This window comes from Athene cunicularia, assembly GCF_003259725.1.
Source record: "Athene cunicularia isolate RWA chromosome 1 unlocalized genomic scaffold, athCun1 chr1_part1, whole genome shotgun sequence".
Taxonomy (NCBI): domain Eukaryota; kingdom Metazoa; phylum Chordata; class Aves; order Strigiformes; family Strigidae; genus Athene; species Athene cunicularia.
In genome coordinates, this window is record NW_020799091.1 from 90,155,113 (window position 1) to 90,214,349 (window position 59,237).

Below are 59,237 nucleotides of genomic sequence, written 5' to 3' on the forward strand. Positions count from 1 at the left end.
GCGATCGCTGCGCTCCTCCGTCTCCTCGCCGTGTGGCTTTTTGGGGATGGCTGAGTCTGTTCAGTGCTGGCTTATCCGTGACGCCTTACCCTGAAGGTACTTCCAAGGAGGACTTGCCCAGTTGCCGGTTCAAAACAGCGATGGGATGAGTACTACTTGGAAATACTAGTAACGGGTTAGTCTGTCTCTTCTTTCCGAAAGTGAGCTTCTTGCCCCAGACCGCTTTGGGGATTTTTCAACTTCTGACTGAAAATATCCTTAGGGAAACAAAAAAGCCAGATAGATTAAAAGTTACAGAGATGGTGCAGCCCCGTGACAAAATGTTTGCTGGGGGCTTTCATTTTAAACTTGCATTCAAATCTTTTCATTAAAAAGAAAGGGAATTAAATACAGTATCTCGGTAGTAGAGGCTAGGAGAAGTATCTCCACCTTTTCGAAATTCCCGGACAGTGTGGAAAAGGAAGATTTGTTCACACTAATAAGGGTGAACGGTTTGGATGTTACAACACATCTTACACTTCAAAACCATTTAATTCCACTATATTTATGGGTGGATATTTTTTTGGTTGGTTTGTTAATGTTTTAGAGATTTAAGTTATGTCTTAACAGTTAAGTTCTTGAAGAGTTCTGATTTTTCTAAAAACCGAGAACAAAATACTTCCACGTTCTTTGGAAAATAAGAGTGGAACCAAAGAGAAAGCAACTATCAAAATAAAAATCATGTTCATGACTGTTGTCATTCTAAATCAATTTCTTGAGGTCAGACAAGAAGGGAATGTCATGTCAAGTTGCAAAATGGGAATAAGCGAACAAAAGATGTGAGCAACAACAACAAATTAGATTATTTTCTTTCTAATTATCTGAGACATAGACTTCTGCTTTGACCTTAACCCTCTAGCATGATCCCACTTTTTTCTTTCTCAAGTTTTATGTGTTCACAACACAAGTCTCATTTGTTCAGAACATACTTTCTGCAGTGTTGGTGATCTCCCAGCTGCAGTCGCTGCTGTAAAACTAGTGAGCATACAGAAGCCCGCTCCTCTCCATGATGTTGCAGTGTGTGAGTATGTCACTAGCTTTGCACTTCTGCTTTTCTCAAAGATTTTCAAACTTAGCATTCCCAGGGGGTTATTCCAGAACATATGTAGTTCTGGAAACTTTGCAGCATCCTTGTGCCACAGTCTCCACAGCATGGTTTGGGCAGTGCTAAGTGATACTTGTTAACCTCTTTCTAGACACAGGATAACTGGAATTATAATTATTAATAAAGAGGGTAGTACGTTCATGCCACCTGAAAAACTTATTGCCTGCTAAGGGTTGGAAGGGCTCTATAAATCAAGAGGAAAAGTTTCATAGAAGGCAACCTCTCTTTAGATTCAGGGACATACATCTGTTTGTAGGATATACAGTACAAAAGTGTCGGCAAGTGTAGTGATCTCTCAGAGAGAGACATTAAAGGGCTCTTTTTCTCTTCCTTGCCTTCCACTGCCACTAAACATCACTGTATCTGTCAGAAAACCGATTGCTTCCCACTAGGTATATAGATCTGCACTGTAAAAGTTCAGGTGTTTCCAGCACATGAAATACCTTACGTTTCCCTACTTTGCACAGGAGGCTTTCTGTGCTGTGTGGACAGGAACACACATGAGTCTGAGGTGATAGCTAGAAGGTAAAATATTTTTTGGTTGTATCATCACTTAACTGTGGCTTTTACCATTGTAAGCTGAAAAGTGTCATTGTCCCTGGAGCCATTTTGTGCCATCCTTTTGCATCATAGTCCTGCTGCTGTTAATCATTTGCTTCCCCAGTATAACGCCTTGCTCCATCCCCTGTGTTTGGTCTCTCTTACATCTATCTCACTGGCACAGCCTTTTAGGGTGGGCTGGGTCAAATAGACCAGACTGCCCTAGCCTCTGTCCTCTTGTGGCATCAGAATGAAATGCTGAAGAGCCTTCAGGCTGTGTGAGACGGCATGCTTCAACAGAGGGCAGTCTGCTTCGGTTGGCTTTAAAAAAGCTAACACTAACTTTTTAACCATCTCTACTGGGTTTGTGACATGATACAGGTTATTTACTGTTTCTCTGAGACTCAAATACTCAGATGTCAGTGCACTGATTGACAGACAGCCCATGTGCAAGGATGTGCAAGTTTCCTTCGTCCTCTTAAAAGCTAAACATTTTTCTCCCCTTCCTTTTTCCCATAAAATGTTAAGTTTAAATTTTGGGAATGGTATGGAAATATCTTGGCAGGGAAGGAGGGTATTTAGCTTTGCAAGCCAAATGATCCAGCCTATTTTGAATCCTCTGTGTGACAGGAAAAAAGTACATTCTCATATAAAACCTTCTTGCATACCACCACCTTCCCCTAACACCCACATTCCACCTGCTCAGGAGGCACTTGCTGTCCTGCTGCTGCCACTGGAAGCACTAAAATTAGGAAGCATCCCTCTTCCTGGAGAGGACTTCTGCTGTACTGGGAGAGTACTGTTAATGAACTCTTTTGAAATTCCTTCTCCCACTCCCTAAAAGTTTCTCTATATACTCAGAGCAATTTGTAAAGTTCCTACCCCCCTTGGTGGCCTGGCTCTGGTCCCCAGGATGCAGACATGCTGGAGACGATGCAGAGACTTGGCTGGAATGAAGTGTCTGCAGGTTTCTGGGCACTAGGGGGGATTCCTGCAGCGTTTCAGGTCAGTGCCACTTCTTGTGAGTGCACTAATTTGGATGCTTAGAAAATATATTTGGATACTTTCTCTTTTGTTTGGGTTTTGGTTTTTTTTGTAAAAGAAGAGTCTTTTACCATATAAAGTAATTTATTACACACCATAAAAATTAAAATTATGACCAATGCCAATGAGAAATTTAATACATTTTTCTTTTCTTTAGAGAAGACCATGATGAGCTTTTTGGCTCATTGTGAGCTACTCTTGAGCCAAGGACTGTCTTAGTTCCCTGTTCATTTGGACAGCACCTGTAGCAGTGACATTGTGGTGAGGTTTTAGGTGCTGCTACAATTCTGATAAATAATAACTGGGTGTGTTTTTGCCAGAGTACTGCTCTGCACTTAGGGATTTATTCAAGTGCAAATATCTCTTCATGAAGGTTCCCAGAGAAACCCCTGTGAACTTGCTTGCCCTTTTCTATTCTGTAAGCAACGAGTAAGTGAGGAGCTGAAGTGAGTAGTGCAGATTTCCAGCAAAGACTTGAACGGTTAGGGCTTACAGTCATAAGCTGGGGGGGGTGGGGTGGTTGGTGGCATTATACTGCACGTCTGCTGGGTGGGGTGATTCTTCACTATCTAATTCACTGAAGGCAGTACTGAAGTGTCTTATCCAGAGGGGACTGGTGTGAACTTGGCAGTGCTTCCTTCTGATACTAGCTTCATGGAAAGGAAAGCTAAGTGACTGCTGGTGTCTTTGAAGCTACTGTCCCTTGTGCTCTCTTAGCTGAATGTGGGCCTACAGGTTCTTTCTTATGAGGAACATGCAATTAGGAGATGGCTCTGTCTGCAGGATGATGAACTTCTGAAAAAAATAGAAAGCCAATAGAACAGGCCCCTATATAGAACACTAATGACTGTTTTCCTCAGATTTTAATGGGACAAGGATATAAACAATAAACTTTTTTTCTTTAAATGGGATCAGGCTTTGTTTCTCAAGGCATAAGGAGAAACAATTAGATGTGTCTGTGTACTGTGCAGACAGCAGTAAAGCAGATGCAGTAGGAAGTCTCCATCAAACTGCCCGAGGAACTGCTGTTATGGCCAAAGTTAGGTTCTGTGAGCTGCAGGAAGTAAAAGTAAAAAAACCCAAACAAACAAAAAACCCCCCAAAAAAACAAGCAAAAAAAAAACCCCACCCAAAACACAAACACAAAACAACCCACACCTCAACAAAACGAACCCCAAAATTATCAGTCATGTTTTGGATGCCTCATTCTACAGTTTGAAGTCTAATAAACTATAACATTGTGCAGAAGCATTGTTTCTTGTGGGTAGTCTTTCTTTCCTAGTGACCTGCTTTATAGTTTACAACAGCATAGGTCTAAAAACCTCTCTTCTGTGTAGGACTTCCACAATAAGATCTGCCAGTGAGAGATTCTGCTAGCTCTAAACTTTACAACTGTTGATGCATCTCCCTCTTTTTCCAGATGGGAAGAATATGCCTAGACCTTCTTCAGGCTTTTCTTTTTTCATTATTCTTGAGCAGATGTGTTAGGTGTCCAAGATGCGATGAACAGAAAGTGCATATGGAAGGTAGAACAATGAGTGAGGAACAAATCTTTGTCTGACACGGGTAAGTAAATCTGCAGGACTGATCAGTCTTTTGTACACTTCTCTGAAGAAAAGGAATTTCTAAAAATTGAGTCATTAGTGAAATCTGCTTGTACATTTGGAGTGTGTGTGGATAGGTCTCTCGGATAGATGTTTGCTCCTGGAGTGCTTGTTGGCTGTGGGAAGTTCCCTGTTTTCGTTGCCTGCTCCCTCTTCACACCACCGTTATTTTGCCTGTATTTAAATCCCACGCATTCGTGATTAAAAGAGGGAATGAGGTGTCTTGTTCTTAGCAGGCCTATAAGGATAGGATTATTCCTCCTACTGACTATGTAGAAGATGACTGTGTTGCTGCTGAATCACTCTTTGTAGGCACCATCAGGATCCTCGAAAAAGTATAGCTCTTCTCTGCCAAGATCTGGCAGCAGGGGAGAAAGCAGCACCATCTTTTTCTTACCTTTTAATTTTCACTGTAGAGAATAGGTCTGATTTTCTTGTTCAAAATAATTTTAATGCCTTCAGAGCCCATACTGTGACTGTCATTACTTTACATGCAGTGAAACCGGCCAGGCGCAAGGCCACCTGGTCTCGGTGCCATGTGAGTACCTGTTGAAAGGGCACTAAAGGATGGCTTGTGCAGAAGTTGGGATCTCCCATTCCTGGTCCTCCAGAGCAGAGCAGCAATGAGAAATTCCATGTTCCGTAGCACTGTTTGTAACCGGAGGAAAACTGGCTTGAAGCAATTGCATTCTTGCGTTGTCTTTCAGTTCTGTTTCATACTGGAAAAGAACAAGCCAGTTCATTTAAAGACAACATTTCTGAATGCACTTCACAGACAAAGTTGTAAAACATGGCATAGGTACATCATCTGAATTGATTCTTCATTGCTGTTCTGAACCCTTCTCACCTGGATGGTTCTTCAAGTGCCTATGCCCCTCTTACGCTCTATTACTTAAACATGTTCATTGGTACTCTTTCTTTCCAGTCTATCAGCTGCTAGTCTGCTCCTGTTTGAAGCAGTTGCCTGGGCAGTGATGTCAGCCAGTGTCTTTAGTACATTTGTTATTGCCCCCAGAAGGCATGACCTCCAGAGACACTCTTGCACAGGATGGGCAGAGCGTGGAAGAAGATGGGCATCATTACTGATGTAATCTGAGTCCTTGCACATACCATTTTTATTATGTTGCTGTACTGGTAAAAGTCCCCTTTGGCCCTAAGGTTGGCTCATCAGACCATTCATTTCACATTGCATTTGCTTTTATGTGGATATAAAATTTCCCATCATAAACAATATGCTGCTACTTAATACCTAGGTAATAAATACAAATCAAATGCTTGCTCAAAAAACTAACATTTTGTTGATTATATTTGCTATAGTCAGTAGTCAGTGATAATGTCTCTTATGGAATTACTGCATATTTGTTAGATGGGTCCCTAAACTATATCTGCTACTAGTCACACACACCAGGAGTTCAGAGGCTGATGCTGAGATCTCATTTTCTATAATAGCCTCAGACTTGCCCTCAGCTCAGGATGAATAGATGGCTGTGAATACTAAGAGAGACAAAAATGTTCTGGGATCTTTCTTGGAGTAAAATCAATTTGTGTTTTCAGAATCTCTGTTGGCTTCATAAGCTGTTGTGCTTTATTAATTTTTCACACTTTATTTTTGGCTGTGTGGATTCTTTCTCGTGGAAAAAGACTAGCAGGGACTGAAAAGATTAACAAGGGGAAGATAGAAAGTCACCACTGTGAATGGAGCCTCCAGAGCAACAGGCACTTCAGATAGCTTTAATGATAATAGTAGCTGAAGGCAACTGAATCAAGGATAGTAGTAGAGGATCCTAAAACTGCTCTCCATCTAGAGCAGGTGAAACTTACTGGTGGTGCAGTTATGGGGAAAAAATGAAGTTTATTAAAACAAAAATCTGTATGCTTTTATTTCAGTTTCTATTAGTGCTGCTTTACAGTTTGGTCTACGAGCTTTCCACTGAAAGTTTGTGTTACACTCTGACTGGGCAACCGGAAAAAATCAAGCTGAGAACAAGAAGTGGGAATTGGAAGTCTCAGATAAGCATGGCTCCATGCTTTGTGATTGTGAGATCCTTTTAAATAGGAGATAAGCCTTATTTGTACATTACAAAAACTCACTGGCCAAATCTGACCTGTCGGAGACTTGGAGATGCTGCATTCCAGCCAGCATTACCTACAGAGGCAACCAGGTGGAGGAGATGAACCCCAGCAGGCACTATGGAAGGAAAGAAGACAGCTTAGTCCTCATCAGAGGATGATGCCTACACAAGATACCGTGTGTGTCAGGCCATGGGAGGAGATGTAGCCAGAGCTGGTGCCACAGGTTGCCCTTGCAGTGGGGGTTTCTCTCCCTCGAGCTTTCTTCTGGGCTGGAAGCCAGCCCTCAGCAGTCCTGTTGCTCACACTGCAATTGTTTTTCTTCTTGAAGCCTGTACCAGTGTTAGGCATAAAAGAGAAAACAGGCTGTGTCTGCACTGGGCTTGGGCTTTTGGGTTGTTTTAGTAATCAGTGCCATCTATCCTTTATAGTCCTGCTGTGTATGGACTCTTCTACAGCAGGTCCTGTGTTTTTAGGACCCTATGCAATATGACAGAAATAGTGTTTCTTTTCTCTCCCTTCCCCATCAGTTTCTGACTTCATCTGTACCTCAGTAGATCCTTGCTTATTACTTCACAAGACAAGGTTGACTGTTCCCCTTTGTGATTTGGGTCCTGATTGATGCCTAAGCCCACCCTTGACCCCTTACTATCCAAGCAACTCTCTTAGAACAGTTTTTCTAACGTTTTTGCCAAACTAAAAATAGGCATAGGAAAGAAGTTGCAGAAACTTTGCTTTGATTAGTGTCTAGGGCTGTATTCTTTAATGTTCAAGGAGCCAACTTGTCCTCTTTGCTACAGCATTTGCTGCTGCCAACCCCTTTAGCCCTTTTTCATTCTCCCCCAAATGTATGAATTATTCTCTTTGCATGAGTAGAGGCAGCATGTATTATAATATGTAATTTATGAATAGAAATGTATGTGCTGGCACCACTTTTTTTTCTTTGGAAGTTAGTCTGTCATAAGCTAGACCCATATAAACAAGAGGGTTTGGTTCACCTGTGCTTAAAGTACAGAAAGCTGCAGTAACTGAAAACACTGCATCTTCTTACTTAGAATATTTTTGCAAGACTGTGTTTAATATTCCTTAAACAATGCAATAAATGTAAGCAAATGTAAGGAGTAAAGCTCCTATTTCTGTGTCTTCTGAAAAAAATGTTAATATCCAGAGTTGTGAGGCTCTAAACTGCTTGTTCTTATTACTGCTGCTGTGGTTTGTTACTTGTGTTTTCGGAACATTGCTTGGTAAAGCAAGGGCTAGACCCCAGCTGTGTGAGGTGTGTGTACCCACTCATACCCTGAGCTTCTCTCCAATGTCCTGAGGTTGTTTAAGGCAAAGGTATGAAAAGTGGTTTTATTGACGTGTAACAGATGTACAGATAACACCAAGAAAGACATGAGAATCTGAAGAAACACTTCCAACTTGGGTCCTGGGTTGGGAGCCTCAGAGCATCCTAGTTTAAGGACTTTAATAGGACAGCAGAGAGCAAGGGCAGCTCATAGGAAACAGCTAAACCACCTCATGTGTCTGAGTGCTACAAGCAGCCCAAAGGACAATGCCCAATTCTTGCTCTCCAGTCACATGTAGTTCATGTTTTAAGGGGTGAAACCTGTCATATTCCAAATTTATCAAGAGGAAAAAATGTACAGGCTTTACTTTGTGAACAAATGACTTAGTATCTGATGGCTTAAAATACTAAGAATGGGAAGACCTATGCTTTTCTTTAATTTTTTCCTGTTACTCTTTACTGATTTGCTTGTAGGTGTGTGGAAGTCTTTTACATTTACTTCCGTGCTGGCAGAGTTGAAGAGCCCTATGTCAGCATCACAAAGAAGAGGCAGATGCCCAAGGATGGATACTCGGAAGAAATTGAGAAGGAAGTGGGCCAGGCTGAAGGCAAGCTGTGTACACACAGGTCTGCATTCAGCAGGGCATCTGTGATCCAGGCGTTCCTTGGCTCAGCACCCCAGCTCACGCTCCAGCTCTACATCTGTGTCCTTCAGCAGGAGATCACGGCTGCCAGAAGTAGGTAGAGCTGTTGTTACCACCTCCATATTTTGGGGGAGGGAGAGGAGAAGGGTCAGCAGTCAGGTGTAGCTGCCTTGGGCCAGAACCAAACATACTGCAGTGGGTTTCACCTCCCTGGCAGCTTTTGATGGTGATGTTGCTCACAGGTTTATCTATACAATTGTGGTTTAGACTGTGATGCTTCCTATAGCATACTTGGGTTGTTATCAAAACATTAATTTGATAAGTGGCCATTATGGCATGAGAGGGAGGCAGCTGGAGGGACTAAGCTGTCTCCATGAAGAAGAAAGAAAAAATTTATCTCTGTTCCATTTTGGGGTTTCCAGAGAGCAAACTCTCTGGAAGATTCCTTGTGGTGCAGTGCAGAACATGTTTTGCGGTGCTGCATTAAGGAAGATGTACTTTCAGAAATGCAGTTTCAAATACGGACTGAGAACATAAACTGTCTTAACTCATGCCAGACTCTGAATTTGGAATCAAAAGGCAGGACTCAGTAAGCTGGTATGCAAATGTGGCCATCTCGTCTCTGGACCTAAGCTGTTAAACCTTCACCAAGCAGTGATGCACCACATGGACTTACCAGGACACATCTCTCTTATCATGGATCTCCGCATCTTGCTCCATGATGTGCTCCAGCTCCTTGAAAAAAGTCCTGATTTGCTGTCTGGCTGCAAAATGAAGAACCTACTCCAGCTGGTTGTAGGACAACCAGGTTTGAGGTGTAAGAAAGGACTCTGGCACCTGTGTGAACTGGAAGTGTGTTTCCAATGAAATACAAAGTAGCTCTTGTTGTATCTCCAAGGCCCTAACAGGTGAGGGATCTTTATCAGCTTCATAGCTAGGGAGGCTGAGGCTAAGGTGACATGTTATGAATCTGATTGCTTTCTTCAGTTCTGGTACCTTGGTTGGCAGCATACCAAGGCAAGCAACTAAGATTTTTGGAGAAACCTTTATATTAACATCAAGGTTCTCCCTCAGATCAGGGAATGGAAAACTTTAGTATACCAAAGGGTGAGTCAGCACATAAGGATATTACAACAGGTTAAGGTCTTTATACAAAAGTATTTGTTTAAGGTCATAGCAGTAGCTACTTGAAAGACATTGCTCCTGACAGTTTCTGAGTACTTCACACTAAGGTAGGCTCTTCAAATAGCTATGGCATCTGTGACGTGGGATGAGAACAAAGCAGCTGAATCCTTTGCTGAGCAGTGCAATTAGCAAAACTTCCAATACCTTCGCTGCAGATGACATTTGCTTGAGAAAGGTCACCTTATTGTATTTCTTCTACTTACTGGTGTTAACCTTACTGGTCCTGATTGCCAAGGAGAAGCACTGTGTTCCAGATGATTAGAGAATTGCATATTTAATAGTGATTTGTAACACCCAATTACTTCTGACTTTTATCAGTCATCGCTGAGAAATTTTGAATCACATGCTAGTAAGTGACCTTCTGTGGATGAGGTGAAGTTAAACAACCAGAGATAAGCTTGCTCACTAGGGAGTTCACTGAACCCATCAGCAAATGCAGTAGTTATCTCATGTCTCCTCAAAGCCTTTTCCATAGCAGGTATAATTCTAAAATATAGAAATGAAAAGGAAAAAGAAACATGTTGATTTGGTTTGGTGGTTTTTTTCTTAATCAGTGATTTCAGAACAATGGCAATGTCTATAAGAGCTTATTCATCAGAAAAACAAAAGTCCTAATCATACTCAAATACTGCAACTTTCTGTGATCTCTTTAGCCAGCTTATTTCTGCAGTAGTGCCTTTTGTCCACCAGGATTATTCAGCTTCCAGAGTAAATGGGAATGATGCGTAGCACAGTTCTTGTTGCTTGTTATTGTGTATATGGGGATTCTCCTGTATAGGGACATGACTTTAACCTTTGATCTTGCATCATCATCAAAGTAATTTAACAGCCACTCCAGCTCTTCTTCCACACTTCTGATGTCTTAAACTTCCCTGTTCTTCGACACTGTTACTCCAAAGTGCACGCTTTTTTCTGTTTGTGTCAGTTTTCACTTTCTTCTTGTATTTCTGCATTTCTTGGTCTTCTCTCCTCGTCAGTCTCTTACTTTTCTGGTTTCCTACCCTACCATGTCTGTTGTTTTGTGTAAATTCTGCTTGGTCAGTGGTAATGAGGTCAGTATCACCTGGGAACCTAGAGCTGTTTACTGTCATACTACATAGCACAGTCTGTCCCTTTCAGATCTGTTTGAAACTCATTATTGCTTCCAGTATTGAGTTGAACAGTTCTGAAAACAGTATGCATCCTTGCCTAGCCCTTTGTCAGCCAGAGCCATGCTGTATCTTGTGTATTTCATGGCATTCATTAATTTCTCTGGATGTTTTCTTCCGGGTGATCAGATTCTTGCCAATGTCTGGCATTCTCCAAAACTGTCACTTCACTGTCTGCCAAGAATGTAAGATCAAGAGAACTAAAGAGAGTTGCAAAAGCAGGACAAAGCCTCTAGGTTAGTGATGAAAGACATAAAGCTTTGGTGACTGTTTAGCATGGATGAAATGTAACATTGCAAACCCACATGTAATAGCTTAACCTGAGTCCTGGTTTGAGACATTCAGCTCTTTATTTCATTACAGCATTACTGGGAAGAAGTTCCTAACTTGTTACTGTATGAAATGCCCAGTCTGACTTTCTAATTGCCGCTCCCAGAACAGATGCCGAGATCTCTCTTGTGCATTTGGGCTTTGCCCTGTACTAAATGCTTCAGCTTCTCTCTGTATCATGCTTTGCCTTAGAGCCAGCTGTAACCTTGCTTAAAAGAGGTGCCTGACATTAGGCTCAGGTCCTCTTACACACTGTTGGACAGCTACCCAGACCTCTTCCCTTATCACCTGGAGAGGCATAAGGTCAGGATGTGCCAAAAAGTAGTGTTAATTACAAAAACGGCTGGCTGGAGACAGGGGATGTGTGGTGTGGCCTCTTACCCTTGAAAAAGGGCCAGTCCTCAGTATGCAGTATGCAGGGTTTGTTTTTTTTTCTTCAACTTACTAGTGTTTGCAGTGTCACTTTCTAATGTTCATTGCTGTAGGTGATCTCACTAGATGTCTTAAGATACTTCTACAGTTGCCTCTCTTCAACTCATTAACCTTAGAATACTTTTCTTGTTTGAACAACATAATTTGAGTAATAATTTCAGCATTTAATAACAACTATTATATCTTAAGACAAAAAAAAAATGTATCTAGGTGTCTTGCCCTAAGTAACAAAATAAGTGCCTCTTATTTTTTTAAGTGTTCTCATTATCAGTTTAGAAAACTATAGTGTATCTATATAATAGATAATTATGATTTGTCAGCTGAATGTAAGATTTCAGTAACAGGTGTCTGTGATGTAGCTCATCTAAAGCAGAATACATTCTCTTAGCAATTTATGAAGTGGGAAGGACCAGGTCTTGAAAAAACTTAAGACATAATAAAAAAACCATAACAATGGAAACTAGCACCTTCCTGAGTGTGAGTGTGCACCTCTGATTTGTAAGAAAAGTACAGCCTTCTGGGAGTAGAAAGGAAGATACATTATCTTTGTAAGGACTATTGGGGGATTTGGGACTGTTCCAGGGGAAGATACTTTGCCTTTTAAATTTTCACTTCTTTGCTTGCTCAGGATAAGTAAAAGCAACAATAATATCACCCTCCCACATTTCCCTTTGTGGTTGCTTCAAACCATCTTTCTCACAGACTTAGAAGTGATGTTTGAACTGAAGGTTTGGTGACAGGACTGAGCTTCTGGGGAAGGAGCAGGACTGGACTACTGTATTAAACCAGAGTCAGCATGACCTGGTTTCTGCCAATGGAGAAATGCCTCTTTGGAAGGCTTGAGTTTTTAAGACTAAGTTTGAGATTAATACAGAATCCCTAAAATTAAAGTGGACAATAAGATAAATGTCTCTGCTTATCAAAGCAGAAAGGAAGCAGAGTTCCAGGACAAGCAGCATGCTGTCTCCAGTGGGTAGGGTTTTTTGTTTCTTTATCTCAGAATATTATTTTGCTTCACTGACTGCTGGAATTTACTTGTGTTTTCACAGTTACAGAATCAGCTCAAAACTACAGGAAAGATTTTTTTTCTAAAGAGCCAGATATCAAGCATTATTGTTGACTGCACTTGTTTGCTCTTCCGCTTTCAGCCAATGTTTTTTTTAAGACAATGTTTTAAAATTCTCAGATCAAGTACAATGCTGTGAGAAAGATGTTTAAAAACATCTATTAAAAATGTAAGTGTTAAACAAGCAAATATATAACTGTTTTCCGAGAATATATATATGCCACCAAACTGACATGTACAAGTTTATCATATAAAATGGCAAATGTTTTTCAGCTTACTGAGTGCTATTGGAAAATTAGATATAAAGGATTAATTATTTTCCAAAACAATTGATAGGTGCTTGCGTATGGGGGTGGGAGACAAGTTAACTAAAATGATAGAGAAAAATCCTGTTAAAAAGTTGTTAGAGACTCTAAAATACACTTGTTTCTTTCAAAGTCATGCTTAAAAATTAATAACTGTAGCTAGAAAAAAAACCTGACAGTCATGGTTATATAGCAATAGCAAAGCAGGGAATCCAGTTCATTTGTAGGATATTGACACATAAATTAATTGAAGGCTGCAGAAAGTGCTGGTTGCTAAGCATTGCAGAAGTAACTGATAAAATCAAGAATTTCCAACTCTGCATCAGATAAAATAACCAATATAAAGCCCTATAGCATGACCAGTTAGCTTGGTTAGTGAAACAACTGACTCGTTTCTACTGTGTTTAACTCATTTGCATTCAAAGTTTTCCTTGCATGGACAAAATGCTAAGATTGAAACTAGAAGCATTGATTGGGGGTACCTAAAGCTAGTTCCCTAAATCAGCTGTTAAGTATGTTGGTAAAAATTGTGAAGAAAGTATGCAAATACTAACAAAACTGTGGGCAGTTAGCACTTCTGAATATCAAGGTACTTCTCAATGAAAGTTTATTCTATGCATCCAAGGTTCTTGTACATTTCTACCTAGTAAATGTGGCAAGAAAATAATCCCTTCTGCATCACCAGAAAGCTTTTCCCCTATTCCATCTGGAGGGGAAACCAGCTAACAACAGGCTTCTGTCCTCACTTTCTGCAGAATTTAAAGGCCATGAAACCTTCACTTGAGGGACTCTGGGTAGATGGGAGATACTGAAAGTTAGATAAGAACTTAAAGACATCTTAAAAAAGAGTGTTGTGTTTTAAATGCATGATACAGATAGGTGTATAAAGAAAATAGATATATAGGAAAACACAGCAAATCTCTGTTTACACAGGCAGAGAAAGAGCAGATGGTTCTGGGTTTAAATTGCTTTGGCTTTCAATTCTGAGCTCCCTCAAGGAGCTTTTCTGTGAGCTTAGACAATTTGCTTCACCATAGAACCTCACAAGCACTGAGGTGTCTACATGCCCAAGTTAGTCCAGAATTTCAGCTTGTTTTGTAGTTTTTCATGTGTACAGAGAGGGAGTAGCACCCCTGTACGGTACTATGAGAATTTGAGAGCAACTTGGATACTCTTATGACTGAGCTGTTTAATTACCAAGGACAGTATATGTATGAACAGCCCTCAGTAGGGAGAGTAAGGAGAGACACTTGTGACTGTTAAGTGTGTTTTTGATTTCTAGCTACTCAGAAAATTAACAGATGGGGAAGGAACTAGGAGGTAGGGTTAGAGTAAGAACCCAGAAGTGTGTACAAGGAATGGCTTTTTTGGCATTATTACCTTGCTGGGAATACTCAGGAGTGCTCTGAAGACAACTACATCTGCACTACTCTGATGTAATGTCTTTAACTTCTGCTAAGCTGAAGGTCCTGATTTGTCTTTTCTCTTTGTAGGTATTTTTATGGTCCTTTCTCTCCTGTCGATTGTATATGGCGCCTTACGCTGCAACATCCTGGCTATTAAGATTAAGTATGATGATTATGATGTCAGTGTGAAACCAGCTGCCTATCTCTGCATATTTATGTGGAGAAGCTTTGAGATTGCTACTCGGGTTACAGTGTTGGTCCTTTTCAGTTCAGTCCTTCAAATCTGGACTCTCCCCGTTGTGCTAGTGAATTTCTTTGTTTTTTTCTTCTATCCTTGGATTCTCTTCTGGCAAAGCAAGTCCCCGTTTCCCGAGAACATAGAGAAGGCGTTGAGCAGGGTTGGAACTACCATCGTCCTCTGCCTTCTCACCTTCCTGTATGCTGGCATTAACATGTTCTGCTGGTCAGCAGTGCAGGTGAAGCTCAATGATCCTGACTTAATTAACAAATCCCAAAATTGGTACCGACTGACTGTGTATTACATGCTGCGGTTCATCGAGAATGCATTCCTCCTGCTGATGTGGTACATCTATAAAACCGATATCTACCTGTATGTCTGTGCCCCGTTGTTGGTCTTGCAGCTCCTAATAGGTTACTGCATGGCTGTCCTCTTCATGTTGGTGTTCTACCAGTTCTGCCACCCGTGCAAAAAGCTTTTCTCATCCAGCATTTCCGAAGGTTTGCTGTCCTGTTTCAGATTCCTCTGCTTTATTTGCAAGTCTCCCAAATCCACCATACTGACAGACAAGGCAGAGGTGAAATCTCCTGAAAATACTGATGAAGCATGGAGCAGGAGCAAGACAATAGATTCTCAAAAGGGGAATCCTCATCAAAGTGTTTCTTCCAATGCCTAGTACAACTGGAAGCAAGTAGGTGCCTTTGGAAGGTGGCAGGTCACCTGCTGGGAACGTTGTGTATCTTGGACATTGTGTCTTGTGGATGGGACTTCTTTCTTGCAGGTGTAGCACTGCATGACGACTGACTAGCCTACCTTTGTGGAAAACTTAGTGTATGAGTATGTGTATCTCTGTGTGTTTGTGTACAAGAGAGCAATCACTGTTTGCAGACTTCTACTTCAGAGGGGTTTTTTTGCACATAAGTTTATTATCACTTGCTTATTTTGAAATCATTGTAGAAGACATTGTTCAAAAACTGGCCTGATGCTCATCTTACTCAGGAAATCTGACAATGGAAGGAAATGCATTTTATTTCAGATAGGATGTCATTATGGCATGCCACTCTAGCATGGAAACAGAGCATAGACCTTGACTATGTATTGACTGTAGCTGTGGTCTGCTTTGATCAAACTGCAGACTTTTTTACACTCTAATCAGTGTAATAAGATAATACTTCTCTCTGTGGTATCAGAGTCGGACTTCTGCAGGGCAGTGTAGTCTAGGTTGCCAAGAAACAGCCAATTAGCCAGCACTAATACTGAAATGGGACTGTTACTGAGAATGAACAGAGAGGTTATTGGCTTTGCACTGTTTTATCCTTCATATTTGCTGCTTGTTAGTATGGGAATTGAATTTAACACATGAATTGTGATGTTCTGGAATAGCTAATTTTTCTGACATAATTAATTTAATACTTTGTGATGTTCTGATATTAGGGTGGTGTTCACTTTGTATAACTCGAAATATCTAGAAGCTGGGCACATAGTGTGAACTAGTCATGTAGGCATGTAGGTGCTCTTCAGAGCACAACTCCAAGTAGTAATTCAACCCATCTTAAAATGTCCTGTAAGGCAGGTGATATGAGTTATTCTCTGGAGACCAGTGTTACTCAGTGTTAACCAGATGCCTTGATTAGTTTTGACTATCCATCTCCCTTTTAGATGGCTGAAGTTGAGATGAGCACTACCCTGGTTGTCAGGGAGTTGGTAGTACACCAAGCAGGCAACGTGGTGACTTGTTATGTGGGGATAGAAGACACTGAGCCCTTTTTGAGGCTGTAATATGTTATGGTTGGTTTAATATCAGTAGTTCAAAATTCTCTGACTTCTTTACCTCAGAAGTATCACAGCCTTGAAATCAGAAAGATGAAATGGAGGTCATTGACTTTTTCTTCTGTGCACCGTAACACCACAAGTAAAAGTGTTTCTGTGTTTTGCAAGTTGCTCAGAAAACTTCAGGAGGTGAACACTCAAGAATTTAGTGGAAATACACAAAGCCAACTGTATTTTCAAAAATTAAGTGAAAACCTTTTGCACTTTGTTTGCTTAGCACCTTGCATTTTTTTCGAGTATTACACATTACAGCTGTTTGCGGAAACAAATAATTCATCACCCAAAGCATCTCCAAGTGTCCTAGGATGGAGGCTCGGCTTATCATCATGGAGGATGTGAAGTTCTTCAGTAGGGATGACGTCAGCATTGTTGTATTAAAAGTGTCTCAAGTTCAGGTCTGAGGTCATTTATAATGAAATGTGTCACACAGAGCTAAGCTGGTTTTATTTTCTTTTCTTTACTGCACTGTAAATGAATGTCTCTATACCTCAGTTTTAGAATGGCCTTACGGGGTGTTGTTTTTTTTTTTTTGTTTTGCTTAATATGTATCTGTGTGTAGTATGTGCATGTAGATCTCATTAAATTATTGGTGGGTGGTAATGGGTAATTTTGGCCTGAGCTTGCCATGGGAATGTACCTCATGTATCTGGGGAAGACACCAAACACCTTAGTAGTAATTTCTCTCTCTGAAGAGCACAGAATAGTGAAGTTACTCCTTGAAGACACTACAATATTTCTTTGTATTTCTGTATGTAGAAGTACAGTATAGTATTTCTCTGTACTTTTCTAGATGTTGAAGAGTATTTCAGAATTAGTTTTTTTCAGTAGTGAGTTAGAGGAGAAAGAATGTAACCCTTGCTTCCAAACCTGCAGAGTTTAGCACACAGGGCCAAATTTTCAGGTGTTCTTAGCTAAAACTAAGTATCTGACTTTATAGTTGGATATACTCATCAGTAATCGGAATTATGGTGGTTGCCTATTTACAGATGTACCTAGGTCTGAAATGTTAAGTCTTTGGGGGGAAAAAAAAAAGTGGCTTCATATGTAGAAGTACTTCATCTCTAAAGAGAGAGCATTCTCAAATCCTCAAAGCAGACTTCGGATACTAAGATGTGTTATCATTGTGATTTTTGCCATTTGGAAACAGTGGGAATTTCACAAACCTCAGCCAGTGAAATGTCTGTGCTACAGTGAAGTCAACAGTAGGAGAGTTACACAGCCAGGAGTCCAGTATGTATACGTCGTGAGTACCATTTAACTTCACATACCAGTGATGAAGACTAGTATATATGCATATTTCTAGAGAGTGTGCCATATTACTTTCTATTTTAGTACCAGTCTCCCGGAGTGCATGCATAAGGAACTGAATATTTAAATCACTGTTATGAGAAGGGAGGGGAAAAAAGAAAGATTTGTATTGGTTATATTACTGTCATACGGTTTTGCCTTACCTGTGTAGACTAACAAAATACAGTTGAAACACTCCATGAACATGAGGGCAGCTGCTTTTGCTGTGCTTCAGGTCACCACAGCATGGAGTGCAGATTAACTAACAGTATTGCTGTTCTAGAGTGTGTTTTGATCTATCTGCTGTGCTGCCATTGCTGGTAGAAGGAGAGTACGAGAGAGAGACATAAGAGACAAAGATATTCTGTTAAGACCATTGTTTTAAAATACAAGCTTATTTTTCTGAAGTGTGCTATAATGCTAGGAGAGGCAGTTTTTTCTCAGGATGATGACAGTCCAGACAGTGTTGTTATCAATACACCCAGTGGCTGCTCTAAGAGGACAGTATTAGCTACAAAGGATGTATGTGTATGAATGACTGATCTCTTGCTGCAAGTTTACTGTAGTTCTACTCTCCTCTGTGAATGTTAGAGGTGTGTGTTCAATGGAAGGATATAGGGCTACCGTTGAAAACTGTACCCGAGTAGTCCTGACTTGCACAAAGGATTGCTCAGTAAGGATTATTCATGTGTATAAGAGTATGCAAGTTCTGATACATAGGTTTTATTTTATACTTGTAAAACAACACAAATTAAAATGTTGAAACACTCCCTTAAATTGTGTTGGTATCGGTTCTTAGTCCACTGCTTTCAGAAATCCAAGGTAAAGGTTACATAGCACACTATCATCTGTTACCATGCAGTAGAAGAAATGTTTTCAAGCAGACCTGGCAGAAGAATAATCTGTGCTTGGTTTGGGAGTTCCTTACCTTCAACCAGTGGTGCTCACAGTGCTGTTTAGCTGGCTGGAGTCTCAGCAGGAGAGAGGCAGGCAGTTTGAGACAAGTGTTACACAAAACAAGATCAGTACCGGTTATTTATTATCAGGATGAGAGTATTTAGTTGGCTTACATTGGGAATCAGAAATTATTACCTTATAAATGATCTCATAACTTCTTCCTGCACACTTGCTTCAAGTTCATCTGGATTTACCATGTGCTTGTCTCGGACCTCGGGAATAGCCAGCAACATCCATACTGAGGACTAGTGTGAAGGGGCATGAATTCATAAAAACTTTGTAACATGTTTAAGTGTTTGTAAATATATATAGATAAGATAAATATTTTTAAAATATAGCTGTAAATAGATACATCGTAACAAGTTGTGATGCATGGGTGTCAAATGAGGCACAGTGACAAAGGATTTTAGAAGACCTGGTGACAATGGACACCACTATCTGCTAGTACGATCTACACTCCCTAAAGCACAAAAAGTAATTAATCTTATTTTTAGTCTCAAGAGATTATTTTAAAATGAGTATCCACCTTTTTTTAATCAAATATAGAGTAAAACCTTAGTGAAAAATTTCAGATTAGGCACAATGTTGATTGATTGATTGATTGATTGACAAAGATTGATTCTTCAAGAAAAGCTTATGTGACCACACAGTTTCTTTCAGCCCTGTTCTCCTCGATACATATCAAACACATTGAACACATTAAAGCTTTTTTTTAGGGCATGTATCTGAGGAAATAAAACAAGTTTATACAAGCTTTGTGAAGACTGTCAGCTTACAGAAGGAAGAGATGAGAATTGATGAAATGATCCTGCTGATAAGAAAGGTTTCAGCATGACCTTCTTGCTGACCACTTAGCAAGCCAACAAATCAGCACACTTTAAGTGTTATAAACCTGTGTATCACTCAGGGATCCACACCCCTGCTACTTCTTGCCCTTAGCATGAAAGAGGACTAGAAGTTGTGGGGATAAAGATACAGAGGGAAAGAGGAAGAGAACATCATAAAGTCATGGGAAGTAATAGGAGTCACTTCAGTTTAAAGGATACAGTATGAACTCTACAGGACATTATGCTTTCTGTGTTGTTCCACTGATTGCAGAACAACTTAAAGTAAGTTTCTAACCATTCTAATAAAGAACAGGGTTTTATTAGACTTGAAAAATGCATGACAACTAAAATGAACCCTTTTTTAAAAAAAGATTATTTGCAAGTCAATCTGCTGACATTTGCAGCCTGACTCAGAACTGGTAAATACTTGGGATTGGTAAATTAATGTAATTTAAAAAAAAAAGACTTTTTCAAAATTCCCCAGTAGTTCCTATATTTTTTCCTGGAGCAGCTGATAATATCTAGTCTAAAAAAACCCACCACTTTCTATTACTCCCTGCCTATTTGATAGGCTCAAGTACTAAAGAAAATAGGAAATTTGAGCTGAGATATTTGCAAGCCAAACATCATAGTGGATGGTTATAATCCTGTATTTTAAGATGCAGTTGAGGTGACTGCCTCTAGTCACTCACGAATCATCATAGAAACATGAATATATGGTAATTTGGCAGAGATGGTAAGTTTGAATCACCAGAGACAGAAGACTTGAAAAGTAAGAGGTGTTAAGGATTATGTAATTTCTTACTGACCAAGAAAAATAAGTATAATAACTGTTAGATCATGGGTTCACCCAAAAACTAGAGTCAAAATGAAAGGTAAGTGCTTCAAAATGGCAATGTGAAAGTTTACTGAATCTCTCCCTTGAATGAACAATAATATTTATAATTCCAGGATAATTTATATCCTGGAAAAAAAGGAATGGTTTTATCCTTTTTTGTATTTCTCAGCCATAAGGAAAATCTCTTGACACTGAAATTAAGTTTTATAGAAATTATGAGTGTCTGTATTCAGGTATGCAGATTTTGCCTTTCAGGTGTGAAATTCAGATATGAATGATTCTGTGTGTAAAGGCTTCAAACCACAGACTAGTATTAATGGGTAAATGCTTCTAAGCAGGGGATGGATGCTATTTAGTTGGATGTTGCTTGCTCTGAGATTCTTCTGGAATAGCATCATAGTTGTAACTTTTTGTCCCTGAAGGTGAGACCTGATTCAATGAACCAGAAACAGCCTGTCTTAAACACATGTTCTGTGTCTTCATAATTGCTTAAGTTCCTAACTTGACAGAACAAAGTGACGGGAATAAATGTTACATATTTTAACTTCTGAAATTTCTTTCATCAGCTAGTCTGTTTATCTCATTAATGTGCCCTGTCAGTACAGAGCTTTAATCAGCCAGTTACTTTCAGGAAGATGATCAGGAATATATTCAGATCGAGATAGATGCCAGAGCTAGTCAAGGTGAAGATTAATTCCTATCTGACTTCTAGAGTAGGAGCTAAATATCAAAACAGCAGCATAGTACCTTACAGACAAAGTACCAGTGTTGCATTTTTGTTGTCTTTATGCATGGATTTGCAGTTCTTGTAAACCTGTGTTGTAGTAAGATGTGCACTAAACTCAGCAGTTAACAGAAAAGAGAGTTGCTTGCAGTTGCTTCAGTTTTGCAGTTGATGGCCCTCATAACACCAGTTATGTTCTTCAGAATATATGTCTTAGCTACTCCTCCTTCCTCAATGCTGCTTCATGGTGGTCACTTCAAACAGAAATGGAGAAACAAGGCACAGTGAAATACTCAGCTGCGTTTTTTCAGTAGGGCTGCTCTTTAGAGCCAAAGTTGCATGTCCATAGAAAGCACTGAACTAATGGAGTGCATCACTTCTTCATTGCCACACTGAAAATTTTAATAATAGTGGGCAGTACAGTAACTCAGAAGCATGGAGGTGTCATTTAAATTAAAAAATAGAATGGAAAAGGAAATTTTCAAAAAGGAGTAGCATCAACTTTGGAACTACAAGGAAAGAAAAGAAGCCTTACAACTGCAGAGTAATCAGGTGATTCTTAAACATATTTTTCATTGTGTGTGTGTGTATTATTGTGGGCTTCCTCCTCCCCCTCTTTTTTTTTTTTTAAAGCAACAAGGAGAAAAGAAAAAAAACCTTGAGAAAAATAAATAGGTTTGCAGTGACTTTTTTTTTTTTTTTAATAAAGAAATGTGTAGGACATCTCAGAAACATGTTGTATTGAGGGTGCACCTAGATTTATCCTCTGGTGCTCTCTAAGGTGCATGGTGCAAACCCCAGGAAGGAGTCTGGGTACAGCCAGCGTGCCCAGCCTCAGAAACTAAGGTGGTCTACCTGATCGAGCCATAGCCTCAGTTTTAAAGAAAAATTATCTTTATTATTTGTCTGTTTTAATAACAGCATAGTCTTAATCATGTACGCTGTATTGCAGTTTTGATTCTGCATCTCAACACAAACAAGTAATTTCCATACTAATGGTCAGAACAGAAATATTACTAGTCATATGCAGTTTGTTTAGCTGATTCCACCTTCCTTATGCATGTAAACAAAACCAATGACCTATGCAATATATCAGAGAATTTTTAACACTGTGTAGCTGGCTGGTTCCTGCTTTATCAGCTGACAAGATGTGATGCCCTGAAAAATCAGTGTCTGTTCTTTACAGAAAGATAGAAGTACAGTCAATTGGAGAAACCTAAGACACTGCACATGCTAAGTCTTATTTGTGGTGATTTGACTGTGTACATCAGAAATGAACCAAACTGCTTCAGAGTAAGAGGAAAGTGAAGACATTGCAGGGGAGACAGGTTATTATGTGGAAACAGGCAAGGAATGCAAGAAGTGAAAAATTACTTCTGCCTTGCCATGAAATATGGACCTCAGTAATGATGCTGATGTTGTGCCATAAAACTTGAGAGTAAGGCAAAGTCAGGGAAGGTTACAGAGTGCTGTACCACTAACTTACCAAACAAGTCAACTGCCAATTACACCTGACTCTTCAGCATAATTCACCACTGGTACAAAATGAAATGGAAGCCACCAAGGGCCTCACACAGGAATCCATTAGCAAACACTTATAAATAATTTGTCCTATAGCAGTCAAAGGCTTATGTTTTGGAGCTGCTGTCTTGATAAACCATGCATCACTGCTCTTTCCAGAGTACAACAGCAAATGAGCAGTTGTCTCTTCAAGCAAGAAAACAAAAAAACTTGGCAAGGGAAAGGGAAGATTTACTAAGGGGATATCTAAAATTAAAAACTACAAACTGTCTGTAGTTTTTAAGCATATCATTCATTCATCAGAAATCCCAGTGTACTAGAAAGCTAAATGCAGTTTTAGCATGTGGAAGAGCATACTTGTATGGAAAAAGAAAAAATACTGGCAAAGGATTGGAGTATGATTTGGCAAACTCTCCAACTCTGCCAGGTAATGAAAGTCTCAGTGAGGTGAGGCTATGTCCCAGAATACAAAAGAAAGTGGTGTAAGTCACTGTAATTAGCAGTCAAAAGCTCTGATTTTGATTCCAGGTGGACACAGCTCCCTTAGCTTTGGCAGAAAATTATGTGGAAGAAGGATCTCTAAATCCAACTGGGAAAGAACTGAGGTATTTCCAGTCTGTTGCTGCTCCCATGAAACTTGAGCAATGAAACTAGCAGAATGTCACTAAACCATCAAACCTTACATTAAAGATCATAAAAGCAAGAGAGACAATCAATAAATAACACTGTGGAAATTGTATTCCCCAATCTAATCCACTCGTTTTAATTTCAGTTTTAATAGTGGTTTCTCTGGACTGAGAATAAAAGTACATCTAAAAATGTATTACTGGAGGGACGTATGTATGCATAAAGTGCTATAAACAGTCTTGCAGCAGGAGGCTTCTGTAGTTATTGATCCAATGGTAATTCAGCCTGGAAGAAAGCCATCCCAGTTCAAAGCCCAGGTTGTGTGTCATTTGTGTCTTCTGTAGGTTTTCCAAAGAGAGGGATGGATGCCGACAAGCTTCTGCTGAGTGTAACTTGAGCCAGGTAGGGCTTTGCAAGCCACTCAGGCAAGTGTCCAAGTTTTCAGGGCAAATCCAGAAGTTAAAAAGCTTTATCATGACAAATGAGTGGAGACATAAAAATCTAGTGATTGCATGGCTGGAGCAGTGTAATTCTATATTAAGAGGCAGTTTAGGTATGATTTAGCAGCATATAGGCTCCATGCTGAGTCTTGGCACAGGGATGAACCACATTTTAGTAATCTAACTGAAGGATAATTTTTAAGCAAAAGCCTGTTCCTTGGCATCACAGCTCATTTTATCATTTTACCTTGCTTAGACATGTCCATTGAACATGACATCACCCCTGAGTGTTTCACCTGCTGATACTGCTGAAAACTAAAGATCTTTGGTACAAACAGGACTGAGCCAGAGGCTGTATCTGTCAGGTGTCTGGTGGTGGACAGGCATCTGCTAACTGAACTGGGTCACCCTCTCACCCACATGCTGCGGACTGAGAAAGAGAAAAATCAGCAAAAAGCTATCACTAACATCGGCCTGTGTAGGCACTAAGGCATTCACATGTGGATAACTGTTCCAGTGCCTGAAGGGGGATACTGGAATACTTTGTGGCTTTGTAGTTACATTGGAGCCATTTCTTCCACTGCTGTAACACAGACACTAAAGCACCCAGACAGCCAACAGATAAAGTTGTATCAGGTCATGGTGCAGGTTTACTTTAGACCTGGGATTACAGACTCTTCTGCCAAGCGATGGCTTTTGGGTGTATGCTCCCAGGCTGCCTCCTTGTATATCGTAACATGCTGACAGTCAAGTCATGGATCCAACTCCAGCCACTGTGCAAATGCAGTTCATGCAGACATTCTTTTTCAAAAATTGTTTTTCAAAATCAAAGATGAGAGACAGGTGGCCTCTCTTTAACACCAGAAGGCTTGTGATGAGTCAAGTCTGCTAGATTTTCAGATCCATCAGGGAGCATATAGCTGCAAAAGTCAGCGGTGGGCCATGTGAGTGGGAGCTAGGATCCTGAGGGAAACACTGAGGAAGCAGAATTTTTAGTTAAAAGAGAAAAAAAGCTGCTTCGTGGAGATTGTAGGCCATGGTGGCCAGTGGATCGACACTGTGCTGATACTATACCTAAGTTTCACATCAGCAACTTTCTTCTTTCTGATTTGTTACCACCTAAAAATATTTCCCCATGGAAGTGCAGAACCCTGAATGGTAAATTAACATTTAATACAAAATGTAAACTTAACATTTAGTGACTGGGCTTTTTTTTCTTCTCACTTAGAAAAATTTCACAGGCTCCCCAGTGTCTTTAGAAGTACTGCATGTAGCCTAATGAATGAAAATGAGCCCCGACAGACACCTAAGGAAAACCTGCCTCATCCCATACAACTGCCCACAACCCTGCATGCTACTCCAAGATCCTTTGGGGAGCAGAACAATGAGGTCTCTCCCCAAAGAAAAGCATGGGAGATTCACTGCCCGAATCGGTCCAGGGACTGCTGGAAAAGGCAATAGGTGCAGAGCCACACAGGTCTCACTCCCCAATGCCTGGTCCAGTCCCCTAACACCATCTGAGCAGACCACACCTCTCATGCATTTTTAAATTTACTCCTCTTCACACAGCACACTCGGTCATGAGCTACTAAAGCACAGCTATAGCAGGCTGTGAGGCAGCTCACGCATTTCTAATTGTGGGAGCGGTGATGCAGACGTGTCAAGAGTGACACAGCTCTAGTGGAGCCTATTTGGAAGCATGGAGGTGGGATGATGAATCTCTGGAGGTCCTTTCCCAGACGGTGATCGTGAGCTGATATTTAGGAATGGGATTTGACAGCCCAGCACTGAAAGAGGGAAAAGTAGGAAAGAGATTTTCAACAGCAATGCAATAGAAAAGTGGACACAAGGGCAGGTGCGTACAGTGTGAAGGTCTGGGACAGAATGGGCTCGTCTCTGTCAGCTGAGCCGTACCCCATGAGCGATGCGGGGCCCCGGCTGCGGGTGCTGCGCCTGGGGTGGCCCGTGCTGCCCAGTGGGTGGCATTGCCTGCCGCTGCATGCAGCCCTCCCGCGGTCACGGCCTGGTGAGCCACCGAATTCCCCCTAGCTGCAGCTCGTCCGCTGAAATCTGTTCGTTAGGTCTGCGTTGAAAGTCTTCTAGGCGATGCACAGCAAGAGCATAGGAGAAAACTGCCCTCCCTTTCACATCTTTTGAGATGTTTTCTTGGGTGGAAAATGGGTGGTCAACAACCTCTGTTGAGGTGAAGTCCCTTGCTCCAGGCAGAGAAGAGTTACCCCGGGCTGTCACAGGCATGTATAAAGGGGGTGGATCTGAAGCCATGGGAAGAGAAGTCTCACTACACAGGGAGAAGCAAATAGATGATAGTTATGTTCCAGTTCCAGAGCCAGACTAGCAGATCATGCATCCTGGTACCTGCTGAAAGGCTGCAAGCTGGGCTCCCTCTCCCTCAGTCCCACATGAAGTCAAGTTATTTTGGCCACTGCCTTTATGCATGGGAGGTTATGCTCTCCTAACTTTACTCCAGCTCTACCTGGAAACTACTGCCAGCTTAATATAATGCAATTTCTCTCTATACTTAGGGTAACATTGTTGGTGGTGGCTCTTCCTTCCCACAACGCAGCAGTGCACAGCCATTCTGGCCTGGTTTGTGACAGTGCTGTTTGACTTCAAGCCAAGATGATAGGGCACATAAGGCCTGGATCATACATGGATTTTTTGAATACAGCACGTGGGTCTCATGATCATTGCAAAAGGCAGCGTGAGGAAGTACCAGAGCAGGGAACTACACTGAGGGTTGTAGTGTGAAGCAAAGACACAGAAGGATCTGGCACTCCTTACTGGGGTCTCACTGACATTTTTTTCCTGGCTCACATCTATTCACTTTTCTGCCCATGTCTCAGCGTGGAAGCATTTATTTTGTAAACAAAACAGAAAGAAGTTTCAGACTGTCATTCCCTTGAGTGAAGGCAAGTGCATACAGTGACAGCTTCAGGCTGTGTGTGAAGGCAGTCCCTTTAGGAAAGAGAGTTTGACAAGTCTCTTGTCTGCTTCTTTAATGTAGAATCAAGGTAAGGTTGGTAAACAAGGATTGCACGACATTGAAAATAAAGATTTCAGCCTACAAAATAAAAGAGGCTGATCAAGGTCTCTCCTTGGCATTCCTCCTGCTACATGGGAAGGAGCTCAGCAACATCCTCAGCAGTGCAGGAGCCGGGTCTCTCACTCTGTTCTTCATATCACTTTCTCTTTTGGGGTTTATAGATGCAGAATTTTATATTGTCCCTTTTAGGAGGGAGGTGTGAAACACCTAGGCCTATTGCAACTGTCTGGCATTAAATTTGTGCAGGAATACACAGAACATTATTGCAGAGAGCAGGAGAACTAAATTAATTCCTAATCAAGAGAGTAAAATTACTGCAAGGTAATGAATAACCCTGAGACATTAATACTTTTGCAAAACTGTCATACTGCAAAAGGATCACTGTTCACTGAACTTTTCAGTGTAAAGAAGGATGAAAAATGCTGTGCATAATCAGCTAGCTTGAAAGACATTTTAGAAACAGAAAATGTGATAGTGTTTATTGTTTTCCATACTCCAGTTTTACACACTTTTACGTAATTAATACACAGCTGCCAATGTTGCCTCTTCTTGTATATGATGCATTTTTCAAATTAGACCAAAGTACAAACCGTGCTGGTCTTAGTAATACTACAACAAAGATGTTTCTCTTGTTTAGGAGGTGCAAGCACCAGAATTAATCAGGGGTGACGCATGAGCGGTTTTGATACCAGTTCTGCTCACACCCGTCACTTGCAGCAACCACACAAAGGTTGCTGTGCGTTGTTCCATCACAAACATCAGGGAGCACCAGAACTCACCAGCTGTGGAAGGGTCCAGCACCCCTACCCTTTTTTTGAGTTCAGGCAGTGAGATCAGCTATGTGCATTTGGTAACTGTTATGCTGGGAGCAGCTGAAACATGTTCTGATTCATGACCTGTATTCAGGCTGTAAGAGGACCTCAGACTTTCCAACTGTTGTGACTGATCTAACATCAGCCCCTGCTGGGTTTTTGGCCTGCCAGAAACCTCCTGAGCCAGTAAATCCATGTTTCAGTGGCTCTGGTGCCTGAGGAGCTGCCAGGCAAGGCAGGGCTGGCAAAGCTCAGAGCCCCCTGGATGCCCACACTTGCTCACTCCAGAGGAGCTGTAATTACTTAGCCTAGAGGGAAAAGAAAGGCAGCAAGAGTACTGACATTTCTGGGCAGGGAGAATGGGCTAGTCTTCACAGCAATCCATATCGGAACTGCCTCCCTCCTTTCCTTTCCCAACCACTCTAGCTGTTTAGCTCCCAAAGGCTACCTCCATAAACAAAAATATGGGGGACCAGACCCTCTGCTGACATCTGTTTGGGACAGCCATCAAAGCAACTGATACCATGTGAGAGCCTGGCCCATCACAGAGCCTGTCAAACGAGGTTGCTGCAAACCCCATTTAACAGGTTTTGAAGACTTCATTTTGGATTTCAGTCACGAAGGTTGGGAGGCTTCTGTGGAGGAAGATTAAAACACTGCCAGTCCTGCCTACATGAGGAGGTGAAGGACTGCTGTTTGTCCCTGAGCTATGTTTGAGCTGTTACTTCTATACATCTCAAGAAGGAATAATAATGGAGAAGTCACCTCTATCATTCAGATAGCTGTGTTTGTCAACTTTTTTTTAAACAATGTAGAAATGTATGATTTTTCTTCTGTAATGGATCTTTGTTCAAGTCCGTTATGCCACCTTACAGAGGTCGTATTCCAGGAGAAATTTAATGAAGGCAGTGGTATGTTTGAAGTAGAGGCAGGAAGAGAGCCATTAGCCAGAGCACAGGTATTTGCCCTGGCTCCCCTCATCCTCAGTTTTACATCATGACCAAGTGTCTCATCACTGCCAGAATCAGGCCCTAAGAAAGCTCATTTCTAAGCGAGTCCAGAGTAAGGTAGGCTGTGCTGAGTCACTTTCCTGATGGATGTGAGTCACACAGGTTTTATCCCCTCTCCAGCTCTTGCCCTCATTAGCAGTTCACCATCATGCTCTCAGTTGTAGATCAGATCCGCATTTACTTTGGAGAGCAACCTTCATTCATACAAATGCAATAAGCAGCTTGCTGTTTAGTCCAGTAGGTGCAGGATCAGGCCTGGGAAGATGCTGCTGTGCTGTAAAGCTGTTAGCATGGCGCAAGGCTATACTGGGCTCGCTCAGGCTTTCAGAACCATGAAATTCTGCAAGGTCCAAAAGGGTGTCGCAGCTCTGGCAGACAGATACCAATACTCAATCTGCCCTTCTGCTACTTTCTAAAGCCTAAAAAGATCTTTCAAGGACACCATACGTACATACACTTAACCTCTTTGGAAAGGAGATAGGTTTGTGTCAGTCATTTTGGGAGAAGATCTGTATTTCTGTGACTGAGTGGGTGGAATACACAGGAGACTGGGCCAGCTGGAGGCAGGTCTGGATGCCTTGCTCCTCTCTAGGGCCTGGACCTTGCCAAAAAATTGTCTCTCTTAATCCCAAAGCTTCCTCCAAACTACCATTTTGCACTCTTTATTGCAGGTTTGGGAATTGTGACACCACAGAGGCAAAACATTGAGAAATCATTAAACTCCTTTTTTTAAAAAAAACACAAAACCCTCAGAATAAATATCCTCCGTCTTATAAGCTCTCAAATACATTTGGTCAATTTCCCATATTTTTGCCTCTAATCACAAAAGCAAAACACTCACTTTAATGTTTTTCTTATATAGTGGCATGGTTGCTGGGGCTGGGGACTCTGCAGGAGTGCAAAATATGAAAAATAGCCTATCTAGTGGTACATGTTCTCAGTTTTGGCCCAAATGTACCACACAAAAGGAGGTTAGATTACATTTGGAAGCTTCTGTGGACATTGAATAGAAGAGAAATATTTCTAGTGATTATTTATCAAAGAGGATCAGCAGGAACAGCAACTTAGACTTGAGGGTAAAAAAAGACAAGGCTGGGAAGAGATAACTCTTCTGTACATTCTGTATTACATTTCAGCACTGAAAGTTATATAAAGTGGCAATACATTTTTTAACAGAAAACCTGACCAGTTATGTTATTTATTTTATTCCCTGTGTCACAAGGAAAACATAGTCTATTATTTCAACAGTTTATATATATTTGAGTCACGAAAAGTTATATATAAAGATGGCAGAAACATGTTTGAAACAGAACTATGGACATGATTCAATGGTTAACATTTCCTAAATGAATGAGAAAGGAAACAGGTTGCTGCAAGCTTCTGCTCTCACTTCCTTATGAGAGAAGACATAGACACTGTCCCAGAAAGAACAGGGCTGTTGTGCACACTCGTCTCAGGCAATCATGGGTAACTGGGTGGAGAATGAAGGACTGTCCATCTTCGTCGTTGTAAGTACAATCTTTATTGTGATTTGTGTCTAGTAAAAAGTTCTACTGAAAGTTGTACTAAGCAGATCTCACTGTGCCAGTGAACGATGCATCTGATTATGCTGAAACTAGGGCGGCAAGTGCACTGAAATGCTTCAAGAGAATAATTTTTAAGGAGCTCTGTCTGGTATCTCAATTGCTGTAGGCTTCATTGTCAACTGAGAAATGATCTTGTGTTAACTTTCATTTGATTTGTTAGAAATATTTAAGTGTCTGGGTGTTTTGGATGCAACAGTGACTTAAGGAAAACATGATCTCACTTAACTATGTGTACTTCAACAGAGAAAACAATTACAACTACCCTTTCTTGCACCTTTATAAACAAAAGTGGCTGTAACTGAAAGCACAGTGTCTTGATGATATAAAATTTGTTTTAGAGTCAGATTCCAGAATTTAGAGCAGAGATTCATGATTCCTTTATTAAGACGGCTAGTACTGGAATTGAGTTTGTATATAGCTTGCACAAAGTGGCTGTGAAGGTAGGTTAAATTAATTCTGAGCAAAAATTAAAGTACTGAAAATCCCAGTTGCATTTAAAAGTGCAGTAAAGGAGGGCAGTCCTCCTCAGAGAAAACTTAGACAGAAGTTAATATTTCAGTGTTTTCACTTTTTTTCACTTCTCAGTGTGATGAAAGAGCTACAGGTATACAATTCTACAATTTACATATATATATAACCATATACAACACCAAAATGTAATACCAGTTTAGGTATCATTGCCAGGTGTGGTTAGTAGATGTAAATACTGAGAGGAAGAAAAAGAAGACATAGGATTTACATATTTGTGGTGACTAAAATGTGAACATCTTTATTCAAAAAGGTGTTTCTTCTGCTGTAAACAACTGAAATTTAGATATTACACTGAAGATGTGTAGCTCTAGTTTAGGAACATAACCCTGGCACTTCAGCACACTGAAAAGGAGTAACTGTTTGCTGTTACCTTCAGTGACTTAAGAAAGTTGAAACTGCCAAGAGGTGAATTCTGGCTTTTTGTTTTTTTTTTCCCCACCAGAACAGAAATATTAATAGAATTAAGTAAGAAGCCCTTATTTTGTTCAAATAAGGAATTTGGGTTTAGAGCCTCAAAGCTTTAACAAGGGCAGCTAATAGGGAAGGAAACTAACAAAGTCACTGATAAAGAAACCAGCTAAAAGGACTGTTCACTGGAAGCCTTAACGCAGTGTTCTGCATTGTCCCCTACACTGCACACTGACTAGGGACAGGGTAGTCCAGTGCTTGATAGAAACAGGACAGCCACAATTTCTATTGATGTACCTCAACAAAACCAGAAACATGCCAGCCTTAACTCCAGCCTATGCTGCCTCCACTGGCCCTAGCTAAAGAGCACAGATGGATGCTAACTCTGCCACTAAACCAAAATTCCCAGAGGGTGTCAGTGCTTCTCAAAGGGTCCATGTTCCATGTGGGTCAACACCAAGAAGAACTGTGAGAGACCATCAAGGGTCATGACAAACATCTCGGTCTTCTGGACATGCTGTCAGGCTACTGTACATAGGAGTGGTGCACTCTCACTTTAAATACATATCCAAAGCATTTAATCCTAAAATGGGCTTGGTTTTTTAATGAGGAATGGGGGATTTCCCATATACTGCCTTACCCTGATGGAAATCCCTTCATTTCCCTGTATTTATGCCACAACGATCAGACATTTTCAAGGTCTAAACTAATCCCAAGTTTTTTACACTGTCAGCTGGGCCAAAGAACTAGCAAAACGTATGGGTTAGGAAGGGTGAGGGATTGTAATGTCACAGTTTCTGGCATCCTTAATTTATAACCAGAGACTGGGTTTTCTCCCAGTTCTCAGACTTTCTCCTCTGTTTTCATGCACCACCCGGTAAATCTTAGGCTGAGGGTGCACTGATACAGATTGGTTTCACTATGGGATGTGAAATCAGTCAACCAGCTCCAGGAGGGCAAATGTCCAGATTCACTATGATCTCTTTGGCTGGATGGGCTCGTAGCTGCTTTAGATAGCTTTGAGAAGGGCTAATAACTTCTCTTTCCCTAAAGAAACCTGAACTGTAGGATGTGTAAGTGTGAGAGAATACTGCAGTACAGCTACAAAGAAGCCCAGTTTTGGGTAGTGTAACCACTACCAAACTGGCTGTGTTGAATATTTCATGCTGACTGATTTCAGACCTTCAGAGCCTCCTACTCAGTTAGGCCCTACCTGTTATTTAGGCCATCTATACTTAGATCTCAAGCTTCTTCATTTTTTGGTACAGCTCTTAAGTCTTCCTCTTACATAGGTTAGTATGTCTGATGAACTGGCATTTGGAAGAGGCCCTAACCTTTAATGATGTTTGGAGATTCAACTAGACTCAGAGACTTAGCTAAACAGCTGTAATATGATGGTCCTTATATAATCATGGCTAAACCCCTTGAGCGATGCAAAATTTTCAGCTACCCATTGCTGTATTTTTGGTTTATTGCCACTGTACTCTTGTGTGCACACATCAGAGCCCATTTCCACTGTAAAAATGTATCATCACCCCTGCTGAACACTTTATACCCTACAGTATGCCTCTCCATGCAAACAGGAGCACAGTGAACTAATTGACCATTCTCTGAACTGTGTAAATTCAGATGTATGATATCTAACAACAAACTGTAAAGCTTCCTGTTCGTTTCTCTTTCAGCTTGTGTGGCTGGGATTAAACGTCTTCCTCTTTTGGTGGTACTATCTGGTATATGATGTCCCACCAAAATTCTTCTACACCAGAGTACTCCTTGGCGTAAGTACAAAACATGCATTATCTTGGCATAGACAGAGCACAGAACATATTTCCCTTGTTTTATTTGATTGAAACAGGATCGGGTGTCTGGAGCAGCAGCTTCATGTAGGAGTTAACAGTCATGTGCAAACAGGTAACTGAATGCAGACAGGTGTCCAGTGCTTCTGAACAGAAAGCTGCTACTCAAAATAGAGAGATCCCATTCTAAAGATGCTTTCAGGTAACTATTATGCTCCTGGTAATTAAAGTGAACATAAATTGTGGCTGCTTTATTAAGCAAAAGAGAAATAAAATATTGCCATGGAACTATTGTGCAGTCATTTCACCTTGTAATTATTTTTCATAGCATGAAAAGTTTACAAAGCTATTAGCTCTGAAAAGCAATCATCATTCATATAGTCATCCAGCATGTGAATAGCAGTTAAGTAGTGAAGTGACCCTGGACCCTGGGCTATTCAGTGTAATCCAACTGGTTAACGCAGCATTATGTGCCCTACTACAGATCTGCTTCCAAAGCTACCACAGGTCATGACCAACTGACAGGGAAAATTAATTTGTTCACATATTCTAGAAGCCTGATCACAGACTTAAATATCAGTCTAAGCTTCAAATTACAGAACACAGCACTTTGTAAAAGGTTTGTAAAGCCATGGTTTAATTCAACAAAGCATGAAATCCTATTCTGCGTATGGCTTCAGATCTGTGGATCAAAGTCTGTCCTTTGCAAACCTGGTGCGGTTGCCTTTGAAGTCACAGAGACCTGTGCTTAGATAACTAAAGCTCAGTGTAACCCCAAGTCAGTAACTGATTTGAAACCGGAAAGAGTCCCAGTCAGTGCAAGGAGAGCAAGCATTGACTTTTCCTTCCCTTCACTGTGTTTGGATTAATATGTTCATTATTCCCTCCTTTCAAACAGTGTTCAAAAATCTGAAATCATTCAGAATGTGAAGAACAACATTAAGGGAACATATTCCTAAAAGATGAGGCAAAACACTTCCCTAGACTCTTTATACTGACAACAGATATCATAAAACCACTTCCCTCATAAGCTGTCCTTCTGTCCAGCATAAGCGCTCAGCCAACTGAAACCGCAGCAGTGAGACTTTCTTTACAGCCTTGGGACAGACAACTCTACCAATGGCTTACACTTGCATCCGTGCTTGTCCACGTCAGACAAAACAGGGAGCTTTTTGCACAGCCATATTATTTCAAAACTGGATATAGAAGGTGTCTATCTGGAGGAATGTGTTCTGCCTGCATATGTGTCTGACTACACTGAAATGTGAACATTGTTAATTAATTCTAGAGCTCACACTCATGAAAAGTTGTGATATAATACATAAATGAAATCTGTGCCTATTGATGTCTTGGATAATGTCTTATGTAATGGATTTAATAACAGCATCTCTTCAATTACAGCGTGCTTTGGCTCTGGCAAGGGCCCCTGCAGCTTGTCTGAATTTCAATTGCATGCTGATTCTTCTGCCAGTATGTCGAAACTTGCTCTCCTTCCTCAGAGGATCAAGTGCGGTAAGATGAAGAAAGAATTTCAAAATTTATGAAAGATACTAAACCAAACAGCCTTGCAAATATACCAAGCAACTTTGTCCAAGTTCCCCAAGTATACTGTACTTTGAGGATGTCCTCTTTTAAGAAGTAGATAAGCCTGGAGTTTTGCTATGAGCAAGACTCAGGACTATATGCCAGTGGTGTGTCTAGAGCTCTGTTGAGAGGTTTAGCCTTGAATTAGCCTTCTTTGAGTCTTCCCTTTTTTCTTGCCTCCTGGACATCATGCTGCCCTGGATGCAAAGCCCCTCTGGCTGGCAGCAACCCTAGCTGGTGCTTACACATATTTGCTTTATTTGTCACTGGTGCAACACCCATTTATAGCAGGAGATATTAGCCCATGTCTTCTGTCTTTGCATGTTCAGTTCTTAAAGTAAAGGTAGTCTTTCATAGGCTTTCAGAAAGGGAGTTTTTTCAGCTGGTTCATAAATTACATTCTGTCTGGTCTGAGCTGTGTTTCCATCTCAGGATGAAATAGTTAACAGGATTTTTCACCATTTATAGCTCCCAAATGCAAATGTTACATACAGCACCAAGGAACCACCACTAAGAAAAGGGCAACTGATTCTACGTGACAGCTGGAGAAGCTTCCTATGATAGTACTGACTGTATCACACTGCTGAAATCTAGATCTCTGGCTATTACAGCAGAAATCATGCAGACAATGCATGCCATGGTGCAGTGAAAAAGCAATATTCTTCTCAAGCTCATGAACTCTACTTCCAAATATATAATGAATCCTCCCTTTTTTCTAACCACTTTAAAATACATATGGTCAACAAAACCAGTTCACAGAAGTTGGTTTTCATCTGTAAATCTAGTATAAATTCTTTCACAAAAATGAGACAGCCCAAGGGAGCTGAAAAAGAGAGCAAAAGAGAAAGCAACAAAGTAGATGCAGTGTTTCAAGAGTCCTTCATAGGAGAAGAGAGTGGGATACACGTTAGTAAGAAAATAATCAGAGACAAGCCAGGCTGTACCTCCTACATATATCCTGTACAGTACATATATCCTGACAGTCTGTGTGGCTGAATAAATGAGATGTGTCCGCTACACTAAGATCCTAAATTACATTTAGGACTAAGGCCAGTGCCCTGGCCTTTTTAAGGCATAACACTTAGGAATATAAAGCTGGAACTACACAGAGCAGCTTTCAGTCTTGTGCTATACCCCTTCAGATTCTGGGATGCTACAAAAGCAGACAGCTGTACCCCTCATATATGTAAAAGGAAAAGGAATAGTAAGTAAAACTAGGGTTAAAGCTGTTCTTTCCCCGCCCTGAGAAAGATCGACTAGCATCTGCCGAAATTCAGAGCTGAGTCCTCAGGATGCAGAAGTCAATAATGAACATAAATTTAGTAAGAATTGATGTTGCTATTGGATAAATGCAACTGGAAAATATCAATGAACCTTTAATCATACAAAGCCTTCATGAGGTCTGGAATAGATTCCACAGAGGTTGAGCAGAAAGTAGGTTAAGCAGAGGTCTTCTGAGGTCAAAGCAATGAAAGATCTGAAGATACTTTTGGAGAGAGTACTGGAAGGCTAAAAACTGATTCCAAGGAATCAAAGAACTTTATTCCAGTCAGGATTTTATGCTACTTGTCCTGAATTGCTCATCTCCTATCACCTGCAGCTTGACTTTTCTAACCAGGATCCCAATAAAGCTTATCTCTGTGTCCCTCTTATCTCTGTGTCCAAGCTACAGACTAAGTAAGTCCTTCTGCCTTGGGCACTGTGATACAGTCTCACTCAGGCTACACTCAGCTTGCAGGTGAGAACCATGCAGAGAGCTACAGCTCCGTTTCTGCTGCCTGCCTGCAGCTTGCTATCTTGTTGATAGAGCTAGGCTGTATGAGGAAGCAAAGGTCTCTGAGGATGAGCGAGGAGGTGAGGGAGGGGCATAAAATAGGACTGTCAGACAGCTGGAGCTTGTTTAACTTCAGTTGCTTTTTGCAACGAAGCTATACTTCAGGAAGGAGGTAATTTTATATCTTAAGCAAAACATGCACAGCCCGTGTGCCAGTGGTGGTATCAGGACTGTGTTGGCCTTAGTGCAGGGGTACAGCTGCTTCTGCTTGTTCTGCTGTTGTCTCTAATTAGCCCTGCTCTGCACCTAACACCTGTGAGGATCTCTTAAGAAAAATCAGGATTTTAAAATGTCACATAGCTTACCGAAAGGGTTGTGACCTTTCCAACAGCAATGTCACTGGGGTTAAGGAGAGGGGAGAATTGTTCAAACCCACTGTTCAATAGGAATATGCTGGCAACTCTTGCCCTTTACATCCTGCCATCCAGAAATCACACACTACAATGTTATTTGTTATTAACTGAAAGAACAGCCATATCATCTTTGCATGCCTTTTATTGCTGTATTCACCGCTGTTGTTAATGAGCCTCACTACTGAATCTAGCTACAGCATTTTGCCATCGCTTGGCCTTCTGCTTCTTAAACATAAAGATCAAGGCAGTCAAGCAGAGATGGCACTTTCTCACTATGCTACAGTTTATTCTACAATCTTTTTAATTATGTCTCAGGATAAATGATACAGAGAAGGCCAAATTTCTCCTGGGTGTTGTTACAGTCTACTGAAGTCTTGCAATAGTCCCAGTGTGTTAGAATTTGCCCTTTAATCAATGTATCACAGGTGTAGAATAACTGAAGAACTGTTTCCTGCTATCTATTGATCTGTACAGTTAATACTCATGAGATATTTAGAAATGAACTGGTATGGAAGACCACTGCTAGTATCTCTACTAAGTAAAGAACAAATCAGAAATTAAATTGTTCTGGTGTTTCATCATCCCTTCTTCTGTTTCACTCCTGGATGGGTGGGATGATCAGCTTCACGCTATCTGCTCAGAAGATACTTTACCTTACCCTGCCATCTACAAAGTTAATGTCTGGCAAACAGCCGGGAGAATATTTTGGTCCTTCTTAATTCTGAAGTATGGGGGAAATATTTTTGTCTAAATTTAGGAATTCTAAATCTTTACCAGCAATGCCATTAATTGTGCTCGGGGCCTCTGTTTTTTTACCTGCATTTCAATAAGTATGCATAGACATCACAAATGATCTTTAAATACTTTTTGCTTCAAACCCAAAGTGCTGCTCTACCCGTGTCAGACGACAGCTGGACAGGAACCTCACCTTTCACAAAATGGTGGCATGGATGATCGCCCTTCATACTGGTTGGTGCTCAGACGTTTCTTTGTTTATTGCTTTCTCATGCATTTTACACAGTATTCAGGTGGGATTCAAGTTCTTAAGGATATGAGCAGTAGACCTTATGTCATTAACCTAAAGAAATCAGCATGTGCCAAAGCTTAAATCATTTTCCAAATATTATTCTGCAGCTGGCAGACAGCAAAATATAAATAAGAAAGATACCTTTCTCTTGAACCGTTAGCACCACTGTGACACTGGTTAATAAAGGGTGTTTAGCAATGTCCTGAGAATCGGATACCCTGGCTTTAATTCTTGCCTAGCCTTATTTCTTAGCTGGCACATCTGAATCAAATAATAGAAATGATGAAAGAAAATTATATAAAAAGCTTGGACAGGCAGTAGAAATGTTTTCATATTTGAGCTCTCATTTTCTAAACTAAGGGGGTTTTATCTTTTTTCCCCTCATAAAATTTGTTACTTCTCAATGCAAGTACCTTACAAAATCATATATCCTAGAACAGTCTTTGTATCAGTAGATTGCTTGACCTGAGCAGGTTCCCTTCCTGAGCTGTGGCTGAAATCTCACTAATCACTTCATAGAAAAGGAGCAGGGTGATGCAATTAACGTAGCAGGGGAGGTCTGCAGCAGAGACAAGTTGTTCAGGGGATGCGAGATCTGTACCCATCAGGCCCTGTTTTTAAAGTGAATAAATATCTGATAATTAAAAAAGGGAAAAATTTAAGAAGTGTTGTACAGCTTACCCCTGCAGTAATGTGTAGTAGAAATAGTGTGAAGCACCTCAGCTCTATGAGGTTTATGGGATCCATCCAGCTAAGCAAGAACATTATTAGTGATTATTAGCAATACAGCAGAGCAAAGCAGCACTAGCAAATGTGACACCAAAGACATACAGGTTAACTTTTTGGCTCTTCTACAGAATTCCTGGATGGTCTCTGACCAATAATTTAAGCCATTCCATGCTTCAGTTTCCCAGGTATAAAATTAGGGTACTGCTCTCCCACTTGAATTGCTGAAGGCCTTTGTTGAACAAAGATGTGCTGGAAACTTCTTCCCTTTACTTCTTTCCTTCCCCCACTCAAAAAGATGTAAACTTCAGATGGTAAAGTTTTAAGAGGAAAACATATCGGTGATCTGAAATTGTGATGAAGAGGGTGAAAGTGGATAAGGTCTTAAACTGCAGTTGACAAATGTTACAATGTTTAAAACGTTACCCAAAACCACTGAGTACTTTTCTTGTGCTTAATCCCGATTCTTTCTTTCCCGTCACTCCTAGCAATTCACACCATCGCACACTTATTCAATGTAGAGTGGAGTGTGGAAGCCCGTGTTGAAGAGAAAGGAACTCTGGCAGCTGTGCTTTCTAGCCTTGGTGATAACCCAAATGAAAGCTATGTCAACTTTTTTAGAAAAACTATTGGGGTAAGTGACATCAGGCTGTGAAAAATCACTATTACATTTGTTTAGATGACCATATAAGACAATCTGAGCAGAGTGCCTATTTCTGGTGTGCACAATCTGGGTTTGGAACATCTTGCAGCAAAACTTTGCACAATTCATTCTTCTGTATTTGTCAGTAATATTGTTGCTGAATTTTGGTAGTATAAACTTTTTCACCTCAGGAATTCAAAGTAGTTTTAAAACATTACATAAAAGCAAATACCCTGTAAAGAAGTCTTCCGACTAAGCTAAACATGGCATACAGAAAGGTACACAGAAATCAAGGCAAAAGTTTTGAACCTGGTCTCCTTAACTCTGGTTAAAAAAACCACAACAGAAGAAGGAACTTCCCCTTTCCTCAGAAACACCAAGCATCTGACCTCCATATGTATTATGAGACCCACAGCTGCACAATACCACTGGAAAGGAGAGCTTTCATTTAGCTCCCTAAATATGGTTGTAACAACAGAGCTGTGCAAAAGTGTTCACTTTCCCCAAGCCCATACTGCTGAGCAGTGACAGAGTAAGAAACAAATGTTTGGTCTGGGAATCAGTGGAAACCCCTTTTTCTCTGTTTCCACTTACCTTTAGTACAAGTAAATCTGCAGCACAACAATAATGGAGTGGGATTTTGGCATTGTTGGCTTGCAAATTCATAGAGGGTGACTTAAAGACTTACAGCAAGGTAGAAGATTTGGCAAGTGAGATGGACTGATGGTTCAGCTGGCTCTGCTTTGATGCAACCCCTTCCTTAGACTAACGTGCAATTATTTCACAGAATCCTGTGGGGGGCCTGTATGTGGCTTTCACGTACTTGGCTGGTCTCACTGGCGTTATCATCACGCTGGCCCTCATACTAATCATCACATCATCTACCAAAACCATCCGAAGGTCGTATTTTGAAGTATTTTGGTACACCCACCACCTCTTTGTCATCTTCTTTATTGGCCTGGTCATCCATGGTGCTGGGTGAGTATTTGCACTTAACAGTATGTGGTAAATACTGTATCTTAAAAGCCCTCTACACACAAAAATATAGGGACTTAAGTCACTAAGCAAACAGTTATTTTTGACAGTAATGATGGGCCAGTACAGGCTCTGAGAGCAAAGAGGTTCTCACTGATACATGCAACAAGCTATTCACATGCATGATTCTGGCATATCTAAGCTCACTGATACTCAACTTCTGCTATTTTAATGGGAAAGCTCTCTTCTAAGGTTCATGTTTCTAACTGTTAATTTATCTTTCTCTCCTAGAAGGAATTGCATCACACACATGCATGTAAGGAGACTGCACCATATATAGAGCCCAGGATTTTACTGGCCAAATGAATACTATAATAACAGAGATTTATCTTTTAGACTGGGATTAACTTTTAATATCAGCAGCATTTCAGAATAGATCTTTAGCAGTTGCAGCTCAAATATAGGCAACTATAAGTTTTTGTATCTTCCAAACGCCAAACATCTTTTTTCTACTGTTGGCTTATTCCATGCCTTCTGAAATAGCTGAAAGCCTAATGAAACAATTCTAGCACTGTGCAAACACAATTTTAGCACTTAGAAAAATGAACTTTAGCTCCATTTTATAAAACCACAGAGAAAAAAAAAAAAAGGCTAAAGTATCCAAGCCATATTTCACAGAATCACAGAATCACAGAATTGTCTACACTGGAAAGGACCTTGAAGAGCACTTACTCCAACTGTTAACTTAGCGCTGACAGTTCCCAACTACACCATATCCCTCAGCGCTACATCAACCCGACTCTTAAACACCTCCAGGGATGGGGACTCCACCACCTCCCTGGGCAGCCCATTCCAACGCCTGACAACCCCTTCTGGAAAGAAATGCTTCCTGACATCTAGTCTAAACCTTCCTTGGCGCAACTTGAGGCCATTCCCTCTTGTCCTATCACTTATTACTTGGTTAAAGAGACTCATCCCCAGCTCTCTGCAGCCTCCTTTCAGGTAGCTGTAGAGGGCGATGAGGTCTCCCCTCAGCCTCCTCTTCTCCAGACTGAACACCCCCAGTTCCCTCAGCTGCTCCCCGTACGACCTGTGCTCCAGACCCTTCACCATCTTCGTTGCCCTTCTCTGGACACGCTCGAGTCATTCAATGTCCTTTTTGTAGTGAGGGGCCCAAAACTGAACACAGGAATCGAGGTGCGGCCTCACCAGTGCTGAGTACAGGGGTCAGATCCCTTCCCTGTCCCTGCTGGCCACGCTATTGCTGACACAAGCCAGGATGCCATTGGCCTTCTTGGCCCCCTGGGCACACTGCTGGCTCCTGTTCAGCCGGCTGTCAATCAGCACCCCCAGGTCCCTCTCTGACTGGCAGCTCTCCAGCCACTCCTCCCCAAGCCTGTAGCGCTGCTGGGGGTTGTTGTGGCCCAAGGGCAGCCCCCGGCATTTGGCCTTATGGAAACTCCTCCAGTTGGGCTCAGCCCATGGCTCCAGCCTGTCCAGGTCTCTGTAGTTCATCATTATACTATATTGTCCATTTTAAAGGAAATTCTAGGTGCACTAGAAAGTGGGCTTTAAAAATGCCCAGCAAAGATGACTATTCAAAAACACTTCCTCTCAGTCCAGTAATGCCAGAAAAAAAGACAGAATTGAGACCGCAACAGGAAGAACAAAAATAGAAGGCAGATGAGAATCGCCACCAGTGTATTTGTCCATTCCAACTTCCAAAACAAGGAGGTTTGAGCAAAATCTGTTAAAGGAAAACAAGTGGTTCCTGTTTCTTGCAGTAAATATTCTATAGTTATGAAAAAATATCTAAACTTGCCAGTAATTACTACACAATACTATCAGAAAGCAAGCACTGCTCTTTCTAGAGGTCAGTGAGGAACATATATTCATAAAAGTTTTTTCACTTGGATGTTCAGTATACTTCCACCATTTTAATTGCACTGTACTGAAAAGACAAAAGTCTGGGCAACAGTGTGGTTGAACATGGTTGTTAGAGAAGTTCAGATGTCCTTTGAAAGGAGATAAACATAGGTATATTATTATCTGTAAAGGGACGGATGCTTTCTGGCCTCACTTACTTGGTCTTAAAGGCAAGAATGACATTTTGAGTCATACTAATACAGTAAAAAATATTGTACAGGCTTTTTACACTCAAGATAGACATCGTAGATGTGAAACGATGGATGTTATGGAATAAGTATGATCTGACAGTCTGAAAGCAACATGTTAGAGAGAGCATAGATGTCAGTTTATCTCAGGAGACAGAAGGCTGTGTGTCATACATATGTATATATACATGCATACATACATGTATATACAGAAAACCGAACCAAAGATAATTAATAGAAGCAAAGGGGCAGATTCTCGTCTGTTACAAGCTGTTACAGCACTTTTGTAGCACTGTTTTTTGTGCATGAGCTGTGTGTCAGACAAATGTCCCAAACTTTCCATCACAGTAAATGTAAAGAGGAGAGAGTACAGCGATGCAGATCACCCTGCTTTGGAAGCTAAAGTAAACCTTTCAGCTGAAAAAGGATTATAAGGCTGTACTACTGAAAGCTTAATTACAGTACTAGAAGAGCATCTACCCTGAATAGTAAGGGAAAGTAAGTCCTTTCTTTATCTTGTACAGGGTCCTGGCATTGTCAGACTTTGAATGGAGCACAGGGCAAGGCCAAACCCCCCAGGCCCATTTTCCGTTAAGCAACATGGTGAGGAAATGGGCTCCTCCTGTTCCCATAACTCATCCCAGAGTGCAGCTCAGCTGAGCCCATTGTCATTGGTGGGGAAGTAAAATGCAACTGGTGATGTTCCTGCAAACTGCAACTCGTGATGCTCCTGGGGACAGTATCGTTCCTTCCCTTTATTTTGCAGACAGGATGTTAATCAAATCTTTCATGAGGAAGAGGTTAATTAGTAATATTTATGAGCAGTGCAATATTTTAACTTTCAAAACTGTGCGCAGGCTTTCTAATAATCCTCTGATAAACTGTCACTTAAAGATAGGCATACATATGACTTAGATACCATGGTTTTTTGAAACATTAGAAATGTAGTCTAGTTAACAGCAACTGAGCTAGAAAAGCAGAAGTCATGGGAAGATGTCAACAGAATTATATCAGCATAAAACTGAACAGCCTGATCAGAATCAGAATGTTTCTAGGGAAAGTCAGATCTCAATCTGCATTTTTCTACTATGACCCTCATCCTCTTAATTACCAACATTTTTGGGACTCACACACCCCTGAGGTTGTCAGAACTCCAGAGGCAGAAAATCGTGTACAAGATCAGAACATATTTCTCCCCCTCAGAACTGAAACTGTCATTTAGCCCTAGCTCTGCCACTGGAAATAAAGCTGAACTGGAGCAGTCAGACGTCTCTATAATAAAACAAACAGTAGCTACAACAACAAACCCTAACCAAGCAAGAATACAGACCATCAGCTGACACAAGCTGGTATAGCTGGCATAGCTGCTTTGCGTCAGAAGGGTCTGTGCTCATTCGCACCAACTGAACAGCTGCTCCACAGCTTCCAAGAGAGAGGAAGTGTCAAAGGAAGAATGTATGTTAGAAAGGGCTCTCCAAATTTCTAAGGTAAACAACAGAAATAATTTCTGTACTGGTCAGTAGGAAACTCCAGGTTTTGTTTTTACTTAAGAAAAAGGTAGGATAACTCTGAAAAGAATTAAGCTTTCCTACTGTGACCACATCCTGAAAATGGTAACGGACATACTTCTCAGTTCCTTGCCTAGTCTTGTCATCAGTATTTTCTCCCACAAACTTTCCTCCCAATTTTTATTACTTTAATAGCAAATCTGTGGGTTGATTAGAAAGAAAAAGCTGTATCAAAGCTGTAGCACTGCAGAAGTCCACAACTCCACATAAATACAGTACATAAATAGAATAACAATAAGGGACAGATACATTCATTTTCTTTTCATTGCCTTAATGATTCTTACTTTTTTTCCAGGCGTATTGTACGGGGACAGACAGCTGAGAGTCTGGCTGAACATGATCCAGAGATATGCTACAAGAACTTCACTCACTGGGGAAAGAAGGGTTCTTGCCCAATCCCCCAGTTTTCAGGAAATCCTCCTATGGTAAGAACAGTTGTCTTGAGCATAAATCAAATTTAAAATGTTTACAGTTTACTCTTTTAGTTAAATAACGTATGCACTTGCTGTAGAAAAGCAGCTATGTAACCCCCAAAGCTCTTCAACAGCAGCTTTCTTTACATAAAGCAACAGATTTTAACACAATGGATTATAAACAGAAATGGACTACAGACGGACAGACAACCCACTTACAGTGTGCCATGAAATGAGCACAATTAACAGGCAAAGGAAAAGAGTAAATTGTATCTGACAACTGTTTACTCAAAATGTATTTTGTGACTTTTGGGGATTTCTAGAAAGTGCTATAATCCACATAATAAATAGTTACACATTATTAAAAGACTAATGAACATTAACAGAAAATTAATGTCTCTGGAAATGTGATATTGAAACTTCAGCTTTTATTGACTAACCAGGCTGGTTGGTTGTTCACATTTCACACTGATCTTTTAAAAAAAACCCACATCTTTTTCTGCAGTAATACAGACCTGAGTCAGTAATACATTCAGAGCTTTACTGCACATTTCACTTAGTTACCTTAAATTTTAGACAGAGGCAAAATCCCTCATAGGAAAATGCCTTGCTGTAACTCTAGTAGCAACAAAAAAGCCAGCTGCTACTCTCAACAGATAAAGAAATTCCGTCTGTGACCATAAATAATTTTGAAAATATCATATCTCTTAAGGGTTCTCTACTCTGGTTGATAAAGAACCTACATTATTTGAAGTTCACACCTGCTCATAGCATTTCCAGGACTTGACTTAATTTAAGTTGACATCTTCATCATCTGACCTCATTTTATTCTGTTTACAGACATGGAAGTGGGTAGTAGGTCCCATGTTTTTGTACCTGTGTGAGAGGCTGGTGCGGTTTTGGAGGTCACAGCAGAAGGTTGTTATCACAAAGGTATGTGTTGACACTACGCTTAACACCAGGCAAAACATTACCAATTTTTCCAAATGATGCAGCAAAGCCAGTGGCTCCTACAACAACTGACAGTGTTATCAGTGAAAAGAATGTTCTGGCTGCTATTGTTATACTAACCTCTAATACCTAAATGTAGCCTGCCTCTAGAAGAGAGCAAGAGGAGGAAGTTAGCTAAGGCACAGAACTGAACCTTAGGAAAGAGAAATTATTTTTCTTTGTATTGAGAGAAAAATCCCACAATGTAGAAATTTCACTGCCTTCAGAGTAATATAAGATACAAAACTGTTTTCAAAACTGCCCAGATATTTAGGAATTCTGATTTTTTGGCAGAACAAATAACTCCCGAAAAGGAGAGCTAGGCGCTTATTTTGTACAGCCAAAGCGAATGTTGAGCTTCCATTCCTCATGTTGTGTTGCAGAGATGTTAACGCTGGTTCTGAAAGTCTGACAACCAAATCAGCATGGCACTAAGCTCAAACTTATAAAATTCCTGGTGTAATTTCCTCCCATGACACTGTGCTGCATCTTGTGGACATACCCTGTTCAAATCCTAGCAGGGTTTGGGGGATGACGTTAGATGTTTCTACTGTGCCCTGGCACGATGTTGACATATTGGAAGGCTCCCATATACTAGTGTGCTTTTTGGTAATTTAACCAAAATATCTCTGAGCCATTTCTACACCATATGTCTATGGTGTCTGCTTAGTTCTGTGTTGGCAGAAAATTTCTTCCCCAATCCTAAGCACTATTATTAAAACCTACATTAATAGATAGAGACTTGATTCTCCCTCTTGCAAATCTCTCCGGAAAAAATGAAAATAACCTTGGCAGACAACTTCAGGATTAAAAAATCATAGTGACAGAAATACTAGCCTTCCTTCTAGAATATTGCTTCTATTTATTCTTGGCTAAAGACAGGCAGAATGCAAATGCCCATATTATAGGTCTCACCCAGATATAACACAAAAGCATCAGTTTCCAGTGGTACTATCTATCCGATTCCCTATCTGTATGATAGCCCTATGGTTTTGCCCCTATACATACAGTCAGATTCATTAACACTGTGCTCCATGCCACTGTGTAAGGTGCATCTGGAATTAACTATGTGCACACATAGATCTGATGACATGTTACAAGATGCACTGGTCTGACCTGTCCTTTCTGGAGTGACTACAAGCGTGGTGTGAAGAAATACCAACCAAAAATTCAGCATCTTCTGCAGTCTCTCATCTGGCTGTCAGGTGCGGTTTCTCACTCCCAGTTCTGTTGGGAACAGAGTTTCACCTGCTTGCCTTGCTCTCATAGCAGAGGATGATGTTAGTGATGGAGGATGTAGATACATCCAGTGAACGGGGAAGACAGCCTTTTTCCCTCTTTTTCCCTTGTCCCTCTCACTGTAGGTGGTCATTCATCCCTTCAAGACAATTGAGCTCCAGATGATGAAGAAGGGCTTCAAGATGGAGGTCGGGCAATACATTTTTGTCAAATGTCCAGCAGTGTCTAAACTGGAATGGCATCCATTTACATTAACCTCTGCTCCAGAAGAAGATTACTTCAGCATTCATGTCCGTATAGTAGGAGACTGGACAGAGGGCTTGTTCAATGCCTGTGGATGTGATAAGCAAGAATTCCAGGAGGCATGGAAGTTGCCCAAGTATGTACAAAGAGTCTCCATGATAAAGTCAACTAACACCTCTGAAGGTCTGAGTTTTTCTCAACCAGTTTGGTGGCACCTGTGATACAATCCTTAACTACTTCTATCATAGATGTGGGCCTTAGCTGGTTCTTTACAGTTTCTTCCTATCAACCCCACCTCTTCTTTTGCTGACTAGTATTCAGTCCAGATGTGCATTGTAGCAGACAAATACCTTTTTACTGTGATTTTAAATGGTGTTAATAAATATCCACTACTGTTTTATTAAGTGTACTTTCAATTTCAGGATAGCTGTGGATGGCCCCTTTGGAACAGCGAGCGAGGATGTATTCAGTTATGAAACTGTTATGCTTGTTGGAGCTGGAATAGGGGTTACCCCCTTTGCATCTGTACTCAAGTCTGTCTGGTACAAATACTGCCATGATGCGACCAACCTAAAACTCAAGAAGGTATGTGTTCTCTTTTCTAGAACCCATGTAATTGTTCAAGGACCAACAACCCAAACCAAAACAGGTCCAGCAAAGGTGATCTGGCTGCAGACATGTGTGAGTCCTACGAGAAGAGTCCAGTTACCTCACAATACTAGAAGGCAGGGAAGCAGGAGGGTCAAAGGTGAAACCATAACGAAAGCAGACGTCTATGAGCAAAATCACACACACAAATCCTGACCGTGGCCCTGGGGGTTTCCACTTGCAGTGGCGATGTTGTTCAATCTGCATGAGAAACACAAAGGCCAAGGCACTAATACAGCCCATGCAAATATTGCATTCTTCATCTAAGCACAGAGGGAGCAACTTTATGTCAGTGGAAGAGCACTGCTACCATCCTCCCCTCCTGCCCCTGGAAACTCCCTGTGCATACGTGTGGGGTCACACTCTGCAGTTATGGTTATACTCAGAGAACAGAACTGGTTTTGTTACCTGTTTTAATTTACCTTGCCTGACAGCAGACAGGGGAGATAGAGTCCACCTCTAAATCATTAATTTATGTCCTAACAAACTGTCTTACAAGGATGTAAGTGGGGAAACATAATGAACTAAAAAATGTAACCTGCTGGCAGAAGAGAAATAGATGCTTCCTTGTTCTTGCAGTCGCTCATTCTGCTTCACAACCCTCCCAGCATCAAAACTCTTGCATAGCTTTGATACCAGCCTACCCATCTACTCAAGTGATATGGGCAATTTCTACAAGAACTCTACGATCCTCATTCTGTCTGCAGACATAAGACCAGAAACCATAAATGCCTGTGTCCCCTGACAGCTCACTCTTGTCTCTTCCAGATTTATTTTTACTGGCTTTGCAGGGATACTCATGCCTTTGAATGGTTTGCTGACCTCTTGCAATCTTTGGAGGCTCAAATGCAGGAGAGGAATAATGCAGAGTTTCTCAGCTATAACATCTACCTTACAGGCTGGGATGAATCTCAGGTAACAACACGGTGGAAAATACTGCTTCGATATGCACTGAGGTCAATGTTAGCAAGTCTGTTATGTTTTGATAAACATTCAAAAAATGGTCTTTATCCTGGGCCTCTGTCTGGCTTTCAGAGGTTTTAAATGCAGACAGGTATTACCCATCAGAAGCTACATGGGATCAGCTGCTAATTTGCTCTCTGACTTCCTTTCTGGTTTACTCCGTGCACTCAGGGAAGCAGTCTTTCCTCACAGCAGCAACCTCAGCTGACCTTGCAAGTATCTCTAAGACAGCTAATACTGCTTAAAGCATAATTAATGGCATTTAGGACTGGACAAGTTAATGCACAAAGTTTAAGTGATGGCAGCATATTTGTTTCAGGACTCTCATGAGTTCTCTATCTGCTCCCACACATATAGGTCATTGTGGGATTATAAAGGAGCAGCTCTTCCATGAGCCACCTGTAAATGTATGGTTGAGTCCTGAAAGGTGCCCACTCTGCTACTTTTAGTGATGTTTTATTTTACTTATGTCTCACCATTGCAAAATTCACCATGTGCCTAAAGTGCTGTAGCTCAGCTAGACAAACAGGGAGGTGTAGGAGCAAGGTAGGAAGTCATCACGCATGCAGTGGGAAAAAACAGGAGGGAAGTAAGAAAAGTCACACAATTTTTGCTTGGGGAGAAAGTTACCTGTAACTTTTTTCTCATCTAAAAGTGCTGCAGAACTCTGCAAGGCCTGAACTCGTGCTCTTAACCACATTTTTTCTTCCTGCCTTTACTTAGCTTAGCTCTTCTAGGCAAAAGTTACATGGGGAGGGTGGACAAGACTTCCTCATATGGATCAAACCTGTGAGAGATCAAACTGGCAGGACTTCATTAAGGTCAAGGGAGTTGTATTATTCTACCTGAAGGGGAAGTTTTGTTTTCATTTACAGCTTTATTTTACAGTTCTTAGACTAAACCAGTTCACGGCAGAAGAAATGCAATTAACTGCTGTCTTCAATTCTTCAAGCTTTAACTCTTGATATCACCCAGTCTGGGCAAAAGGAAGAGACTTTACTGATAGTCAGGACTTTACTGATGTTAGCTGTCCTTGCTAAGCACCATAAATTCCATATTCTCAATTTGGAAATAATTCAGTGTGTACTTTTTTTTTTTTTTTAACAGGACATAATGCTGCCATATCTAACTGTCTTTATGCTGTCCTTTGTATTTCATTTTCCACAGGCCACTCACTTTGTAATGCATCATGAGGAAGAGAAAGATGTGATTACAGGCCTTAAACAGAAAACCCTGTATGGAAGACCTAACTGGGAAAATGAATTCAAAACTATTGCGGGGAAGCATCCTGGGTAAACTTGCAAGTTGATAGTGTCTGTGGACTTCCTCTATCTAAATACTATAATAGCACAGTCTTATTCCTTTGGCTGATAAAGTTTGAGGAGTGGGGTTTTTCTAACTGAGGTATTTCATGGAGTGTCTAATTACTAGCAGAAGTTCTAGGAAAAACATACCCCATTGTTCCAGTTGAAGTAGATAAGAATATCAGGTGATGTCTAAATACCTCCAAAAATACCTTCTACCTCAAAAAACAAAACCTGAATATTGATGACCTTTAACTGAGCACCCAAAATTAGTAGGAGAAAAAAACAGAGCAGTTCCTTTCAAGAATTTGTGCTGTAAACTCTTTGAAGCTCTACTTCCTTGATTCCACTGAGGTCAATAAACCTGTCTTCACTGACTTCTGCTGAGCTGAGATTTAGTCCACCGTTTGTTTTAGAAGCAGCAGTAAGTGCCTTGCAAATTTTAAGGGGTTATAAGTTTTAAAGGATAGACATCCAGCTCTACTTTAGTTCCTGTAATTGAGAAAAAAAGTTGCACCTAGAGAATATAAGACTGATTTACATGAAGAACATCCAGCTGCTCCATACCTAGTTTCTGACCGTATTTTCACTTTCCTAACAGCTCCAGAATAGGTGTTTTTCTCTGTGGACCTGAAGGCCTAGCTGACACACTCAACAAGCAGAGCATCAGCAACTCAGAAGCTGACCCGCGAGGAGTACATTTCATTTTTAACAAGGAAAATTTCTAACTCCCAAGCAGGCTGGAGTCATTCAATGCAAGTCTAAAGACTGGATCTCTCTTTCTTTTTGGAGTCTGGGAAGGACAGCCCAGCTTCTAATGTCAGCTACACTAACCCAAATCCCTTTGCTTCTTGGGAAATATTTCAGCACTGTGGTAGAATAAGAGTCAAGTTTTACCTTAGGGAAGTTTGCACTGCCCTCCCATGCTGGCAATTTAGTAGAAATCTATTTTCTTTGTCTGTGTGAGGGGATTTCCCTCAATTAACTGCCTTTATCCTCCTATTATTCATAATGACTGCTGGAGGGTCTAGGCAGCCATATGCATTTGGGAGCCAAGTCACACTGATAAAGCTTAATGCTATTAAACAATAAAGCGTTCTAGCATAATGCTTGCTATTAAGAGACAGCTTATCCTGGCTGCAGCTAGTCCCTGAAATGAGGGGGGTGGGGGGGAGTGACGGGGAAAGATTGCTCTTTATAAGAGGAAATCTCCTTTGCACACCAGCATCTTTCAAGTTTCTGAATACAAACGTAAATGTCTTGCCCAAGAGATAATGCAGGCAGCTGAAGAGCAGCCGTTCCTCTTTAGGAAAGCAGGAACCACCTGGATTTCTGAGTGCCACCCCCACCCCAACTGCAGGGGATGACGAGGATGGAGTCAAACCAAGTCCCACACCCCGCATGTGAGCCATTGTTTGGCTGCTTCGAACACTCTCAGTTTCACATCTTCAAATTCATGGTTCAGGGATCCAAGAAGACATGTGTTTTCAAGACCGCCAATTCTGATTTTCAAGTCTGAAAAATCTTGTCACTTAATGATTTACTGGATATTTTCTCAAGCATTCTTAAATGCATACAGTGCTTTTGGCCCTATTGTTCAGCTGTTCTTCTTTGATGGTGAAACAGGTTTGAGAAAGCAATGATCATGTGGGCAGTAGCTGTAATAGCTACAAATAAAGTTTCTGTAACTTTGTAAACAGACACCCACACCCAGCACAAATACTTCTGTATGTGCACTACAGGTAACAGGTTCTTTAAGAAAAAAAAAAAAAAAAAAGAAACAAAACTTTTAATACCAGCATCAGAGGGGGGAAAAAAAAAAAAAAAAAAAGGGCATTAAAATCAACAGCATAGGGAAAAAGTTTTAAAAGAGCAAAAAGCCTTGAAAAAGCCACAGTTTAGTATACCATGGGTCTCCTGTTCAGCCCAGTCACCTGCAGTGACCTCTAAACTGTGCAGCTAAGCCCTGTGATAGCTCTTACGCAGCACGAGACCTTGCTGACAGGTTCTTGCAGTCACAGAAGAAAGTGGTGTCTCCTGCAATTTCAGTCAAGCTTGTACAGCCATCTGGTTACATATAGCATATTTTACACCTCAACTTGCTAGACTATTGTCCCTTCACACCATTTTTAAACGTTATCCAAGCACTCCATGCTACTTCAAAAGGCCAGTGTATCAATTCCTATTTATTAGTACCAGTTTCTGACAAATGCTGGGAAAGACCCTTTTCTGGCAAAACTGGGAAACTTTCAGTTCTTTCCCTCAGAAGGGCCACATTTAAATCCACATAATTCTGTTTGAAACACACCTATTAGGATAGAACATAAGCAAAAGAAAGTTATCCTGTGGAATAAAAAATATTGCTAGTGAAATATAGTAAGGCTCTCATACTATACAGAGAGCACTGAAATATTTGTGTTTGATTTTAACAGAAATATGATCAGGCTTTTATATTGTTAGAAAATGGAGAAAGATTAATTGTAAGAGGTTTAATGGAGACAGCATATTTATCGTGTAAAGAGTCTTGGAGGAGTGTATTTTAATTCACCCATTAATTTTCTGAACAGTCATGTTTGTTCTTAAAATTCCAGGGATCTTTCCTTAACTCAGCCAGTTGTAAGGACCTGCTGCACACTTGTACCAGGGGTTCTTTGTCACCTCACACTCAGTAAAAAGAATTCTGTGCTTTTAAGTAAATGTCTTCCTAAAACATATAAAAGAATAAGCAGGTGAGAGCTTGTCAGTTTCTTCCAAAGGTTTGTTATATTAAATTCTGCTAAAATAGCAAGCCATGCCTTATCAGTCATGGTCTGAATATGAAGGTGTTTAAAATCTAGGATACATGACTGAAATACAGACATAAGAAACAAACTAGCTTGAGTCCCCTACTCTTCAGCAAAGCACAGAGGTATGTCAGTAGTACTGTTTTATGTAAATGCTATTGTCTTCTAGGGTGGTAAAGGAGTAAAGCCCTTTCTCCAAACACTTGTCTGCTCTATACAAGTTCCCCAAATCAGTGGTTTCACTGATGAGCCACCTTAGACACAGACCTTTTCTTAATAAAACATCTTTTACAACACTTACATTAGATATAAAGACCATGCCTTAGTTAAATTCTTAAGACAGTTGTGGCTGCAACACCACCACAGCTTCCCAGGCAGGACAGACAGTGCTCCTCATTTACCTGGAGGACAAGGCTGGGCAGCGAGCTACAGGTGAGCTCAAGTCCTCTTGTGGCCATATGCCATTGCTTGCCATCTGACCATTCCTATCGGCTGGACCTCTCCCTGAAAACTTCCTCCTTCCGTGTATTTGGGGATTTTCTCTCCTGGGGGCAGGGGAAGGGGTCACTTTCACAATAAACTGATATTCTTGCTGTCAAATTGCTGACTCGAAAGGGCCTGCCCTAGAAACAAAGGGTGGCCTCTCACCTTTGTTTGGGAAACTGCACATGGTACTCAGCAGTTTAGGCAACACTATCTGGCGCTGCTGCAGTGGCACCAGCAACATTTTCCGAAAGACAGGAATGTCTCAAGTTTGCTCCTGCAGACAGTGTGGGGAAGCAGTGCAAGGAGGATGGCAGTGAGTGGTTGAAGGCAGGACTTGAGGGAGCTCCATGTTTCATTGTCAAGGGACAACTGCCACTGCAGAACTCTTCCTCCCATCTTTACTAAGCTCCTGATTTGCTGGGTGCCGAAGTGAACTATTGTGCTTGCTCTGGCAGAGCTCTGCCACTGCCCACACTCACTGGGGTCTCTGGGCACACTCCAGAATCGCCCCCACTTCCAGTGGGATCTGAACACTACGAGTGGCTCTCCCATTAAGGCTGTCCTTTAACACAAATTTTTGGTCCTAGCTCTGCCTCATCTCTAGAGATGACTCTAAGGGAGGTAAGAATCTCTTAGCACTCCTGATACCGTCAACAGAGACAGGAGTGCAGTCTGTGTGACTCACACTGTTGAACTCATGCTGCATCTGTGTTTACAAAAGGGACTGACATCTGACCTGTCCTTCCATCCAGTTCTACAGATTCCTTATTCAAATGAAAAAAGTGCTGCTGATAGCAAGATTATTAAAATAACTGTTTCAACTAATGGGACCAATTAGGAGTTCCGTTCAAAGTGACTGAAGAGAAAAGTTGGTCTCACTTATGGCCTCAGCTTGGCATGTTTTCCTTCCCTTAGGTACTTTTGCTGTCTTCCCATATGCAGTCATCTGAAATAAGCAGTTAATTAATTCACCAATATCATAGTTAGTCTTACAGTTAAAGATCCTGACCTTCCAGGGTGCTGGGCAGCTCTGGTTTCCACTGGCCTCATCTTGACTTTGGAAACTGGAAGGAGTCCCTGGAGGGGGCATGGCAGCTGGCCATATTCAGATAATATATTCAAGTGAGACCCCAACATGTACCGTGTCTCATCTAGTCCTCCTTCCTTCCCTGGTACATACTTGCGAAGTGTGCTCACAGGCAAATGAAATACAAGTTTTCCTAAGTTTTAACCTACAATAAAAATGCTACTCTGCCTATTCACCATCAAGCACGTCCCAGGGGGAAACCACCCCGGTTGCAAAACAGGTCTTCCTCTTTTCATTCTTGTAAGACTTTCTCTGCTGGGTGGGGACTTTCTGCCTTTCAGTCCTCCAACAGTGGGTAAAACCAAATTAGAAACAGAAAAACAAAAAGCTGTGAAACACAAGGTACTTTTGAACAAACAAGAAATAATGTTACGGTCTCATTACAGCACTTTTTTCTCAGAATCCTGGTCTATTTTGGAGTGTTCTTAGCAAATTAAGGTTGACTGGTTTTATTTTTTCATCTTTCAATGAGTTCTTTGTAGAAATCATAGCCAGGTGTAAGCCCTGACACTTCAAACACATAGGTATATATGTTCAAAGGAAGTTAGGAGCATACATTAAGATGCTAATGCTTATAAGCATTGGCAGGATCAAGATCCTCATGTCTGACTGTGTACAACAGCATCAGTTCCACAGACACAAGCCAGAGTAGTTATTTGTTACGAACAACACATTTGGTTTTGCATTTCATACAGACCTTAGCAACCCACTGGTCTTATTTACATCCACCACACATAAACCAACCCAAACTAGCAGCAAAATTAATTACAGTAGAGTGGAAAAATGTTGAGAGACTTGCTGAAAGCTTACAAAAGCTTTCCAGCCCCGTTCTGCACCTCTGCTAACTCCATTCCCTCCCTTTCTGCTGGTATTCTTCTCCCTGGCTATCTGGTGTATCTTTGCCTGCGAGCTACTGCCAATTTCTCTGTCCATCCCCTTCTACCAATTAATTGCTGCTATCACCCCTTCACTCCTCCCTGATCCCCAGTTCTGCAAGTTTGCTGAAAATCTCCAGCTCCCACAATCTTTTGCCAAGTTTGCAAATGCTTGTGCACGTACACTGCAAGTGCAGGGAGAGGTGCGAGGACTTCGCTCCCAGCTCCAACCAGTGCAGCACGTCTCTCATGACAGGATTCAGCCGCAGCCTCCCTGACCCTACCAACAGACCAGGGCTGTAGCCACCTCCACATTGCCCAAACAGACTATTTTGTTCCCCTCCTGTAATATTCTTTCCTCCTGCTTAATGGTTTTTATTTTAAATTCTATGATGAAGGGAATTTATGAGCTGCTCTACTCTAGTATTTTATCATGTGTGGGTCAAATTATGTACTTTTATCCTGTAAAATGTACCTGCATTTGACATTGTATTTTATTTGCATTGTTTAGAAATGAGGGACATGGCCAGAAAACTCACTTCCACCCCATATACCTACCCACCTAGCTGAGCATTATTGTAGCAGGACAGAGGGAAAGGCCAGCTAAGGGGGAGTCAGACCATCTCTCTCCCTTGGAACTGATGCTTTATAATTTGGGCAACGATTTACAAAGCAAAGTGCCCTGCAAATAACTCTTTGGTTGATTTTGTTTTGTACTTGTAGGTCAACTGGTGTTAAGACCAGAAAACACACGAATACCATTCACCATGATTTTTATGGCCCTCTGGAGAAATGGATTGCAGAGACATCTTTGGTCAAGTCACCTTTGAAGTAAAGTGTAGATGTTTCTTATGCTGTTTTTGTGGGTTTATACTCCTGTGAGTTAGACTGGACCATGTAAAAGTCCAGGGTCTGCACTGTGGCTCTGTAAGGTTTCTCTCTGGATGATGGAGAGCACTGAAAAAATTCAGATGGAATTATCCTGGGTGCAGAAATGGCATAGGGAAGAACTGAGACAGTCATCACCTCTTTGCAGGCCAAAATGTACTTGTCAATATCGGTGTTAATAGCAAGGCATTGTGGCACAGCAAGTGTCCAGTTTCACATCATAGCTTCCCCACCCGTCTAGACCAAAGAGAGTTCTACCCTGCAATCCCATGCAGAAGGGGCATAAGTGAATACCCCTGCAGGATGACCCAAGGCTGGGAAAGCTCCCATGAACATTGAATGAAGACAGTTGCTGCTGTGGTTTTATTGTCCTCTGCCTTTTTCTCATACTTCACTTTCATCTGTGACAACCAATGCTAGCTCAAGTTGCTTTCCAGGTGGCAAATCCACACAAGCCCTCTGAGATCTTAACCTTGCTCAGACAGCATCAAGGAAATAATCAGCAAAGACTGACAAATCAACTGTAAGAAACACTTTCTAGATCCAGACCCCCTGAGCAGACAGAAAGAGCCCTGCAGACCATCAGCAGCCACCTTCTGCCTCAAATGATGAAAGTTCCTCTCATCTGTTAACAATTCATTACATGCTCTCAACTGTAATAGGGCTGCAAATGGTTGATATGTGGATTATCATCCATTACTGTTGTCTCGTGCATAAATTAAGTACTCAATAGCAAAGACCTAATGCTACAAACCAAAACATTGATAGTGTGCAAAGGTCAGCAACAGGAGTTGCAATGAAATAATGCTTACAGAGGACTGATAACTCAGTTACCCAGTATTACTTCGCATTCACTTTACAGGAAACCTCCAAAGATTATAGTCTCTGCAGCAGTTATTGCTGCAGCTGGAAATCAGCCCTTTTCCTGCCATTTCACACCCTCTGAGGCAGGCAGCACAAGCACAGCCCCAAGTCAGTCGTTATTGGTAATTTAATGAATACCCCAATGCCTTTATTTGCATTAATCTGTCAGATGTTCAGTTGGTACCACTGTAACAGCCATCGTAATATATGAAGGGGCTGGTTGGGGTCTGCAGGTTTGTATGCGGTGTGCCCCACATCACTGCCTGGGGCATGCCAGAAGCTTGTCCCCAAGCAACTGCTCTGAATAACAGCCCTCCCCCAGGATAACCACAGTGATGGGAGTGTTGGCTTGAGCGTTGCATTACCAATTTTATATTGAGAGCATATTTATATTGAGAGAGTATATTTAGAGCACTTGCCAGTGTTCCTTATGGATGGCCTGCAAGAAGCCAATACCCTGGTTATAAACCCTTTATGCACCGACTCCCTCTGTAGGAATAAATCCTGCCAGGGTGGTGGGGTGGTTAACTGTAAATTAGCAGGATGCAGCTATCAGTGACAGACTAGAGATAAGATCTCTGTAGCAACATTTGGGGAGGGGATCTTGAGGATGGTAGAAAGTGAACAGGAGTAATCAGGGAGGGAAATGATGACAGTGACTATATGAGTCTTGGCTTGTGAGGCTGGATAGGAAAACCAGCATTCCCCAACTGTTACGCTGAAAAAAAAATTCTGCATTTCTCAGACTTAGTCAGCGGGTGATAGATACAGGCAACTTACTAATAGGAAATTAGTAGTACCACAGGTATACTTGCATTTATGTAAGCAACAGAAACTAGCCCCAAAACCAAGAAAATTATGAAAGTCCTCATGTTACTTTCAAGTCATTTGCAAAGGCAAAGCTGTAACCCATTAAGATGGCCACTTCCCCTTCAGAAGTAACAGGTGTTCTCTCTTTATTTAGTAGCTAATGTCCACAGCCATTTAATTTGTTCCAAGATGCTAGGCCTTTTCCTTCTCACCCTACCACTGGACAAAAAAACTGTTCACTGCCAGCTAAGGGGGACAGCTTTTGCGTTTTATAACCGCACAAGGAAGCTCTATCTACAGAGAAAATACTGCTGGGGCAAGCTAGCAAACGGCTGCCTTGCATGCCAAGTAGGTATTTACTCCTGCCAAGGAAAATGTCAGTGGGAAAGGTTGCCCAGGACTGGCCTTTGCAATCTTATAAACACCACACAAGCTGCAAAGGGAACCTCTCACCTCATTTGTCTTGTTTTTCACCCAACTCAAGAATACTCTCATCTTTTAAAACACTATTCAAACCAATTTCTTTCTAGAGACTAGAACTATCAGCCCTTCTTCTGTTCCATCTGCAATGGAAAAAGTGTTTTATACATTTGCCGATGCTCCCATTTTCATCTTAAACCTTCTCCTGTCTGACTTCTAACTCTGTGCAACTCTCAAAATGCTGCTTCTAAGTAGACAGATCCCTAGCCCCCTGTCGTTGTTGCCCTCGATGTATCAGTCAGCACTAACGTGCTCAGCCATGACTTTCCTCAGAGATCATCTCTGTCCTCCCCTTGAGACAACTGTCGGACTCAAATTCCTCTCTAGGACCACTGCTTTTGGGGTGGCTAATATTGCTTCCGTGTGTTCCTAGGATTGCCTGTGTCCATCCATTGCACTATTCCCTTCAGAGTCAAACTGAACATCCAGCATAGCGGGGCATCGTTCCCAATTTAGTGCTTCTAGGTGATGCAGTAACACTAACATCATTCTAATAACATTACTAGTAGTACTACTAGTATTATGGAGAACCAGGATCACACATTCTACATGGCTACTCTGAGCAATTCTTAAATTAGTTTCCAAGCTAGGTTTACTTGTTTAATCTGTTTTCTTAAACTAGATAGGAATTGAGGGAATGAACAGATTACTGGAAAAGGGAGAGACGGAGACCAGGTTTTGTAAATCCAGCTGCATTTGAGGGCTGGTCCTATAAGTTACAGTTTGCCTCTCATTCAGATCATCTACCTATGTGGAAAATAAAAAATAAATCTGGAGCTCTGTATTCTTTTTTAAGTTTCTGTTTCAGCTGTTGGTGTTTTCCACGCCCCTTCACACTGCCTCTCTTCTTTGCTTTTCTCCATTTCAAGTCTGGCTTGTAAAAGAGACAACATTATGCAAATTTTTACAAGTCCCTTGACCAACTCCAGTGGGTGAATGAAGAAGGCTGGCAAAATATAAACCCGATGCTATTTTTAATTCCCCAACATCTGTTCAGTATCAATAGGTATCACTACTGTTGCGGTCTGATATGAGTGGCAGTCCTGTACCTCTTCTTAAGAGAAAGTATTTTTAATAGTAGCAACACTAAAATTAAAAGTATGTTATATATATACTTAAGCACGTGTAGAAAAAAAAAAATTACTTTTATGAAGCCCAACAGCTAATACAAAAATATCCGAAGTCAAGAGACGGGGTGGTGGCTGTCACATACGCAGCTTACAGCTGCTGCCGCAACTCCCGAATTCCCAGTAGGGAAGTAAGAAGAGCGTCTGTGGGGCATGTCAGCTAGCCATGACAGACAGTTTGCAGTCTCATGTTTCTTGGAGGCTACAACAATTTCACAGAAAACATAGGTTTCGAGAGGAATGGCATAACCGTAACTGCCTCCAGCTGTTTTGTAAGAAAGTTACTGTTACTTGGTATTGCCACTGCTTTTAAGACCACAGCCGGGCTATTCCCCACCTTGGCGGTTTCCACGCCGGGGACTGCGTTTGGCTGCTCTCCCGCCACCTCTCCTTTGCACGGTTCCTCGCTGCCGGGAGCGGCGCTGAGCCCGGGCCCCGGGCTGTCTCCCTCAGGCCGGCCCCTGGCAGCAGCTGCCGACCAGCCGCTCAGGCGGGGCAGCCCCGGGACCCT

At 41.2% G+C, this 59,237-nt stretch overlaps 2 protein-coding genes across 2 annotated transcripts; both read left to right on the forward strand.

Moving 5' to 3' along the window:
* The first annotated feature begins 4,219 nt into the window (after positions 1 to 4,219).
* On the forward strand, positions 4,220 to 15,804 carry XK (X-linked Kx blood group). Its single transcript, XM_026858475.1, has 3 exons — positions 4,220 to 4,294; positions 8,165 to 8,427; positions 14,294 to 15,804. Exons 2-3 carry the CDS (start codon positions 8,244 to 8,246, stop codon positions 15,118 to 15,120), a joined length of 1,011 nt encoding a protein of 336 aa, XP_026714276.1. The 5' UTR covers positions 4,220 to 4,294; positions 8,165 to 8,243; the 3' UTR covers positions 15,121 to 15,804.
* Positions 15,805 to 29,776: 13,972 nt separating this feature from the next.
* On the forward strand, positions 29,777 to 51,005 carry LOC113485490 (cytochrome b-245 heavy chain). The gene is made up of 13 exons (XM_026858649.1): positions 29,777 to 29,889; positions 32,589 to 32,684; positions 34,104 to 34,214; positions 37,358 to 37,442; positions 38,715 to 38,860; positions 39,657 to 39,847; positions 43,822 to 43,951; positions 44,780 to 44,872; positions 46,294 to 46,547; positions 46,834 to 46,996; positions 47,828 to 47,974; positions 49,190 to 49,314; positions 49,928 to 51,005. Exons 1-13 carry the CDS (start codon positions 29,845 to 29,847, stop codon positions 50,052 to 50,054), a joined length of 1,713 nt encoding a protein of 570 aa, XP_026714450.1. The 5' UTR covers positions 29,777 to 29,844; the 3' UTR covers positions 50,055 to 51,005.
* Positions 51,006 to 59,237: the final 8,232 nt, after the last annotated feature.

What these genes read in the sequence shown, in the direction of transcription:
- XK (XM_026858475.1), top strand. Translation starts at nt 8,244, where the DNA reads ATGCCCAAGGATGGATACTCGGAAGAAATTGAGAAGGAAGTGGGCCAG. An exon ending in GGAGATCACGGCTGCCAGAA is followed by an intron (nt 8,428 to 14,293) that starts GTAGGTAGAGCT and finishes TTCTCTTTGTAG; the next exon opens with GTATTTTTATGGTCCTTTCT.
- LOC113485490 (XM_026858649.1), top strand. Translation starts at nt 29,845, where the DNA reads ATGGGTAACTGGGTGGAGAATGAAGGACTGTCCATCTTCGTCGTT. An exon ending in GATGATCGCCCTTCATACTG is followed by an intron (nt 37,443 to 38,714) that starts GTTGGTGCTCAG and finishes CGTCACTCCTAG; the next exon opens with CAATTCACACCATCGCACAC. An exon ending in TTTCAGGAAATCCTCCTATG is followed by an intron (nt 43,952 to 44,779) that starts GTAAGAACAGTT and finishes TTCTGTTTACAG; the next exon opens with ACATGGAAGTGGGTAGTAGG.